The 68,324-nt window shown below is 31.9% G+C and overlaps 2 protein-coding genes and 1 pseudogene across 2 annotated transcripts; all 3 read right to left on the reverse strand.

The window, feature by feature from the left end:
- Positions 1–30,786: 30,786 nt before the first annotated feature.
- LOC120137336 (laccase-4-like) lies at positions 30,787–32,994 on the reverse strand. The gene is made up of 6 exons (XM_039153104.1): positions 32,852–32,994; positions 32,621–32,772; positions 32,238–32,482; positions 32,032–32,160; positions 31,008–31,934; positions 30,787–30,927 (listed from the first exon to the last, which is right to left on the reverse strand). Exons 1-6 carry the CDS (start codon positions 32,936–32,938, stop codon positions 30,797–30,799), a joined length of 1,671 nt encoding a protein of 556 aa, XP_039009035.1. The 5' UTR covers positions 32,939–32,994; the 3' UTR covers positions 30,787–30,796.
- Positions 32,995–40,794: 7,800 nt separating this feature from the next.
- On the reverse strand, positions 40,795–42,952 carry LOC120137278 (protein OCTOPUS-like). Its single transcript, XM_039153074.1, has one exon. The coding sequence runs from the start codon at positions 42,852–42,854 to the stop codon at positions 40,911–40,913; it is 1,944 nt and encodes a 647-aa protein (XP_039009005.1). The 5' UTR covers positions 42,855–42,952; the 3' UTR covers positions 40,795–40,910.
- Positions 42,953–55,755: 12,803 nt separating this feature from the next.
- LOC120137302 lies at positions 55,756–60,216 on the reverse strand (annotated as a pseudogene).
- Between the last annotated feature and the right edge of the window lie 8,108 nt (positions 60,217–68,324).

Consider the following 68,324-nt stretch of genomic DNA (forward strand, 5'->3'; position numbering starts at 1 on the left):
ATCTTTCAAACTTTGTTAATCAATCCAACATCAAGATTCTCCAATTTAGTCCCTAAACTTTTTAATTTTTCCTAAATTGACCACCAAATTTCAAAAACTTTTATTTTAGTCACTAACCCAGTTTTGGGATATTACAGTATTCACCCGAGACTAATAAAAAGATTATGCACATAACTAGTTCTGATGAATTTTTTTAAAAAAAATTTACCTAAAGAGGAGAGGAAAGAAATTTTTTCTCATGATAGACATTGAGCGCACAACCTAAGGGAGATGTCAACTAAGAACTTTTAACCATCTACTCTGCAGATTGTTGACTTGTTTATTTTTAATTAATCCATTCTATTAAGTTGCATGTAATTATACTTTGTCAATTAAATATGTATAGGAATTATAATTTTATAGTATATATAAATATTTGATTTATGGTATGTAAGATTAATTTTGAAAATTAAATGATTAAAATATAAGATTGTTTAGCATATTACTAGAAATGTTAGATTACATATTGTTATTTATTTAATCAGAATGTAAGATTATGATGTTTGATTGATGAAACATAAAATTATCTAAGAACATATTTTACTAAACTATTATTGCGTTAGATATTTTTAAAATCTATAAAACATCGCATACAAAAAAAAACTTTTATTTAAACCTTTACTTAAAAATTCTTAATTTTATTCTCCTCTTTATAGTGAATCATGTATCACTTAAGTTTTTTCTATTCTTTGTCATAGGCGACGACATTAATCTTCGATTAATTGTCATCTGTTGGCATGTCGTTTTGTTCTTTTTTCTCTTTTTTCTTCTCTGTCTTCTTTAATTTTCTTTATGTGTTTTTTCTTTAATTATCATCTTCTTCTCCCCTCTTTTTTTCATGTTTTATTCCTTTTTAAATTTCTTACTTTTTTTTAGTTAATGGTGGATGCCCTATTTTAACAATGAATTAGAAACTTTGTTTGGTTTTGGTAGAACAATCATTGAAGTATTTTCCTCCTCATAGTTATCTAGAAAAACTAATTTTTATTTTTATATTTTTTAAAATTTGTAAGATATAAAAATATAAAATAAAATTATTATAAATTGTTTAGCATTAATTAATTAAAATATTAGCGGGACTTAATTCTAATAATAAATCAAAAGATACATACCGAGTTAATGTTTTATGTATTAATGCTATATAATTTTATATATAATTAAAAAATAAGATAATATCATAATATTAAAAACTAATTTAAATAAATTTATTTTTATAATATATCTTTATATATTTGCTGAGAATATATAGAATTATACATGTAAACATGTCAAATATAAATCTCTTACATTAAATCAAATCTAATAAGTTGTATAAATATATAGGGAAATGTATTTTTTTTATTAAACTAAAGTGATTACAAAGTAGTATATATTCAAAATACTCTCAATCATTTGATAATGAACATTCAATCACTTTGAGCAATTATTGGTGTTCGAACTTGTGATTTCTAGGAACAATAATGATTTCTTTAACCACTGAGATAAGTTAGTTCATGAGGAAAAAGTTTATTTTAAAGATAATATTAATTGTGTCACGCCTTCAGAACCTTCAAACCCAAACTGTCGTCCGGTGGTCTTGACAAGTCCGATAATCCGTCTTGAACATCTTTATCAGACACTTAAGCCAAAGTACCGAGACTAAATCCGTGGCCCGTGGCAATTGCATTGCCAAATATTAAATATAATTCTACATTCATCAATCAATAAAGGTTAGAACTTAGAAGAAGGAAATTGATTGGAATGTGTACATATATCATTATGACCACCAAAACTACAAAAAGTAGCATTAAGCTTTTGTCGATGCAGCTTTCCATCATTATTGGTTCCATGTAAAAAGGTATTTTCTTTATTTGAAAAAAGAAATGTCATAAGGTAAATTTCACGTGCATAAGAAAATTGGATTTGGGTAAGTATTCTAATTTGTTTATATTCAAAGGGATAGAATTCATTTACATCCAAACTTATTTAGTAGTTTTTATGGTTTATGATTTTATTAGCTGTTGATGGTCTATGCTAAGTATTGATATCTATTTTTATATAATAGTAATAAATTTTACATAATATTTTATTTATCTCATTAAATTTGTTCCTTTTAGACTTTAAAATTATCTCATTCATAATGTTCTATTAAAAAAGTCAACAAAGATATCAGTTTTCCCACTCGGGCAAAAAATCGTCCAGAAGGATATGGACCAACAAAATTCATTCAATCAAAGTGCATCCATCATAAAAGGAGTTGGATCAACATCATTTCATCTTGCTCGTTTACATCCCAGGAGGAAGTGGATCAAAATCATCATGAGAAGAAAAAGTTCCTATAAGAAAGCTATTTCAACCTCAACAAGACCTTTATGGGAGCATAGAGAGTCCATCTACTATTTTCAGAGAAGAAGAAACGATCGTGAAGGAATAATGTGTTTATATAAGAGAACTAGTCCAACGAGGGAGAAAAAGTTCATAATGAGAAGAACTTGTTCAGAACTCGACACATCCATCACACAAGGAGATGTATCAACATTTCTGAGGAAGAGTTCATAATAAGAAGAACTTTTACGACGAGGGAGAAGAAGTTCATAATGAGAAGAACTTGTTCAACCTGGAATCGACCATCGCACAAGGAGATGGATAAATGAAGAGTTCATAATGAGAAGAACTCATCTGACGAAGGGTTGGGAATGAGAAGAACTCGTCCAACAAGGAAGAAGAACTTCGTAATGAGAAGAGCTTGTTCAACCTACAATCGTCTATCGCACAAGGAGGTGGATAAATGAGGATTTCATAATGAGAAGAACTCTCCCGAAGAAGGGTTCATAATAAGAAAAACTCGTCCAACGATGGAGAAGAAGCTCGTAATTAGAGGAGTTTGTTTAACCTGGGATTGTCTATCACACAAAGAGGTGGATAATGAAGAGTTCATAATGAGAAGAACTCCCATAGAATAACGAAGCCAAAAAATGATGCTCTATATCTTTGCTTCATTCCCGTTTCACAACAATGAGTAAAGAGGGGCAGTTGTGATCATTATTTTAGGGTTCGATCATTATATTATTATATTATTATCATTAAAAAAGTACATCATGCCCAAAATATTTAAAAATATATATATAACATGCCCAATTGGCCCAGAACCCATGCAGAAACTCTAATCTCTTCAGTTGCTCCCGCCGCCGCCACGAGCCCAAGTGCGACTGCTCGTTACCTACGCGCCCACGTGCGACCCTTCATTTCCCAAGCGTTCAAGCCCTCTTGTGTTCCCGAGGTCTGCCACAGTCATCGTGAGGTACGCTGGTCACCAGAAAAGACCAAAACGAGCCTCGAGATAAATCTCTTTTTACCCCTCTGCCACCCACGTCACTGTTACAGCCAACCCCTTCTCAGCCAGACCACCAAAAGCCAAAACAAGCAACAAAAACAAAAGAAAATCATAAAAGCTTTTTTTTTATTTTCGAAGGGAGGGGTTCTATAAAATCCTCTCCCAAATATGTAATCTTTCAGTTTGAAATCAATACAAAAAGAAAAACATAGTTCATTTCAAGGTACCATTTCCTCTCTTTTTTTTTCTTTTTGCTTGCTTTTTTTAAATAACACAAAACAAAAAAAGTTAATTTCTCTCTTACTTGAGACGCTTGGGTTGTCTCCGGGCACCCACGACGTTCGGGAGAAGGTTTCATTGTCGAGGACCGACGAAGGAGAGGTCATTCGAGCTTGTATGTTTCGAAATGTTTTTGGGTTTCAAAGTGTTTTCAGGGTTTTTTTGGGCCAAATGGTTGTTGGGTGAAAACAAAGGAAAATGAGTGTTTTAGGGCATTCAGGCTATCGTTTGGCCTATGCGGCCACCACGAATGGTGGCTGAAGCTCGTCAAAGCATAGTGGAACGTGAGGTCGAGGGGGATTTTGGTGAGAAAATTGATCCTCAGGCGGCTGGGTAAAAACAAAAATGGCTTAGGTTTAGGTTAATTAGGGATTAGGATTGTTTTATATAAAGGAAAATGGGAAATTTTACATTTAGTCCCCCAAAGTCGCATGTTTTTACAAGTTGGTCACCTACGTGGACCCACGAATTTCATAGTTACCCTTTTCCAATTGCATTAATCTTGTTATTTTCCCATTTTTCGTGCTTTATAATTTTGGTTTAATTTCGTTTATGCACTCCCACTTTAAGCGTATTTTTACACTTCGGTCATATGTAAGGACATGTTTTGTATTTTACCCTTTTACTTCGGCCTTATTTTGCAATTTCCCATTTTTAAAATTGTGCCATAATTATTTGGTTATTCACGCTTTAGTCCTTCTAAATTTCGAGCATTTTTACATTATAGTCCTTATTTCTTTTTTAAAAATATTTTCATCTTAATTTATATTTATATTTATTAGATTTCTTATTCTTTTAAAAAATTATTATTTTACTTTTATATTATTTAACCCTAAGATTTTAATTTGTTATGTTATATTTTAAAAAAAAACTCTTAGTTTTAATTTATTTCTTTTTATTTAATTATTTCCCTATTTAATTTTTGCCCATTAGATTATTTTCCTTTTTTTTCCTACATGTTTTTCTATTTATTGTCTTTCATTTAATTAATTATTTGTTTGTGGCATGTTCCCTTTTATGTGTGTATCATCTTTTTATGTTATGCTTTTATTATTTGTTTTATTTATCAGCTATTTTGGTTAGTTAATGATTTTAAATTTTCTACTTGTTATCTATGTTTGCATCTTTATGTAGTTAATTTTGTCTTGTTTTAGTTGAGGATTCACCCTTTAGCTAGATAGTTCACTTTAAAAATAAATAATGTGGTTAGATGTCTAGGTTTTCACCTAATTATTAAAGAGCAATTTGATTCGAATTTTCCCTTCAATACCCAATTATTCGAGTCATTTGTTCAAATCAAATAATTGGTTAATTATTGATAGAACAAAAGGAGTATAAATATATCTTATCATATATTCAAATGGGTTATAGTGTCAAAAACAGTCATTCCTATTTCATTTTATTAAGAAACTCATCCAATATATATGTATATTTCACTGGTTTTCCAACTTTATTTACCCCCTCCCTCTCCACCCTATCTCTTTATATATAAAGAGATAAAATATAAGTTTATTATATGTGTTTTTATAGTTTTATATATTTTAAGAGTATTGAAAGAACGAAAATAGATGGTTGAGACAACAGTAAAAATGAAAAGAAATTTATAAGAAAAAGATAATATCAACCATCTATTTTCCCTCATCCAACGATCCTAAAAAGTAAAAATAAAATTTTTCTATAGATACAAGTGCTTAAATGAAAATAAACATGTTAAGATTATCTTTTTTTTTGCGTGTGTGAATATTTTCTCATTTAATAATCTTAAAAAGTTTTACGTGACGTAGATTCAGTCTTTTATATATATATATATATATAAAGTTATTGATGAGGTGATTTATTAGTGACAATGGACCTCTATAAAAGAAAGAATAGATTTTGGAATTATTAGGACTCCTTATGGAAAAGAGGGTTTTAAAAAAGGGGTCGGCTTGGAGTATATTCTCTAGTTAATGGGGGATGCCCATTACATGATGCGGGGCTTAGCTAAAGTGACAAAGGATGTTAATCTCCAGATTACATGCAAATCAATGACATTGGAAGTAACTGTTAATAAATTAAACTCACCTAATTGAAGTACAAAATTAATTAAGCAAGATTCTCCCATCCACTTCAAACCTATATATATCTAGCCTATGGTACTAAGAATGTCATTACATGTGATCAACATCCAAAATCTGGACAATTGGTTAGGTAGGAAAAGATTCTCACAAAATTCATAATAAGTTCATGGGTAAACTATGTATTTAACCACCCACATATTCCCGCAGTTTGTTTTAGTCATCCAATTATTCTTTTAAAATCATATCTAATGTTACGTTTTTGTTTCGGTCTGTGCACCGTTGTTAAAAAATTAATAGTGATGTTGATTTTTCATCTTTGAAAAAAGTAAAAGTTACCATCTCAGCAGTTCTATTTATTTTTTAACGACGGATGACCAAAACATAACAAAAATATATTGTTGTATATGATTTTTAGAAGAAAAAAATAGTTAGGTAACCAAAACGAAACCGTGAGAATAGGTGGGTAACTAAATACGTAGTTTACCCTAAATTAAATGGTTAGGTTTTTATCATTAATTCCTGGAGTTAATTGTACCATGTGTCCTTAATTGTGATTTTCATTTTAAATTAATCCTCAAACTTTTAAACATTTCAATTTCATCTCCAAATTATGATTCTCATTGTAAATTAATCCTCAAAGTTTTAAACATTTCAATTTCATCCCAAACACGCCCTCATTCTAAATTGATTCCAAAACTTCTGAATATTCTAATTTCATCCTCAAACTATTGGCACATGCTAATCATATCTCATGTTAATAAAACCAGTTAAAATTTTGTTAAATGACCATCCAGCTCAGTTGGTAGAGCACAAGGTTCTTAACCTTGAGGTCGTGGGATCGAGTCCCATGGAGGGCATTTCATAATTTGGAGGTCTCCTACGGAAGCTGCTCTCAACCTAGTATTGGGGGCAGCCTACTATCTTACCTCCTCCTTACCCCATTACATATGGGAACAAGGGACATCCATTTTTATGATGTGACATAAATAATAATTAATATTATATCATGTCCCCTAAAATCAATATTTAGAATGAAATTGAAAGGTCATTTGGTTTTTATTTCCGTTCTTTCATTTTGTTTATAGTTCTCTCTCTGTTTGAAAGTTAAATTATTATTTTATTTAAACTAAAAATTAATTATTGTTTATGCCACATCATTTTATTACATAATACACATCAATGTTTACATAACATATAATGATTTTTATAAATATTTTATTAGCATGGGACATGATTAACATATTTTTATGGTTTGGGGTGAAAATAGAATGTTCAAAAGCTCATAAACGAATTTAGATCGATGGTCATAATTTGAGGATAAAATTAAAATATTCAAAATTTGGAGACAAATTTAGATAAGTGTAATAATTTTGGGGATGCTTGGTACAATTAACTCATAATCTATGTATTATACTTACGAGTTTAGTTATTGTACTTTAATTTAGTCAATTTCACTATACAAATCCATATAGCTCTTTAATTTTAGAATTTCAATAATGACTCATATGATACATGGACAATAAATCTAATTTATAAGGACATAAGATGATCAAATTTAAAAACAATAATTAGATTCTTAATTTTTGCATAATATTAATATAAATTAATAGAAGAATTAGACTTAACAAGTTTAAATGTTCTAATTTCATCCCCAGACTATGACCCATGTTTTAAATTACTTTTGAACTTTTCAAGTTCATCCCAAACTATCATTATAAGCTAATTGTATCCCCTATCCATAAAACTATTAGTCCAAGTTATATTATTATATGTTTGAAAAAAATAGGTTAAACTATGGTTGAAATTGATTACATATTTTGATCAATTTGAGTATAAAATTGAAATATTCAAAACTTGGAGGTAAATTTAGGTGAGAGTCATAATTTACAGATAAGATTAGAACATTAAAAAATTTGATGACTAATTTAAAATAAAAACCATTATTTAGAATAAAATCAAAATACTTAAAGATTTAAAGATCAATTTTTAAAAAATTATAATTTAAAAAATATTATACAATTAACTCTAAATAATGTACATTTCAATAATTCTATTACCAAATAAATACCCCATAAAGATATCCTGAATCTGTGCTTGGATTTAATCACCTCGGCATCACAAATTTTGTATTCTTTTATATTTTTTATTTGATTAATATTAAAATTAAATTATATTAGATTATAAATATTTAACTCATTATTAATATTAAATCAAATCACAACATTTGCATAACTTTGCCGGGTCCCATTCGTGTGCTAAATGGTATTTAATGGCAAGTCAATGACTGAAAAACAACAAGTAGAATAATATTTTTATAATATTATTCTACAATATTAATATGCTTAACCTTTCTGTACGGTGACACTATTAGAATAATATTTTTATAATATTAAAAATGTAAAACAATAATGAAACTGACCCCACCTTATTTAAATATCATCATAAAGATGATTCTTCTACGCTAAATGAACGATAAACACCGTTAACAATAAACATCATTAATTTAATTTATAAAAATTTAGATTATAAAATATTCATCGTATAATTATAAATTAGTTAAAAATTTAAAAATAAATTATTTAAAATAAAGGGTAAAATATACAAGTGACTATCTAACTATTGTCCCTTTTCATTTCGATCAATATTTTTGAAATTTTGTCAATCAGGTCACAAAACTATTTAAATGCATTCACTTAAGCCACTTGTCGTTAATATTTAAATGAGAATCTGATGTGACAATTAAAACATTTAGTATAATTACACATTTGGTCACTGTTACTTATATATTCTATCAATTTGATCCTAATTTTAATAAATTAAAATAAGCTTAACTCTCAAATCAAATGGTGTCATGTGTCACCATCCGATTGGAAGATTAATTTAATTTATTTTTAATTTAATAAATTTTCTAACCAATTCAATTAAAATTTGGCCCAGCAAGGTTAGCAATCTCTCACTTGAACTGTATGGAGCATTGACTTGCTATCATGATCTTCCATGCTAACTGAGTCAGGTTCATGTTTGTGATTTTGAAAATCATCGAGCATGTGTGGCTTAAGAACTCTGATATCTATCTTTTGTGTATTTATGCTATTTTTATGGGGTCTACCTTATTTGTGATGCAGAGAACAACGTGGTTTTGGGTTTGTTCGGTATCTTGATCCTGCTGATGCTGCCGATGCAAAATATCATATGGATGGTTATGTTCTTCTTGGACTAAAACTTGCTGTTGTATTTGCCGAGGAAAACAGGAAGAAACCTTCAGAAATGAGGGAAAGAGACCGCAGAATGTAAGTGTGGGTTCTTTTGTGATGCATTCCCATGTTGATGTTCTTATTCTGCAATGCATAGAAGGATTTAGGAAGACAAAGGACTTTTATTTTCTAAGGATATCTGGTTAAAATGTTGTAATTGGACAATGTTGATGTCGATTGTAAGTGTTATGCATGTACATGATATTAATGACAGGAGCCGGTCATATAGGCGTTCCCCACTTCGTTATTCTCGGTCACCACGATAGAGTCGAAGTTACTCCCGCAGTCCTGACTATTACTCTCCTCCTAGGAAAAGGCGTTACTCAAGGCAAGCTAGCCGGGCCAAATTTTAATTGATTGGTGAGAAAATATTAAATTAAAATAAAATTAATCATCTAATCGGATGGTAACACATTACACAATTTGATTTGAGAGTTAAGTTTATTTTAATTTATTAAAATTAAGGACCAAATCGATAAATATATAAGTAATAGTAACCAGATGTGTAATTATACTAAATATTAACTTCCACATCAATTTTTTCGTTAAATATTAACAACAAGTAGTTTAATTGAATGCATTTAAATAGTTGAGTGACATGATTGACAAAATTTCAAAAATATTGGTCAAAATAAAATGGGGTAATAGTTAGGTGGTCACCTGTATATTTTATCCTTTGTTTTAAATATTTTATCTTTAAATTTTTAACTAATTTATAATTATAAGTTTAGTCCTTTATAATTTAAATTTTTATAAATTAAATTAATAATGCTCGTCGTTAGTGGTGTTCAGCACAGCTCGTCGAGCACGGTAGAATAACTTTTCAAAATAATAAACCTTAATTATTATGTTAAGTTAATGAATTAGTCCACTTGAAAAGAATAAAATAAAATTATCAACTGTTGATTATTTAAAAAAAATCAGTTAATCAATTATTTATAATTATTTTTTATATTGGGCACCTTTGTCGAGATAATCAATTAATGAACGTGGTCAAAATGAATGAATTGACTATTAAAAAAAATGTTATAACCACTTTATAATAATTGAAAATAGACACATCAATTTTTTATTCAACTTTCTTAACAAAATTTGCATTATCTACGTTAACCATCAGCATTAAAGTTATAATCTTTTTAGGACAATATGTAATTTTACAAAAAAAAAGATTTATAATCTACCAAAGAAAAGTTACAAAAGCACTAAAACAAATTAATATAAATACGAACAAGTAGTGTTCAACAAGAAATATGAAAGAAATACATATACTTTAATTTTTTATTCAAAAAATTAATGTTGGAGTAGGCTTTCTTGAATATCTTCAAGGTGTTACAAACTCATTTTTATTATCGGATAAATTATATTGTTCTTCATTGAACTTTATTATCTTTCGTATTTTATTGATCATACTTTCAATTTTTCTAATTTGATGTATAAACTTTACAGATTGAATCTTTTTGCTTGCTATGTCGTTAACTTTTTAGCGGTGTTATGATGTGACACATGCATCAAAACGACGTAGTTTTGAAAAACTTAAATATACACCAAAACGATGTCGTTTAGAATCCTCTTCTTTCTCCCTATTTTCTCTCTACTTTGAAAATAAGGTGATTGGTTGCTGCTGATGGCCACCGCGTCATTTTTTTATTCCTACCATTGTTTACTGTCGTTGATGGTAGCCGTTATATCTCAAAATTCATGGGTCGGTTCGTCTCGACTCCTTGAGTTCGAATCTAGTGATTGTTTCACCGAAAAATGTCTCGAAATTCAAAAATCTCGACTGAAATGTTTCGGCTTCCTCACTTTCAATCTCCCATTCGTGGACTTCGGAGCAAGTTCCGACAAAATAGAGATCGGATTCGGACTCAAGGTGTCGAGGCGAAACGACCCATGAAATTTAAGATCAGACAGTCACCGTCTATGGCGGTCGACGGTGGCATCCGACTGCCTTCTATTTTTATTTAATAGTTCGGTGAGCAAATTAGGAGAGAGAGTAAAGTTTAGTGAGGAACTGTGTAATTTACCCTTTATATTTTCAATCATTTTATATTAAATAATAAAAAAAAAATGACACACAAAACTTTAGAGAGAAAACGACAGAGTGAGAAAATGATTCAATCTGTAAAGTTCAGCAAACAAATTATAAAATTGAAAGTACAATAAATAAAATAAGAGATAGAGTCAAGTTCAGTGAAAAAATGATGTAATTTACTCTTTCTTATATTCAATAACGATGTTCTAGTAGTTTGGAGCTGTTGAAAATGTTTTCTTTTATCATTGTTAGATGTTAAAATTGGGCATTAAATGTTAATATATACATTCAATTTTGATAGAAAGGGATGAATTTTGAAACTGAACAACCCAAATTTTGAAAGTATGACCATTACAAGCCAACCAGTATCGAAACCATTAAGTTGGTTTCGAAACCAGAATTTTGAAAGATGACTTTTAGTGTTGGATATTTTGCTTTTAATGTTGGATATTTATTTTTCATATTTATAAACTTGTATTAAAATTAAAATTTGTCAAAAAGAGTTTTAAATTTTAAAGAAAAATATCAACAAAAATATTTTTAAAGGGTAAATTAGACTGATCCTCACTAAACTTTACTCTCTCTCACGTACTTTCAATTTTTCTATTTTGCTCACTGAACTTGACAGATTGTATCGATTTGCTCACTCTTCCATTAACTCTCTAACAGTGTAATGATGTGTCATTTTTTATTATTATTTAATCGTCAAGTACACCATTTCTCATTGAATTTTACTATCTCTCTTATTTTGCTCACGCAACTATAAAATAAAAATAGAAGGTGACTAGATGTCATCGCTGACTGCCATTAATGATGGTCGTTCGATCCCAAAATTCATGGGTCGGTTCGTCTCGACCCCCTTAGTCCGAATCTGGTGGTTGTTTCAACGAAATATATCTCAAAATCCGTGAATCTTGACTAAAAGGTTTCAACTTTCACACTTTTAATCTCTGATTCGTGGACTTGGGAGCAAGTTCCAACAAAATGGAGGTCGAATTCGGACTCAAGGTGTCGAGGCGAAGCGACCTATGAAATTTGGGACCAAATTGTCACCATCTACGGTGGTCGACTGTGGTGGGCGGTGGCATCCGACCACCTTCTGTTTTTATTTTATAATTGGGTGAGTAAAATAGGAGAGAGAGTAAAGTTTAATGAGGAACGGTGTAATTTACCCTTTATATTTCAATTATTTTATATTAAATAATAAAAAAATACACATCATCATGCCATTAGAGAGTTAATGGCAGAGTGAGCAAAATGATTCAATCTAAGTTCAATGAGCAAAATAGAAAAATTGAAAGCATGGTGAGCAAAATAGGAGATACTAAAGTTCAATAAGGAATTGTGCAATTTACCCTTTTTAAAAGTGTTTTAACTTCAAATATTTTTTAAGAGTTGAAAATACTTAAAAGAAGTTTTGATAACATTGTACTTAATAAAATTGTTTTGAAACTCATTTTGACATATTCTAATTTTTAAATATAAATTTATAAACTTTAAAATTTATAACAGTCTAATAATACTTGTTATATAAAAATTAAATATAAAATTAAAAATATTCATTTAATGATTTTGTATTTGAGATTTATAATTATTATTTTCAATAATAATATCTAACAAATTAAAATTTTTAATTATGAATGCAATAAGCGTTATTATTAGTATTTTTTGTAGATAGTCAGTGTGATTACAAGGTAATATATGTTTAGTATCTCTTTTATCCAATGGCAATGTACACATCTTACAGTAATAATCGTTCGAATTCGTATTTTGAAAAGATCAACACTCTTTATCACTGAGATCGTAAAATGAAATAAGTATAAAATTTGTAAAGTTTTAAAGTTTTTAGAAGTATTTACAAAGATTGTCGAGAGACACATGTGTACGATATACAATAATACAAAATGATCTGTCAAAAGTTATTTTATTTCAAAAAGAAGGAAAAGAAATTCATAAAGTTGATCGTCTCCCACTTAGGTTCTTAAGGGTTTATTATGGGGCTGTTGGGAGCGATAATGATTGCTTAACCAATCTAGTAATCTTTCTATTTATAGAAAGATTCCTTCTCTTTATTAAATTAATTTTGTACAAATTAGGTATGTTGCTTACTATTTCTTCCTATTTAATTGAATCATATTTGATTAGTTTTGTATACGTGTTTTTTGTTTTGTTTCGATTTTACTTTATCAAATTTTTTTACAATACGAGGATTTATCAGGAGATCACTTATTCTAACACTACTCTCATCTAAACACTCGTAATCATGAAGTTATAATGGAATTCGATGTATTAATATTGGTATGATCGAACATTTATTAATTTATTTTTAATTCATTGCTTTTATTGATTATAATTATTTTTATTACTATTATTTCTTTCCACCATCATTAAGATTGGTAATTGCTAATTAGTTTTTTTTTTGGAGTTGGTAATTACTAATTGGTGGTTAAATTTGTGTTTGTATTAAATTCGATTGAAATTAATTAAGTTCGTACTTTTAAATTACAATTACAAATCATATATTTGGATTAAAATTATAAGATAATATTTGTTCAAAATCTTTCTTAATTTTCGACAACGCACACACATCTTGCAAATGCAGCTACTCAAACTCAGGGCATCTAAGAAAACAACATTTCTTTAACTACTGAGATCATCGAATTGGTTCAAAATTCGATTTTTTTTAAAATCTTTAAGTTTAACAAATCAAAGGAAAACATTATATTAATGCAGAAAACAAAAAGATAATTTATCATACATCTTTTTCTAATCAATTTGTGACTAACAAAAACGATAATTAAAATAGTTTTGTACCTTTATCCTTTAGTGACGGTGCAATACTAAAATCTATGTGAAATTAAAGGTTGCCAACGCTACTAAATGTAAAAAGGAAAACATAATGCCATGTAGAAAAGGTCTATTCCAACACTTCTTGATGGGTTTATTTTTATCCCAATCCTCTTGAAAGAAAAAAAAATGGTGAAAATCATTTAAAAATATAATCCAAAAATAACTTCTATTAAAATATAATAATAAAAATAATTTTATATATTTAATAATTTTTTTTATAAATGCGTGTTTAAATCTTTGATTGCAAAAATTATTTATAAAAGCGAGAGCGACAACGGCAGTATAGACAGCTAAAAGTCGTGAGGTGAATAATTGAGCTGATGGGAGGTCAGCACCCATTCCATTTCCTCCCAATTATAAGGTGGGAGTGGGCAGGCACCGACCATTTAGACCTGTCCCTTTTCTAGGGATGAAAGGCCGGTCTAAACCGGCTTTCAAACAAATCATAAATTATAAAATTAGAAATTATTAAAAATATTAACATATCGTAACATATATATACACACATGTAACATATAGACACAAAGATAACTTAATCATATTCATATGATCGAATTAAAAAGCTAGTATGTCTTTTAAATTCATACATATCAAATTGACTTTTATACGTCGTACACTTTTATATCATACATATACACATTCTAAATATGATTTCATTATTATATCATATCTTCACACACTATATAAAGTATTATTACTTGAATAGTCAAAACTTATGATTTTGTATCGAAGTAAAGTTAGAAAATATCGTAAGTTATTCATATCAATATACACATCTAATCATATTTTAAATTATTTTAAGAGTTATTCGCAAACCCTTATATCGTATACCACATATGATTCATCATGTTAGCATCGTAATGGTTAACATTCAATTTCGTTAGTCAAAAGACTAAATTGATTTTTTTCATAGTTTAAAGGTCACAATAAATGTAAAAAAATTAGGAGTCATATAATTTTTTTAAAAGTTTGAGACTAAATCTTTATTTTTTTATCAATTTAACTCTTATTTGTTTCTTTTTACAAAATTTGACCTTCAATCCTTCTCTCTTTTTCGTCAAAATCGCTCTCACTTTAATATAAAGGGTGAATTACGCGTTTAATACTTAAATTATCAACATTGGTCCTTTTTAGTACCTAAACTTTTAATTTTTTAAAATCATACTTAACATTTAGTTTTTGTTTCATTTTAGTACCTCACTGTTAAAAACTTAACGATACGACATTTTTAATGGGTAAATTACATCATTCATCCCTCAACTATCTTATCACTCCTATTTTAGTACTAAAGTTCAAAACTTTTCAATTTAACTAATCAACTTTCAAATTGCTCTTATTTTAATCACACTAATTTATTTTATTAATAATTTTGTTGACATGAATTTTTTTATTATTTTATTAATATATAATTAAAAATAAAAAATAAATTTGAAAGTTAGAGTGATTAAATTAGGATTAATTTGAAAGTTAAGTAATTAAATTAAAAAAATAAACTTTAGTTATCAAAATAGGGGCGGGATGAGTGATGCAATTTACCCATAAAAAAGATGCCACATGCAAATCACCCGATAAGTTTTAAAGGGAGGTAATAAAACGAAATAAAAACTAAACGTTAAATATGATTTTGAAAAAAATTGAAAGTTTAGATACTAAAACGGACCAAAACTGGTAGTTTAAGTACTAAACACGTTATTTACCCTAAAACAAATGAGATTACATCATTTTTTTTTATTTATGATTTTGACATGATCATTTATGATAACATAATATCACATTATTCTATGAAAAAAATAAAATTCAATCATCATTTTTTTGTTAAAATCAGAGTCAATTGACTACAAATGAAATGTAGATTTACCTAAAAAAAGATAAAGACTAAATTGTCAAAAGATATAAACAACAAGGACTAAACTTGTCATTATTCCACTACAAGAAGTAAGACTCTTAGTAACTATTTAATTATTACATTAAAGAATTTTATCACACAAAGTATGTTATTTGTGATAAAAATTATTTTTTAGTTTAAAAATGAGTAATTAACTTATTTTTATTTGGTCTCTCATTAGGTAATAATTGTGACAATTTTGAAGTAATTACAAATAATAAATCACTAATAGTGTTTTATTGTTACTAGGGATGGGCATGGGACTCGAACTCGACTGGTTTCGACCCAACCCGATCAGGTCGATTTTTTTTAAAATATTTCAGGTTCAGGTTGAGTCGGTTTAAGGTTATATTTAGATCAGGTCGGGTTTGTGTTTAGGGTGAAAAATACCCAACCCAACATGATCTGACCCAAAATATTTATAATTTTACCTTATATATTTAAGGATAATTTCAATAATACCCCTCTAGATATTATTTTATTTCAATTAAATTTCTATTTTTATTGAATAAAAATAATATTTTTAATAAATATATTATTCCATGTCGGGTTCATATTTTATCTCAAAAAATTAGGTTGAGTTCGAGTCGGGTGGAGGATTTATAATTTTTGGATCTGTCGGGTGGACCAAAAATTTGACCCCACCCATGCTCATCCCTAATTGTAACCAAAGCAAGTTGTTATTATCAATTAGTCAGTAATAAAATGCTTGAATTGGCGCTTACCTATTTTTCATGAGAAAATTGTAATAGTGACAACATATTATGTAGTCAATATTATTATTTATAAATGTGATGAAAACATTTTGTCACTAGCATTTGTTCGTAATTTGTGACAACAATTGTTTTTTCACTATTGAAATGAATAATTGTGTCATATTTCTATTTGGTCAATATAAACTTTGACATTGTCATTTAATCTTCGATTATAATTTTTTTCTTCAAAAAAAATTGATTAATTTTGTAATACCCCAAATGTCAGGTTAGTGACTACATTGAAATGATTTAAAATTGGGAAGATTTAATCGAATAAATGGTAAAGTATAAGAAAATGAATGAGGATTTGTGTTAAAGACTAATTAGTAAGAATGGAAGAGTAGAAGGGCATTTTGGTCCTTTAGAGGGAAATGGATTTAAAAAGTTATTTTAGTTGGGATATTAAGAAGAGGAAAAAGAGGTAAGTCAACTAAGTTACCTTCTTCTCCTCTTGTTCGTCCCGTGCTCTCCTCCATGCCAAAGGTGAGCTTTCTTCAAGTTGGTTTTTCTTTTAGTTTATGGGATAGTTTTGAACCCTTAAGTATAATGGAAGCTTAAGGAAGGTTTAAATGGGATTAAAACTAAGTGATTAGTGAAATATTTGAGATTTAACAAAAATGGTTATTTGAATGATATGTTAAGATATGAGTTTTTACTGATGTTTATTAGTATATTTGACTTGTCAAAGAGGTAAATAAGAGATTATAAGCATTAGATGAGAATAGGAACATGTTAGAAAAAGGGGTGTCATTTTTAGATTTGCATGTTCTTGGAAGATGTTAGATGTTATAAGTAACTAATTGAAGGAAAATTAGTGGGATTAAGTAAGAAGAGTTTGGTAGTATTGTAGGAGGTAAACATAACAAAATTTGACCTAATTTGTGTAATAATCGGGTTGAAAACTGGAAAATTTGGGCACGGGTATCGGTACTGATAGAACAGTACCGATACTATAGGCTAAAATGGGATGAATAAACTGAGTTGTATCGTTACTGATTGAATCAGTATCGATAACGAGGGGGAGTATCGATACCGAATGGAAGATATCGATACCATTCAAAACCTAAGGGAAGGTATTAATACCATTCAAAACAGAATGCAAAAATGGTATCGATACCATAATAGGGTATCGCTACCATAGTATGGTAGTATCGATACCATGGTAGGGGTATCGATACTGAGGAGCCATAAATTTTAAGATAGGCTGATATTGTTTTAGAAAAGTTAATAATAAGTACTTTTGAGTAATGTTTAAGGGTAATTGTTAGAAAACATACTAATAATTGATATTGTACATGTATTTAATGGATATGGAATAGATCGAAATCAAACTCCTGAGTCAAGCAAAGTAAGAGGCAAAGGCCAAGTTCATGAGTAGTCAGTTTTTGAGTTTTGGAATAGCAAAGCGAGGCAACCAAGGTGAGTGCATTTAATTATGTACATATATGTTACGGTAGTCATAGTTGTATGATTTATTAATGTAAGTATGGTGATTACCAAAATGACACTAAGTGTGCAAAAAATTAAGAAATCTATACTATGTGTATGAATTTATGTATGGGCACTTTGTATGCAAAACAAAGAAATTCATACTAAGTGTATGAATTTTCGTATGGGCACTATATGTGCGAACTAACAAATCCATATTAAGTGTATGAATTTCTGTATGGGAAATATATGTGAAATTATCCGAAGTTCATAATAAGAAGGTGAATTATCGTATTGGTAGTAGGTGAGTAATCTACGTAATTTATAGTAAGATTGTGGGGTTATTGCATGGGCACTATAGGTATAAACCGTAGAATGTATAATGATTTGAAAGAGTTAATTGATATTATGAATAATTATTATGGTAGAAATTGGGCTAAAATAAATGATTAATAGGCTTAACTGTGCATTTGACAGAAATGTGTCAATTATGTCAGTTAGATGAAAGGCTAAGTGCCTTTGAGGCCTAACTGTGCAATGGTAGAAAGGTGTCAATTATGCCAGTTAGATGAACGGTTAAATACCGTTGAGTAAAAGATAAATGGCTGAGCTGTGCATTGGCAGAAATGTGTCAATTATGACAGTTAGATGAATGGTTAAAGACTGTTGAGTAAAAGATAAATGTCCTAGTTGTGCATTTGGTAGAAATATGTCAATTATGCCAGTTACATGAACAGTTAAAGACCGTTAAGTAAAAGATAAATGGCCTAGCTGTGCATTTGATAGAAAGATGTCAATTATGCCAGTTAGATGACCGGTTAAAGACCGTTGAGTAAAAGATAAAAGGCCTAGTTATGCAATTGGTAGAAAGGTGTCAATTATGCTAGTTAGATAAATGGTTAAAGACCGTTGAGTAAAAGATAAATGGCCTAGTTGTTCATTGGCAGAAATGTGTCAATTATGCTAGTTAGATGAACGGTTAAAGACCGTTGAGTAAAAGATAAATGGCCTAGCTATGCATTTGGCAAAAAGGTATCAATTATACCAGTTAGATGAACAGTTAAAGATCGTTGAGTAAAAGATAAATGGCCTAGCTGTGCAATTGGCAGAAAGGTGTCAATTATGACAGTTAGATGAATGGTTAAAGACCGTTCAATAAAAGATAAATGGCCTAACTGTGCATTTTGGAAGAAAAGTGTCAATCATGCAAGTTAGATGAAAGGTTAAATACATTTGGGTAAAAGACTAAAGGAATTATAATGCATTTGGATATAAACGGTGCAGAAGTAGTATGAAAAGATGCCATATAGATATAAAATGTACAAAAATGCATAATTGGTATGAATGGATGTCATAAAGGCAAAACATATAATAGTGTATAAAAGGCATGAAAGAATGCCATAAATGAAATATATAATAGTGTATAAAAGGCATTAAAGAATGCCATCAATGAAATGCATATGGGTGTATTTTGGCATGAAAGGATACGTAATGGTGCATTATAAGTATGAATGGATGCTCTCAATAAAAATAAGGAATAATGACTAAAAATATATATGAAAAAAGAAAAGTATAAAGAAAGATAGGTATGTTAAGCATACTAAAAATAAATAAGATATTTGTGAATGAAATAAGGTTTAACCAAGGAGGATTATAGGATCCCTAAAGAATATATGATTTAGTACGAACTAAATAAATATGACATACTTATGTATACATAAAGATTACTTTACAGTATTATGTCTCACTAAGTAAATACTTAACATGTGTTGCTTCCACGCGTAGGTAAAAGAAGAGACAAATCAAATAAGGAGTGCAACAGTAGCAACAGATATCATCAATTAAAGTTGACTCTTCAGTAGCTATAGGACAATCGGGAATGTTATGGAAAAATTTAGTTGGCATGTAATTATAGTATGAAAAATGCTCTGAACTGCATTTAAGTAGAACTTCTTATCATATTTCAATTAACGTTTTGCTTTATAGTAAAAACCTTATGTTTTAAGAAAATCTGGAAAAAAACAAAATTTTACCGGTTCTTAAAAGATAAAATATTTTAAAAGTTATGTGACATCTGTATTTTGTGTACGGAAAGGTATTACGGGATATGGGTGTTACAAATTTATTATCTTTATTGAGATATATGTGAATTTTGTAAATACAATTATTTATTAGTATTTTGGTTTTTAATTTAAAACTTTTACTACAAGGATTAATACATTGTCAAATATTTTTGTTTTATTTTATTAAAAATAATTTAAGGAAACTTACAATTTTTTTAGGTTTAAATCTTAATATTTATATGTTTGTATTTTAAAATTAACATAATTATTTTTATATTTTCTTTCACGAACGTATTTTATATGAGAAATCATAAAAAATTAATTTAATTAATATAATATTATATTATAATTAAAATGTTTTTATAAAATAAATAAAATTAATTCAAACAATAATTTAACCTAAATATTATTATTTTTTGTCAAAAACAAATATTTTTTTCTTAGCATATATAGTGGTTAGGAGTTGTATTTTTAGCATAAATTTAAAATATTTGCATTAAAATTTATAGAATTAAACTATATAAATTTTACAAAAAAATTGTGTTTAACATATTAAAAATAATTAGTATATTAAATAATATTTAAAAATAAAATTACAAAAATAAATGTCTTATATTTACTTTTATCATAGTATATAAAAGGATTTTGTGTTGATTTCTAAAGCTTATAAAAATATTTTAGAATTGGTAACTTACCCCAGATGATGATCAAGTTTTTCTGTTATTATCACTAACACCCTAAACTTGATTTGGGCCTAAAGTATCACATTAGGCTGCCGAGAAAACCCTTGATTTCTAAAACCTATTTATTTTCATTTCAAAACATATTGTAAGGTACCAAAATGAACATATATGGCAGTTAAAAAAATTATAAATCAAAGCTTCGTGACACATAGTCTAAATCAAATAATACAACTTAAGTCTAATATTTCAAAAACATAAGTAATGTTCTATGAATACACATGCCCACTAAAGCTATAGTATAATACCTTGTGAGAGGTGCTGGAAGTCTTGCTGCGACGGTGTTCCACGAACAGCTCAAGTTAAAAATGTGCGAGCGAAAAACATTTAAACGTTGAGCTTACAAAGCCCAACAGTATAATCGTGAATCTAGAACAACATTATGAGTCTCACAAAGACAAACTTACTAAATATATGGTACTAAGCAGTAGGTACACGCATGATCATAAACAAGTGTTATCTACTTAAGATTCAATTGTTCTATTGCAGAAGTAGGAGTCTCATTCTTCCCTTAATCCTCCACTAAAGACCTCGCCATGAGTACATTTGTATTGGGTCTCTACCCACACTGATTGTAACAGTTGTGCATACTTTAAATACGACTCATGACACTCTATTGAGCATTATTTGAATGTGTCACTTAACACACTATAGTGCATTATTTGAATGCAATACGCTGCTAGTATCTGGTCTCACATAACCATCATATACTAGATAGTTGAGGGAACTTAGTAATCACATAACATCGGTAAAATTCTCACTAAGCTATTGAATGATCTCATAGTATCACATAACAATCAATAGATCATGAAGGGGAACCCAGTGACTACATAACATCGATATAATTCTCACTCAACTGAAGTATTAACTCGATCTCACACAGCCGACAAGCCAATCTCTAAGGATATTTTTTGTACTGGACTGATGCAATTATACATGTATAACTGAGGGCTCAAGGTCACAAAACACTAACAGTGCCCCACGAGGGCAATTGAGGTATCTTAGCTACATACCACTGACAATGCCCCACTAGGGAAACTAAGGTAGCCTCGCCACACACTAGCATAGTTCGGCATATTAAAGTAAGGTTATCCTCTCATCTAGAACGTTATGTAAGGGTTTATTATTCTATTGTATCTCTTAGTTCATTAAGTTGCTCTATTCTGGTTATTTAATACTAAAGGATGTTTTAGTCATTTCTATCTCTAAGGAGATCTCTATGCATTCCGTGATCTTACAACAATTACTAATTGTTGGCTCTAACGAACAACAAAAAAAATGCCAAGAGAGGGTGAATTGGCCTTTGAAATATTTGTGGTGGTAGCAATTGAAATTAAAAACTTTGTTCCACAATTTATAGTGGTTCGACTTCTAAACCAAGTTTACATCCACTACCTTAGCTATCTACACAAAGGATTTTTCAAATCCACTATATTTACAAACCTTTAAGGATAAGGTGTAACCTTACAAAGACACACGAGGTTTATACCCAAAACCTTGTTTACACACTCTTCTAAAGAGAAATTACAAATTTAGCAAACAAAAGAAAAACCTCAGAAAGGCAAATGTGTTTGCTCAAATTATGTATTCACCAAAAATCACACTTAAGCAAAATTAACAATGTAACTCACAAGTGTGTTACAAAAGATTTGACAATTTTTGCTCTAAAACACTATTGATGTTGGTTTGATTTTACAATTGACTTTCTTGTTGTTATCCATTTGAATATTGGTCCCTTTTATGTTTTTTAACATCAATCTAGCCATTTGGAGTCGTTGGAGATTGAATAGAGCCGTTGGATTCATTAATGCTCACCTGCACATTTGTATCGATACCAACAAGTCGGTCTCGAGACCAAGCCTTCCAACAATCAAATTTATAGTCATTAAACCTCCAGTATCGATACTACTTGAATCAATATCGATACTAGCCCACCGCTCTCGAGACCAAGACCTTAGTATCGATACCAAAATACGTTATGGAATTTTGGTATCAAGACTGAACAACTGATCTCAAGTCTGGATGGTGGTTTGGCAAAAATTGAGTGTTTTGAGCTTTAAAAATAATGTTTATAAAATGTGGATTAACTAAAAAATGCTTGGGATTATTTTTCACACTTAAAAATACTTTAAAAATTATTTATGAAAGATTATTTATAAATATTGTGAAATGCAAATTTTGACAATCATGTTATATCAAAATCAAAATTTAATTCAACAATCTCCCCCTTTTTGATATAACAAAACTTTTTGTGAAAATTTAATTTAAAAGGATATCATATTTTGTGAAAAATAAGTCTCCCCCTTAAAAATAATTTTTGGCTAGCAAATTTACACATATACATATTTCCCCGTTTTTGTTATAGCAAAATCAAATTAAGATTCAAAAGATAAAGTATGTAAGTGTAATAGGGAACTCAAATATTCAACATAAAATAATAAACATAAAGTAATCAAAAGTTAAACTATGCTTATTATAAAATAATAAAGTCCAAAAGCATAATATCAATATCAATAGTTCAAACATAAATCCATAAAGTACCAACAAACCAAGTATCAAACATAAAAAAATCAAAAATACGTCATAAAGTGCATAAGTCCATATCAAAATGCAAATGTCCTAAAACAAAAAATAAATGCCTAATCTTCCGGAGGTGGTGGCGAATGAGAGGGAGGCATAAAGTGATGACGCATCAAGCGAACGTCATTTTCAAGTGCGTCCAAGCAACGATCCATAGAAGACTCAAACAAGTCCAAGCGATGATCAATGGTATCCATATGAGCATGTATGCTCCCAAAGTTTTAAACCATGTAATCATACATGGTATTCATCAAAATCTCCTCTTGAGGCGGTGGCACTGGTGGCTCTTCCATTTCATTATCTTCCTCCTCGATGTCGTCCAAGTTTAGTCTAAAAGGGCACACTTCACCGAACATGTCATCAAAATCCCAATTGGCCTTGTGGGCCGATTTGATATCGATGACACTAACGAGGGGAATGGGAGGGTCAAGGGCGGTAGACACTCTAATCTTATCCCTAAATATATAGCTAAAAATACAAGTATAGGGAATTGTCTTGGTGTAATTTGACCCTTTATGGACAACATCAACAAGTTCTAAGAATATGATTTTTGCAAAGTTTAGGCGGATGTTGTTTTTAATATTATAAAACCACCAATAGTCGCAAGTGCGCATATGGTTAGCCTTACCACTGGAAGGATGAAAGAACCAAGTAAAGAGGAGTAACAAGAGACGATCCGGGAAATCAAGATGAGTAGGGCTATCTTTTGGGAATCTCTAGAAATGAGAAGGGAAAACTTATTTGAAAGGATCACTATCCCTATCAACGATATTTAAATGGGCAGCAATGAAGGATAGACTAAGAGTAATAGTTTAACCCATGAGATACGACTCAATTCGAATGATTCTATCCTCATTAACTTGGGCATATACAAGAATGACATTAGCAAATAAAGCACGAACAAGGTTCGGATGAACCTTGGGAGGAACGCAAAGTAAGCTCAACCATCCCCACAAGACGAAGGTTTCATAAATAGGAAATTGATACTCCCCAGACATGAGAAAATTAGGTCTATGGTACACTCAGAATAGATTTTTTTTTGGTAAAAACTATTGAACAAGTAAAGAGCGTCGGGGTTCTTAAAAAACATTTTCAAAACTAAAGGAAATTGAATATTGACCTTGGAGAATAGTCCTACTAGTCCTAGGACGCTTGTTGGAAGTTCTAGGTGGCATTTTTTATGACAAAATATGGATACGACAAAAGAAATTTTCGTTTGGGAATTTTGTTGAACAATTGGTGGACAATCCTAAACAAGGGTTATGGGCTAAAAATGGAGAATGGGTTGATCTCCTACAAGAAAAACATGTACATATATGACTAATAAACAACCCAAATGAAACCAAAATAAAAAAATTTCGCACATTTTAAAATTTTTTGAAACCCTTATTAAGAAATTTTTGAAAATTTCTTGAATGAAACATTTTGTTAAAGCAAAATATACTTATTCAAACAACATATAAATCTTTTCTAGAGTCCAAAGTAACTTAACAACATGAATCAAAAACAATTTTAAACAAAATTTTTGAAATACATAAAAAAGTTTAAAATTGATTACCTCAAATTTTGATAAAAAGAATGACAATATTGATGCAAATTCACTCTAATTGATGAAGGAATAAGGAAATCAACACGAATTTATAGAAATTTTAAGTGGAAAAGAGGGATTTTAGATAGGGGTTCAGGTTAGGGTTTGAGATAGAATGACAAAAACTTAATTTTTAGGAAAAACAACCCTTTTTAAAGCGTACAGGGACTCCGGTCTCGATACTGAGACTGGTGGTCTCAATACTGAGACTAGTGGTCTCGAGACTGACGGCCCGTTATCGATACTGGTATGGCGGTATCGATACCATTTTAGCTACTAGAATTTTGTTCTCGATACCGATAGATCGGTCTTGATACCAAATGATTGGAAATTCCAAAAATGACATATTTGATCCTCAAGAGCTTCCTAAATAAGCACCTAATGATTTTAAGACTACAGAATGCACTAGAAACTTGTTTAAGAACTAAAAGTTATAATTTGATACTAAAATTTAATGTTTTTCTAGATACTTTACTAGAGAATATATTATAGACTTTTTAAAGAGTTTTCTAATTAGAACAAACATGGTCCAAAACATATCACGAGGATTAATTAAGGCCAAAGAATATTAAATTAATTATATAAGGCCACAAAGAAATAATTCATGCAATATCAACTCCCCCTAACTAATTGCAATCAAGCACTATCTGGGGACACACAATCAAGCACACAAAAAAATCAAGTATTCACACAAAATTGCATGAAATTAAAATATTTTTACCGCTTGAATTAAGATTGATTTGTTCAATTTCCCTTTCTTCAAATGTCCTTCCATAGTGTGTCTAGAGCCTTTAAATACCTTGACATTGCTCACCATTGCTCCAACACACCTACAATAGACAATTATGAAACTTTTGGTACACAAATATTTTTAAGTCCATTAATGTTAGTTTCAAGTAATTTAGTCCCCTTTGGTATCCATGGAGATACGATATCCTTGTCTTTAATAGCAATGGGTCCTTTAGGGACCCATATAATCTTAAACATTTTTCCTTTTGAAATATTTAGGGGAATAAGCATGTCTATTGTAAAAGCTATTTTTGAAAAAATTGATTTGGAAAAATCTATTTTTTAAAAATTTATTTTAATGATTTTGTCAAAATTAGTCTTTTTTTTATCAAACTCATCAATTTTCTTTTGGTGATCCTCATGAACTTTGGAAAGCAAATTTTTCAAGTATAAATTCTTTTTCTCAAAAATATATTTAATTTCTCTTGCAAATCCTTGACTTTGGTTTCAAGTTCACTATTAGTCTTAGAAAGTGACTCGTTTTCAAATTTCAATTTTGAATGAGTTTTTTTGTGTTATGAAATCATGACTTTACATTCTAATACTAATTCATCATAGACATCTTGTAACTTATCAAATGAATATGAATTTGAATTAGATGAGTTTGAGGGTACCTTTGAATCTTCTTGGATGGCCATGAGAAAAAGGTTGTCTACTTTTTCTTTTTCATCATCAGTGACGTCTTCATCACTCCATGTAGCCATAAAAGTCTTCTTCTTGCTGATCTCTTCATATCTAGAAGATGACATTCATATTTGATATGTCACGTTCTTTGGCATTCATAGCACACTGGGGGACCTTTCTTCTTGCTCGATTCATGCTTCTTGTCTTATTTAGATGTTATGAATCGTTTGAATTTCTTAAAAAGCATGGTCATCTCTTTATCTTCATCCACCTCTTCACTTGTGTCTTGATTACTCTCATTGTTGGATTTGAAGGTGATTTCCATCTCATTATTTTTCTTGTTATTCTCTTATTCTTTTTTCTTTTTTCTTTGGAGATTCACCTCATGAGTGAGTAAAGAACTGATGAGCTCATCGAGGGTGTATAACTCAAAATCATTGGCTTCTTTGATGGCATTTGCTTTGCCTTCCCATAAAGTAGGCAAAGAGGAAAACATCTTTCTCACCATATCTTCATTGGAATATATCTTCTCAAAGTTCTTCAAGTCATTGATGATCGTGATAAATCGACGGACATTGTCTTGATGTCTTCATCGGGCTTCATCTTGAAGTTCTTATAGTTGAGAGTGAGAATGAAAATCTTTGACTTCTTCACTTGGCTTGTTCCTTCGTGGGTCATCTCTCTTCTCAAAGTTCTTCAAGTCATTGATGATCATGATAAATCGACGGACATTGTCTTGATGTCTTCATCGGGCTTCATCTTGAAGTTCTTATAGTTGAGAGTGAGAATGAAAATCTTTGACTTCTTCACTTGGCTTGTTCCTTCGTGGGTCATCTCCAATTTGTCCCAAATCTCCTTAGCATTAAAGCATGAAGATACTCTACTATACTCGTTCGGGCCAATATCACAAAAGAATATGTGCATGGCTTTTGCATTACGTTGGGCAAGCTTTCTTTCTTCACTTGTCCACTTCTTTCGATTTCTTGGAGGCACGGGAGAACCGTCGATTATGGTATCCCAAATCGCAAGGGCAATGGCTTGGATGAACAATATCATCCTATTTTTCCAATAGGAATAATTTGCTCCATTGAAGTAGGGTGGTCTATGGATAGAGTGAGAGTACTCAATGTAGCATTGATTGGATGTGGAAGTCATCTTCTCGTTGTTTCGGGAATTTGACAGAGAGCTTCAAGGATCTTCATAAGGTTGTTAAAAAGTCGATTTGTGACTCGCTCTGATACCAATTATTGGCTCTAATGAATAATCAAATAATGCCAAGAAAGGGTGAATTGGCCTTTGAAATATTTATGTTGGTAGCAATTGAAAATTAAAAACTTTGCACAACAATTTATAGTGGTTCGACTTCTAAACCAAGTCTACATCCACTAGTTTTCTATCCACACTAAGAATGTAACGCTCTGGATCCTGGGTTAGGAGTTTCGAGCTAACTCGGTATGGGCTTTAGGCAAGTATTTTGGCTTGGATTGAGCCCAATAGAGGAAAATAGGTATATTTAGTTTATAGTCAGAATTAGAGGAACCAAGGGAGTAAGTTTACCACTGTTCAAAACAAATGTTAAACACCATTAAAACTCGGTAATACCACGTATGATTTTATTGCTTCTTATTTTCTTCATCTTTGTCTTCTTCTCCCAAGCTTTCTTCTTCTTCTTCTTCTTGAGCAAGCCAAGTTAAAAGAAGAAACTTTATGTTACTTCCAGTATTTCATAGCAAGCCAAGGTAAGAATCAGATTGTACTTACCCCAAGCTTCATCCAAACCCACATTTGCAAGGTTTTGCCATAGTTTTCAAGAAACGAGTTTTGTGGGGGGGGGGGGGTTTAAGAGATACCAAGGCATGGGTATCGATACTAAAAGGGTGGTATCGATATTGGAGGTATTTTTTAGAAACATAGAATCTAAATTTGGTACTGATACTCAGACCAGTATCGATACCCCAGTGCCAGAGTATCGATACTCATCCAAGGGTATCGATACTACTACCTTACCCAAACAACCTATGTCAATAAGAGGGTATTGATACCAACAGGTGGGTATCGATACCAGGGGTTCAATATCAATACTGAGGAGTCAGTAACAATATTGACAGACAGTTTTGGATAATTAATGTGTGGAATAATATATCAGACCCGAGATGCCCCAATACACTTGAATAACAATAAATAAGACTTCAACAGAAAACAATAATTTATAACAGAATAGTAGAAACAGTAACATCTAGGTTTACATAAAACTAGCCTTGTTTGACACTAGGGAAACAACCAAGACACCTGAGTTCCTCTTAGTAGAATTACGACAGTCAGTGGATATCTAAGTCAATGCCAAGGCACTTCAGCAGCAGACTGGGCATAGATGCCCCAAGACTCGACGGAGTAAGTTGGTCGATGTACATTTTCGATGTAGCTCCGGATCTACCCTAGATACCAAGGGTATCTCAGAAAGGCTAGAAGGGTGTGTGAGTTCCGAGATGCAGTGAATTATATGGATGATCTATTTTCAGTGAATTATAAAGTAGTTTTTAAAGAAATATTTTGGTCACTATTTCAGTAGTCTCGTATAATATTGTAATCCATGGATCTTCAGGTCAAACTAGATTAAGGTATTACAAAGGATTTCTCAAATCAACTAATTTGCAAACCTTTAAGGATAAAGTGTAACCTTACAAAGACACAAAAAGTTTATATCCCAAAATCTTGTTTACACACTCTCCCAAAGAGAAATTGCAAAATTAGCAAACAAAAGAAAAACCTCACAAAGACAAATGTGTTTGCACAAATTAAGCATTCATAAAAAATCACACTTGAGCAAAATTAACAATGTAGATCACGTGTGTTACAAAAGATTTGACAATTTTTACTCTAAAACACTATTGATGTTGGTTTGATCTTACAATTGACTTTCTTGTTGTTCTCCATTTGAATATTTGTCCCTTTTATGTCTTCTAACATCAATCTAGCCATTTGGAGTCGTTGGGGATTGAATTGAGTCGTTGGATTCATTAATTTTGAGTATTTAATGGTTACATGCACATTTGGTATCGATGCCAATAAGTTGGTCTCAAGACCGAGCCTTCCAACAGTAAAATTTATAGATGTTAAACCTCCAGTATCAATAATGCTTGAATCAGTATCGATACCAGTCCACCGGTCTCGAGACTGAGACCTTGGTATCGATACCAAAATACATTATGGAATTTTGGTATCGAGACTGAACAGATGATCTCGAGACTGGATGGTGGTTTGGCAAAATTTGAGTGTTTTGAGCTTTAAAAATGATGTTTATAAAATGTGAATCAACTCAAAAACACTTGGCATTATTTTTCACACTTAAAAATTATTTATGACAAATTATTTATAAATATTGTGAAATGCAAATTTTAACAATCATATTATATCAAAAATAAAAACTTAGTTCAACAATCTCCCTCGTTTGCCCGTTAACCAACGGCTAGAAAACAACTAGTATTTTTTTTAATTTGAAGGAACTCGTCACCTCGAAGTGATGAGTTCCACCTATTTTTCTTAAAATTTATTATTTTTATTTTTATTTTCAAATTTTTTAGAAATTTTTTTTTTAATAGATTCATCACCTCAGCATGACGAGTCATTTTATTGACAATAAAATAATAGCTCAAGTGGGGCCCAATACTCGGGGACCATTTAAAATAATATTCGATGAAACTCATAACCTCGAGGTGACGAGTTTGGAGTGCACTGTAGAAAATACCGTATTCTCCAAAATAAAGTCTAAGTAGGCCCAATACTCTAAATAATTCACCCGCTAAGGGTATTGGGCAAAAAAACCCCTTAACAATATAAATGTGTAAACCCAATTGATTCTGCACTGGAAACAAAAGCCCAATTAAACAATTATCAATTTATCCATATTATAAAAGTTTGTCTTTAATTTTATTTAACAAACGAAATAATTTATTTTAGTAGTATTAGTTAATATATTTTACTTTTTAATGAAAATGGATGGAAAAAACTGTCTATGTTTCTTACAAATGGTTGATTTTTTTTTTTGAAGAAAACGATGTTATGGTTTTTTCTGAAGTTTACGGTAATTATTTTTTATGGTTATATTCTAGTTTTAAGGCTTCACCTTAATTAATTTCGACCGAACCGGGTCGTACACCTAGTTTTAGTGGGTGAATCTCCTAGCGAAATTTTTTTGCATACATAAGAACTCGAACCTGAGACCTTACTTAAGTAATATCAAGTCATTTACCACTTGAATCAAACCCGTTGATACAATAATTATTTTTTTAAAGGTAAAAAATGATATTTTATAAAATAATACTTATACAAGTGTTTTTCAGTAAATTTATTCATTCAATCCAAAAAATAATAATATTTCTTATACAAATGTGGGACACACACACATGGGTAAATTCTTTGATTTTCACCCCATAAACAAATCCAATCTCAAATTCACAGCCTTATCTTCTGCGTATGAAAAATTTTCTTTTGATCCTGCAGTTTTCTGGGTTTTTTATTTAACATTTTGGAAGATCATTTGGAGGAGGAAGAACTGACTGATTAGGACCTTTCCCATTGTCCACCAAGAATGCCATCTTAAGCCCCCATGTCGTGTGCACTTCCAAATGGCAATGCATAAACCAAACCCCTGAAAATTCACACGAGAAAAAAACAAATTCGTAAAATCATGCGTCGGTCCTGTTTCGAATGTCATTGTTAAATGTATACCTGGATTGTCGGCACGGAATCTGATAGCTACCCAACCACCGGATGGTACTCCAATTGTGTTCCTTTCAACAGGATCAACGAGATTGAATGTTTGAGGATCCGTTTTCGGATTATAGTTTCCGAGTCCCTTGCCGACGGCGAAGAAATTGAATCCATGTAGGTGGACGGGGTGGTTCTCAGGGGCTATGATCCCAGTATCTTGTAGAACAAGTTGTACCGTGGAGTTATAAGCCAGTCTGAAAACTTTCGTCCCATTCCTTGTCTGCAAATTAGCCGGTGGAGTTCCGGTGTAGTTGAACACATGCGGTGGTTTGCTCGGGAAATCGGCGGTGAACACACCGCTTATGTTGAAGTAATGTGCTTGAAGTATTGCCGTGGTAGGCATGACGAATGTCACGTTGTTGATAGCCGCTACCACACGGCTGCCATTACCGGCTTTGCATGTAGGACAAGGGTTGATTCCCAGCCCGACGGTGAAATAAAGATCGTGATCGATTTCTTGAGGGACCAAGACGGGAAATAGCTTGGAGTTTAGTGAACGGAGAGAGTCTATAAAGCTGTTGGCAACTGCTGTGGCGTTTTTCGGAGGCGGTGCGGTGAGAGTCGTGGCAACGTTGCCTAGTGTGCCCGAGTAGTGTAATGTTGCAGTTGCTGTCACGTTATCGACCTGAACCGGAGCATCCATGAAAGGGGAGGCGGCGACCATGTATTTGCCTGAACGTTTATCCGCGGATACGAGGACATTGGTGGTTTGGCCTGGCGCTATCACGATGGTATCGATTTTAAATGGTTTAACGTATGTGGCGTCCACTTCGACAACCGTCAGCTTGTGCCCTGCAACCTTGAAGAACAGCTCTTCATTGAGTGCAGCGTTAATTAGGCGTAGCAGATAGGTCTTGCCGCTTTCAACTGGCAATTTGAACCCTCCTGGACATGATTGTAACATAATTCTCTATGTGTCAAACATCCAAATTCAAAACCAAAGTTTCTAAATTGGAGAGTAAGTGAAAGGGATCGAGAGTACTCTGTGTAGGACAACCCGGGATCCGTCCCGGGTGACCGTTTATGGTGTGAGCATCCGATACATTAGGAGCCAATCCGGACTTGATCGCTTCATTGATCACCACTTCGGTGTCCGATTTCCACCACTCAGCTGACAATAAATCGGACGATGACACATGATCAGAAACAAATTACATTCAAGATTAAGAATTCGAATTCGTAACTCACCTAATACAACAACCACTTCCTTGTTGGGTTTGGGAAACGGATAAGGAACACCTCGTTTAGGCAATATGACAAGGGCACCATGGACGGTAGACCTCAACCAGAGAATATGAGCATGCCAAAGAAGTGTTCCTCGTTGGCCTGTGATGGTGAAGTTATAGACATAGCTTTGTCCTGTCGGAATCGGACACTGTGTGATATATGCTGGTCCATCGGCCCAACCTGTCCGAAGTTGCCTGATTCCATGCCTGTAAGGAACCAACCAATGTAAAAGTGTCCATTTGGACCATTGTCTTTGTGTCGTTTAAAGTCGAACTCTGACATAAAATTTTACATTCGTCCCCGGTGATAATAGACCAAATAAAAACAGGGATTTAGGTACTCACCAATGGATCGAAACATTGTATTTAACATGGTTGACGACTTTCACGAGCACTGTATCGTCCTCCCTGGCATATAAAGTTGGGCCCGGGAACTTACCATTGACCGTCACAATTGGTTTGCTTGAACATAATCTAGTTGTATTCTTCATCACCACCTGCACATGTCGTTTCTGGCCTTTTTAGTCCATGAAGAACAACACGTATTTGGTATGGAACTAAATACTGTATACTTACATTAAACTTGTAATGTCGAATGGCACAGTCGACAAAAACCGGAAAGAAGAGTGCGACGAGAACTAAAACTCGAACGGGAGAGTCCATTGTCCTCCTCTTTCGTTCTTTCTCCTTATCACCGAGTCCGAGTGACTCAGCAGCACAGCCTTTTAAAGGGGGTGTGATAGAGCCAATTGCTGCCTTGTCGTTGTTGTTTGGTTAGGTGGATGAATGTGCATCCTTTAGGAACAAGAATTATGTTCTTCCCATCATTTCTTGTGTTTCACATAAAGTTGTGTTTTGGGACCAAATCATAATTGGAGGTTAAGTTATTGAACTCCTTGAATGCTTGTTTCAAGTTGATCCGAAGCTTAATTTGAAATTTGGTTGGTCGGGATTTATGATCTTTTGTTGTTCATCTCCACGATATTGTCTGAAAATTAAAACTGAGCAATTAAGGATAATTAATTATGGTGTTAATTTTTTTGTGTGAATTTTACGTGATTTTGTTTGCAATAATAAATTTAACTCTAAATATTTGTACACTATGCCAATTTGATATTGATTTTAAACATTGCAAAACTTAATTTGACATTTTATAAATGTTATGGAAAAATTTATTGTTTTTATAATGGCCAAATTAGTAAAATATATAAATATTGAATATTAAATTCGTTATTATATTAGAAATGGGCATGAGACTTGATGGGTTTCGATCAACTTAATCTTATAAGGTCCAGTTTTTCTCTAAAAACGAGTTTGGACCGAGACAAATTTTGAAAGAGTGATTATTTAGTTCGAGTTAAGCTCAAATTTAAGATAGAAAATATCTTACCCGATCCTACTTAAAATATTTTACGGTAAAATAACAATTTTTAGTTTTAATTCTTCATTATCGCTCTCTCCTCCCACAAATCCTCATTTGTCGTTACTCTCAATTTCTAAAAACCCTAAAATCATCACTAGATATTGCACTAGTCGCTATCGTCAATTACCATTGAACCTTAAAATTGCTCAACAATCTTTTTTAAGCTTCCTAATTTTCAATTTGGAGTCTGTTTCACTTAAAAATATCGTGATTTCCATAGATATAAACCAAAATTGTTTGTCTCCTTTATTTTTTACCTCCTTCCTCTGCCTTCAAATCGAACTGAAATAAAGTTATATTGTTTCCCCGTCAAAGAAGTTCCTAAATCGAATTTTTTTACCTAATATAACCAAATTATCTAATTTTAAAATAAAAAATAACCTAAGAAGTCCTTTTACCAATTTCTTTTGTTATAGTATTGAATGCAGTTAACATAGAAATATATACCGTAAGTAAACAAACAATTTTAGAAGTTTTTAAACAAGATTAGCCTCCAAGAAATTGACGACGAATTCATGTAATTATCAATGAAACGTACCGGCAAGCACTGCGATCGACTTTTAGGCATGTGATTGTGGCATCTCAGCCATCCAATTAAATGCATCTTCCAACACACGGCAAAATGGTACAGAGAATCGGATGGTGATCTTATGAAACAAGATCCTTAGAAAGGTTGAGCAGTGCCTTTCATGGTGACCCAACAGTAGGATTTAGTGGCTTGTTTGAAAGCCAAGATTGAACCAAACCCAGTAGCCATCATTATCCTCTGACCTTCCCTTATCCGATGCTTGTTTTTCCAAAGCAAATTTACAATGGTTGGTGACTTGTTTGAAACCCTAATAGCATGTTAAAAGTCAAAGGGTTAGCAGCTAACTGGTTTGGAAATGTGTCCAAATCATGCCATTTGCCAGAGGTTATAATCACATCCACATGATGAATAAGTTAGCTCAATTAGCATAGTTGTTGATGGTAAGATTCGGATGCGGCGTCACTTTTAATCTTGATAGAAAGTCGCGGCTGATGGCTAAATGAAGATCCGTCAAAATTCAAAATTTCTGTTTCCAATAAGAAGGAATCGAAAAAGAAATGGAGAAGATGGTTCGAAATCCTTCTCTTAGTGAACTTCATGATATCCATTCATAGGTTGGCAGACTCAATTGATACAATCACCTGATAGTAAATTTTGACTCTGATATATCACACAGGTCTATCATAGATCATTTCAAAAGGTTGTGACTTTCCGAAAGGTGTAAAATTCCAGAGATATTCTCTCAAAGTTTTAACTACGAAAGAATTCTCCGGAGATAATTAATTTACGGAGGCAAGTCTTACAAAATAAATTCGAAAGAGGTACAATAATTATTTATGATTATAAGAAAATGCAAGTTCTAATATATTTAAATGTATAATATTCGAATTAAATTGCAACATCACCTCGAAATTACATCATAAAATTAGCGAGAAAGATCGAACCAAAGACTCGTGCACTACATGAACATGCAGAACAGACCCTTGAGTTTGTTTGCTTAGGATGCAAGAAACTGAATATTAACTGTCTTGCGTGGTTGACTAGTGAATAATAAAGTAATGTAAAAATCTGTCAATTTCAAATTGAAGTGAAGGTGGAACTGAGCTGTTGGTTAAGCGAAAAGCCAAATCGAGATGCACTTTGTCATTCAGACAAGTTGGAGGTGTTTGGTCAGATTGTAATTGCAATTAGGTTTCCCAGGATAATACAAATTTAAATAATATTCTTATAATTTATATGAAAAACAATGGTTAAATATTAGTTTTAGTTCTTTCGGAATCTTTGAATTTGAGATTTAATCCCTACACTTAACTTTGACATAAATTGTTTTTTTTTGAATAAAAATGATTAGTGGCACTAGTTATTTTGGTTGAAGGGCTGTCATGATTTTTTTTGTGTGTGTGTGGGGGGGGGGGGGTAAAGACGACAAATTATTTCATGAACCCGGTTCACCACGTCATTTATGGTCCCAATAAATCACACCCACAAATTTCAAAATAACTTTTAAATAATCACCCACCTTTTATTTACATATAAGAAAGAGGTGAAGAATCACCTTGGAAAAAAATTATGTGGACAAATGTTATTGATTGAGTTCACTAATGACGTCGTGAGTCGGACCATCTAATAATATCTCAGTAAAGACACCTTTAAAATTAAAGAAAAACTATGTTTACATTATAAGTTGGAAATGATATTTTAACAATAAAGAATGGGTAAACTACAGGGGTGGCAACTAAACTATTGCCCGAGTTCATTTTGACCATCAACATTTGGATTCGATCAATCATACCAGTTAACTATTTAAAATGCTTCAATCAACCCACTGAGCGTTAACTTTTAACGGAGGAGGTAACGTGGCAGTTAAAAAACTTGTTATAATTGTATATATGATCCTCAATATTTGTACATTATATCATTTTAGTCATCATTTTATTCAATTAAAATAAATTTAATCTTTAATTAAATCGTGACATGTGTCACTACCTGATTAGAAAATATTTTCTTAACTTTTATTTATTTAATCTAATAATTTTTCTATCTAATAAGGTGGTGATATATGTGACCAACATATTAAAGAGAGAAAATACAAAGGGATTTATATTACAATATGTTTTATATAACTTGTACCAGTTAATGAGAGAGAAAAATAAGATAAAAATGCTAACTAAGGGATTTCAACCAAATGTTACAAACATGGATGAAATAACCATAACCATTAAGCTAAATCAAATACTTGAAGACAATTTTTAGTTTGTTTTATATATTTGTATTTTTTGTTAATTTAATATTATATATATTTATTAATTATAATTTAATATTTATTAAGAATTATTTCTTCTATTAATTATTATAATTTTATATTATATATATTTATTAATTATAATTTAATATTTATGAAGAATTATTTTTTTATTAAATTAAATAATTTATATATTAAAAATTAAGAATTATTTGTTTTATTAAATTATATTATTCCATTAATTTATAATTTGTTATATATTTATAATTATTAATAAATATATATTAAATTAAATTAACAAAATTAGGTCTGTAAATGAACTGAACGTTCAGCGAACTGTTCATGAACTGTGCGGCGGGAAGTTCGTTTATTTGTTAAATGAACGAACATGAACAAGATTTTGCGTTCGTTTAATTAAATGAACAAACACGAACAAAGAGCTTGCGTTCGTTTAATTAAATGAACAAACACGAACAAAGAGCTCGTTCGTTCATTTACGTTCGTGAACGTTCGATTATATGTTCGTTCATTTATGCTTATTTATGTTTGTCCATTCATGTTCATTTATGTTCGAACAGAGGGCAAATTAAATATGTTACAAAGATTATTGAAGTTGTTTGGAATTCAAGAAGATTGTTTAGTTGAACAAATTAACTTTAAGAATTTATTATGTTCATATAGTTTATTTATGATTTATGTATGTTTTTGTCGTATTCGAACAAATTAACTCTAAAGTTTCAGGTTATATTAATGAATTTTAAGTTGTTATTCTTGTTGTTTACTTTTTTTACGTTCATTTGTTGTGTTTGAATAAGTTTGTTTTTTTGTGTTTGTGTTGTTCGTTTGTGTTCGTTTATGTTCATTTATTATGTTCGTTTATGTTCATTTATCATTTAAATGAACGAACATGAACAAGCTATATTCCTTAATGAACGAACATGAACAAGCTATATTCCTTAATGAACGAACGTGAACAAAAAAAATTTTGTTCGTTTATGTTTGTTTGTTTATTAAATGAACGAACATGAACATACCTCCATTCGTGTGTGTTCGGTTCGTTTACATGCCTAAACAAAATTACAACTATATAAAACAAACTAAAAGTTTTCTTTAATTATTTGATTTGCCTTAGTGGTTATGGTTATTTCATCCATAATTGTGAACTTAGGTTCAAATCCCTTAATTAGCATCTTTACTTATTTTCTCTCTCATTAGGTTGTACAAGTTATATAAAACATATTGTAATATAAAACCAAGTTGAAGGCTTAGCCTAGTGGTATAGGTGTTACCTGGCACTAAGGGTGCATTTGGTTCACGGAATGTAAGATTACCAGGGAATAGGATTACTGGGAATGTTGTATTTTGTGTTTGGTTGGTTTAACAGGAATGTAAGATTACCGTGTTTGGTTAAAGGAATAAAAGGTTATTGGAATGTATATTTGACCAAATTGTCCTTATTATATATTTGTTTTTTTAACAAGTTGAAAAATATTTATATATTTTCTTTAAAAAATTTAAATTCATAAAATTTATATATTTTTTTTACAAGATTTAAAATATAAAAAGTTTAATGAAAGGTTAAAATTTTATTTTAACCCTTGAATTTCATATAAAATTTTAATTATAGATTTTTTTTGTAAATCTAAAATAGTTTAAGGAGAAATTTGTAATTTAATCTTCGTAGAATTTTTATTATTCAATAACAGAATAATAATATTTTTTAAAGAAAAAAAATTAAGGGCATTTTAGTCCAAAACGTCGGTAATCCAACAATACCTAAGGAAAGGGAGGTAATGACATTCCCGGTAATATACCCCAAAAAATTCACTATTGGTAATGTAAGATTATCGGAAATGACATTCTCGGCCAACCAAACATGGGAATGTGGATTCCATTCTCATGAGAATCTCACATTCCCCCAACCAAACACACCCTAAGGTTGTCCCAGTTTTGAATCTACATGAGTGCAGATGAGCTTTTTTCTTTGTATTTTTCTCTTTTTATATGGCGGTGACACGTGTCACCACTTTATTGGATACAAAAATTATTAGATTAAATAAATAAAAATTAAAAAATAATCTCTAATCAGATAATGACATGTGTCACGATTTTAATTGGAGATCAAATTTATTTTAATTGAATAAATTTATGACTAAAATGATATAATGTAAAAATATTGAGGATCAAATATGCAATTATACCAAATTTTTAACTGTCACGTCACCTCATCCGTTAAAAGTTAATGATCAGTGGTTTGATTGATTGAATCCAAACATCTATGGTCAAAATGAACTCGAGCAATAACTTACTAGTCACCCATATAGTTTATCCATAAAATATCATGTCAACATTTTCACTAGAATAGCTAATAGGGCTAATAGTATTATAAAACTAAATATCAACTTATGATGAATTAAAGTATAAAGGTTAAATTCATAATTTGGGAATAATACGGAGACCAAATCTAAAATTTAGGGTCTCTTTCTTTCACTAAAAATATTTTTGGAAAATATTTTTCATAAAATGAATTAGATTTTCTAGAAAGAAAAAATGTTGGAAAACGTTTTACAGTGTTTAAAAGATGTTGTGTAAATCATTTCCCAGTCGCTGATAAATTTTCTAGAAATATTACATACAATAAATAATATTATTTATTATAATAACTTAATATTATTATTTTTAAAATATTAGAATAACTTATTTAATATTATTTATGTCAATATTAATAAATAATAAAAAATTTATTAATATTTTATTATATATTATTAAAATAAGATTATAATACCATATTTTATTATAATATTTTATTATAATATTATATTATTAAAAATATTAATAAATATATTTTAATTATTTTAATGATTAATATTTTTATTAAATGATAATAAAGTGGTATAATAATATTAAATATATAAAATAATATTATTTTGATTATTTATGCTTTGAAGTAAAGAGTTTAAAAAATGACTTACGAAAAATCAGACCATAAGTCATTTTCTAAAAAATATAAATGAAATATTAATATTTTTCGAAAAATGTTTTATGTGAAACAAACAAACCCTTAACTTAAAAATAATTCTATAATAGCATGATAAATCGAAAATTGTGATTTTAAGGAAAAAATCACATTCTTATCAAAAAAGAAAAAACCACATTAGTAATTTAATTTAAATATTCAAGAGTATTAATTATCTGGATTAATTATAAAAGTAGGACTAAATTATGTCGAATTAAGATATAAAGACTGAATCCCTAATTCAAGCATACTAGAGGGACCAAGAAAAAAGTATTAAAAATCAGGTCATTAGCCCTGTTTAGATGGGCTTTTGGTGGGTTTATTTTTGGACTACTTTTATAGAATTGAGGCTATACAGCAAACCCAACTATTTGATCTGGTTTTCAGTTAAATTTTTATTTTGGTCTCTGTATTATTCACAAGTTCGAGTCGGATCGAATTTTTGATTCACTTGAATTTGATATGAAAATATATTCTTTCACTCGTATTTTATTCGACTTATGTTCAGGAAGATTTATCTGATCCATTTTTTGGTGAAAATCTGCACCTACACCCGACCTAATACATATTTATATATCCATTTTATTTAGATAAAATGAGACCTAATTAAAAAAATAATATCTAGAGAGATACTATTACAATTCTCTCTAACTATATAAGAGATAATTATAATATTATATTGGATGAATGTAATGTTTTCCCTCTAAATACAAACTTAACTCATCCCGACTCTATCTTAAAAAAACTGAATTAATTTCTTTTAAAAAATATAAACTTAACTCGATTTAATTGAAACTCGTCGTACTTGGGTCAAAGGGTTGTCCTCAAATATAAGCTTTGGATTTTGAGCTTCTTTGTTGCTTTACTTTGTCTGTTAAGGAACATGGTGGGATTGTTTTCATAGTCACCTTTTGACTTTAGAGGGCAAAAACATGTTTTTGGTTTAACCTTTAATTAAAGATTAACCCTTGATAATGGCCGAAATAATCATTACTCTCAATTCCTTTATGGCTTTTGTTTCCACATTTACTGCATAATTCATGCTCTAATTTTCTCTTATTCACATGTCGGTATCTGCCTAATTTTCATACTAGACCAAGTAGAATATCAGAAAACCCTTTCCTTTTGTTGCTTCAATAATATCGAACTCCTTACCACTCGATCGAGCTAGCGCTCTTTTCATAGTCCGTATGCCAAATAACATACTCTTACAGTCTTACTTGAAACATTTGCATCAGAAACAATGTGATTAGAAACAAGAAAGAAAGAAGAAAATGTTGTTATTGGAATGCAACAATTTGCAGAATGCTTTTGCTCCATCTAACCAACCAGCAAAATACAAAGGCATGTGTGGTTACATAACAAAGTGCAGCAAAATGAACAAAACATTAAACCAAAGGGAAAAACAACATATGAATCTTGAATTCAGTACAACCTCAGTAAGGTCCTGGCAATAGACTGTGCATGGCTTGCCCTGGTTTTGCCCGTCCCACCACTCCGGCTGCCGCCGTTCGGTGCCATGTAGAACCTCAACAGCCCATTATCAATGTTACTTGTTGAATATCTTGCACTCATGTTCCTTTCCATCACAAACTCGTCCTTTTTCTTCTTGCTATGCCCGTTTAACTCGACATCGCAGCTCTTCCTTGCAGCAGTAAAGGATCCTCCGCCGAAACCGTTCGAATTCCTCCAGCTTACGCTGCTATTGCTCCTCAATACCTTTGGATTAAACCCTCCTCTCACATCTCCATTCCTTTCACCTCTGAACTCGGGCCAAGATTCCGAATGCGACCGCTCCACACCATTACCTCTACTATACCTATCTTCATCTTCATCTTTGTTAGCACTCCTCCGGTTAATTAAACCCCAAATGTTCCAAGCTTTACCCCACCGGCTCGACTTCTTGGAAGACTCTTTTTGTTCCACATTACCAATCACAGACGCAGTATCTCTTAAACCGATCTCGAAAGTGTCTGAATAATCATCTCTCAATGAATTCGAGTTCGAATCCCTATCCGGCACGACGAGTTTAGGTCCATGGAAGTTATCAACAGTTGAAGGAGAAACCTTTGTGTTCGAAACCGGCTTCATTTCATCCATCTCTGCTACTACAGCAGCAGCAGCCCTCCTACAAGAACTGGACCTATCAAGACTTTTTCGTCTTCGAGAATCGGAATAATAATCCCTCGTCTGCGCCGAACCTCCGGGGAGCGATTCGTCCTCAACGATGGAACTCATAGCCGTGGGATCCTCCACGGGGATCTGAGTATCGGACCGGATAACATGAGGAACAGGAGCATCTTCCACAACGGAAACCATTGTGGGCATCCTTGGAAACATTCTACCAACCATATATCCATCCCATGAAGCTCTTGGTTCATCGAAAGAATACCTCGGATCATCAAATGACATCCTTGCGGCATCAAAAGACATCCTGGCTGCATCAAGGGAAAACCTTGGATCCGTGTCACATGACCGTCTCCCGAACCCGTAATCGGCGATTTCCGATTGGGTTTCTCTGTATTGTCTCCCTAATGGCTTCTCCACCGGCAATCTGGCCGACCCACATCCATTTCTCCTCTTTTTATGCTTCTGTTTCTGCCTCCATTTCTGTAACTTCTTGCTGAAAACTGAAGCAGCTGACCAGAAACTCCCGGCAATCTCTTTGAAATCTCGGCCGGAAGCCTTCTTCGTTTGCGAATCAAGATCTATATGGTCTTTCATGGGCTTCAGCTCCTCTTCTTGACACGGTTCCTCTTCGTATTCTTCCACAATTTCTTTAACTTTATCTTCTATTAAATCCGCCGTAGGAGCAGTCAAATTGGGTGGTGGTTCTACTTCTATGATCTCAATGTCGGTTTCACTCTCACTCTGTTCTTCTTCTTTGCTTTCAAAAACAGGGCCCTTAACAACACTCGAAGAAGAAACCGAATTCCGAGGCTCCGCTTCTCCCGGAAGTTTTCCGTTCGCAGTTGCTTCTTGATGAAAGAGTGACCAAAGCGTGTTCCGACCCCTAACGTCGCAAGATTTCCTCTGAGGCTCAAAAACCCCAGAGAAACCCTCGTTTTTCGAGGCCGAGAACGACTTCGTCCGCCGGAGCTCGGGGAAAAAACCGGGTCGCGTACCGCTTCCTCCGGAAGGCTTGAAGATGGCTTTAAGTGCAGCGGTGGCGGTGGAAGTAGTGGCGGCGATGGGAGGTTTTCGAGAAGAAGGCCCGGCAGCAGAAGCAGAAGAAGGGTCGAGAACAGCGAGGCGTTCGCAGAGGCATGAAGGGCAAAAGCCGGTGAACTGCTCTTGAGGGTGGCGGTCGCAGGAGATGGAGGAACGGTGGGGCTGAGGCGGTTGTGGTGGCTCCACGTTGGGATTCATAACCGGTAGTAGTATGAGAGGAGCAATCTGCTCATATTAGTAAGCTTCGAGTCAGAGAAAAATGAATAAAATAAAAGGAAAATGAGAGGGAAAAAATCAGTGTCGATTGGGCCTCTCAAAAACTGCTGTTTTGTTCCAACAGACAGTGAGAAGAAAGAAAGAGAAAAACAGAATGATGGAAGCAACGGCAAAAATTAAATAATAAAAAAAAAGGAAATCTCGGCGAGTGACCCATGACACCTTTACTTTAATTATGCCATAAATAAATTCTAAATTAAGGTTTTTTTTTAAGTAATTACACACTCAGTTACTCATAATATGCAATTCATTAATGAGGTAAAAGTTTATTATAAATTAATTACTTATTTAGGAAAATGATTCATTAATATATTGTTATTAAAAAACTAATCACGAAAATTAATAAAATTAATATAATAACACATTTAATGTCTAATTTTTATATTAAAATGTGTTTTTAATTATTTTTAAAATTATCCCTAGATATTTCAATATTTTACCAATTTAATCTTTAGGATATTTTGAATTCAATTAATTTAAACTCAATCCAAAAATCATTACACCATCAACATCATCTTCGTCGTGAACTATAGACGATCTTCTTAAATCGACTCTGGTTTTTAAAATGATATATTTCCCTTTTTTTCTCGAATTAAATTATTTAAATATATAAAAATAATTTTTTTCTCTCGAATGTTTTTCATATTATGTACATCAATAGTCAGAATCATCACTCACTTAAAACCTCATATTTTTATCACATCTTTTAACTTTGTTTTTTAAATAATTCATTGAGATAGAAAAATTAGCTGATCCTTATTCCCATATGTAATGGGGTAAGGGAGAGGTAGGATAGTAGACTGTCCCAAATACCAGGTTGAGAGCAACTTCCGTGTGAGACCTCCGAATTATGGATTGCCCACCATGAGACTCGATTCCACGACCACAAGGTTAAAAGCCTTGTGCTCTACCAACTGAGCTGGACGGGTAATTCATCGTCAATGATAGAAAGAGGTATTATTATCCTTATTCATTAGAGATTTTGGATTTGAGCAATTACGACAGTAAAATGTGTGTATTATCAATAACTAAAAAAGTTTCTGCAAAATGAATTTGGTGTTGTAATTAAACCCTTGTTCTTTATTTTTTATCAATGATGATTGTGATCCATTAATGTTTCCCCATGAAGCTTCAATATAATTTTATTTAGAGCGAGAGACATGATTAAAGTTAGCAAAGCACCTAAACACAAACACTCAATGAAACTGGTTATTTACCAATTAATTATAAGCATTGTGTGGTTTACCTAGGGCTTTGGATTTTTCAAAGACTCCTGTGGAAATAAAGAAGAAAGCAGAAAAGCAAACCCACGCCATGGCTGGGGAGGGAGACATTTCGCTTTCCTTACTTTTTTTTTTTTTAATTTTAAATTTCGACGTCTTTTTCGCCCCCAATAAGTTGAATTTTTGTTTGTCCATTATATGATTTTGGCATTTGGATTTATTTATTTTTGGTGGGGAGATTCAGAATTTGTCCAACATCAAACTCTGCACTCTCACCACCAACTTTGCCAAACCAACGCTGCCTCTGCGTGCACCTCCTGCTTTTTCTTCATAACTGGAAATCTGACTCTTTATACTATATGGATTCGTGCAGCTACGCTTGTAAAGTGTATGTATTATATTATAGACTAAATTAAATAAATTTTAAATAAATATTATTTTATTATTATCTCAAATTATTAAAAAAAATTATTTTATCAAATATTATGAGTTCTTTTTCCTTAAAATGAACTAATATGAGTTAAAATACTCAAAAAAGGTTAAAAGTAACTATTTAAATAAAACATTATGAAACGAACTAAGCGATATCGACTGTAAATGAATTATTGTTATTATTTGATGTTATAAGTTCGAGCACCATGAATACAAGAAGTACAACATTCAATGTTAAATAATAAAAATTATCTTTAAATAAATATTACTTTAATAATTACCTATATTAATTAAAAATAAATAAAATATTGTGAGTCTTTTTATATTAAAATAAAATATTAGAGATCAGATTATTTTAATAAATTAAAATAATTATTTAGTTAAATATTAATTTTTTTTCATTACACCATTAAAAATCATCATTATTTTCAAAAACAAAAAACAAATGAAGCTGCAAATAATTATTTTGTTAAAAAAAACGAGAGAGACAGAGGACACGCGTACACATAGGGGTCGCGTAGACTTACGTGCGTAGTGTGGAGGGAGGGATTTAACGTTGAAATTATACAGGTCAGAAAATTTATGATTTCCTTTTTACTAAATTTAAATAAATAAAGATAATATATATCTAAAGATTATCAATTAACTAACCTTGAGTGTTCTATTATGTGAAGTTTAAACTTAAAATTTCTAAAAGAATATTAAATTTATCAATTACTAAGCTCATTCGTATAAAATTTACGATTTTAAATAAATTAGATTTGGGGAGCGCGTGAGATGGGCATTTGAATTCGCCGCGAGTAGGGCCACTGACGTGCTCCGTGTCTCTTCGATTTGATGACATCACCATCTGATTAAACTGATTGAAAGCAAGTGTTCGAATTTCTCATCTCTAATATCTTAATTGTTACTATTATTTTGGTACGTCGCATGGAATCTTTATTACAATTAATATTACTGATACATGATGTATGTTTGGTGGATGGGATGGGCAGCGAGTTGACCCGCCGCTGAGTCACGAGAGAGGAGAGCTGAACCCTAAACCCTGCCACGTCAGCTAACCGGCCCTTGAAGCTGGAAATGCCACACGTCACTCTTGGCGCCCACCTTCACCTTTCGGTTGCCATTCCAATTTTCACGGGTCCCGTAACCATTACCACAACGCATATCAAGCCCTATGAGTCACGTGCAAGGATTTAAAAATTCATTTAATCCGATTCAAAAAAATTAATCAGATAAATTAAAAAAATATATATTTTAATATTTGAATTTGATTTTAATATGTATTCTAATGTTTACTTTTATTAAATATTTAAAATCGATTTTAAGACACGATTTAATATTTTATTTTGTGGGTCTACTTATATATATGGAATTGGATTTTAGATTTAAATTGATATCTAAATTGAGTTTTATAATTCAAATTAGTTTAAATAAATCTTTTTAATATAAATATCAATCTGTACAAAAATAAAATTTAATCATCGATTTAGGTCAATAAATCAAGTGCGGATATATAAATATATAAAAAAAACATTAAGTGCTACATTAAACTATATAATTAAAGCATGAACCAATTTACCTTCGTAGTTAAATGAATTGTTGTTGTACCTAGAGATCACAAGTTCGAGCACGAACGGTTGTAACAGGATGATTGAGGGTTCATTGTCAAATGATTAAGAGTATTTAGAACATTTACTACTTTGTAATCATTTTATCTTAATCCAAAAAAACTTTGTAATTAAATTTAAATAGTTAATTAAATTAAAAATAAGGTACTAAATTTATTTTATTTTTATTAATTTATAACAAATATCAAACCTTTTATTATTTATGTTTTGTTTTACTTTGGTCAATTTATTTTTTTTTCTTTTTATAAATTTGAATTAAATATATTTTTATTTGATTGAATCAATAAAATTTAACATTTAAATATTGAATTTAATTTTCTCAATTATAATCATGCGTGACCTGATTGTCATGAATATAATAATTTAAATGTAATAACAATAGGATACGATGTTATTTCATTATTTTGCAATTTGAATTTTCATCATTAACAGTAATTATCATGTTTAATAATTATAATATTTATTAAATATATCATTACTCATTTTAATTTTTGAAATTATATTGACAGGAGAGTGTGAGTGAATGTGGGCCAATGGCCAACGTAAAAGCGAGTGTATTTCCCCTTTCTTTTAATCAAACGAGGAATAAAGGGATCCCCTGTCTTTTCGACCCTCACTTTCCCTTTCTTTTATTCTATTCTAATTGATTGATTTAATTAAGGCTTTGTCTTTCTTGGGTTTTGTTTGTATTAGCTCATTATTTACACATTTTTATTTAATGATATTTTGTATAATTAACAGTACTGTTTTATAATCTGTATGGAGTACCAAATAATAATATCTATATTTATTTTGATTATAAAATCATTATTCTCTCCTTATAATATATATATTTATGATAATATGTGTAAAATCATCATTTCTAAATTTTATAATTCGTCTATGTTTTGTTATAATTTTAATTCTAGGATTTTCAATCCTTGTTTTTCTCTTTTTTCTCTGCTCATTAGAACATTTTTTTTATCTTTGTTATCAATGATGTAGTCAATTTTAGTGTTGGTAATTATCGATATTGATTTTATTTATTTATTTATTGTATAACATATTTTTTTTAATAATTCCATCTCCAAGACATATTTTTCTTTGTTTTTTTGGCTCATTTATAACTACTTTTGGAACGCTTTCGGTAGTTTAGTTGTTATTTTTATTTTTTATTTTTCCATGATATGGATTTGACATCGCCAATTGTAAACACCCGTTTTTTTCTCATTTTTTCCTATCTATTTTTATTTATTATTATTATTATTATTATTATAAATTACATTTTTCGCATGCCCTATTTTGGAGCCCAAAGAACAAAACCAGCAACCCAACCCTGAAGCCGGATCACTCAACCCATTCCTGATTACAAACCAAGCCCAACGAAACCCTAGTTCTTCTTCTCTACTCCAGCCGCCTCACTTCTGGCTGTTGGATCTGGACCCATCCAACGGTCCAGATCGCACAAAGCCTAGGGTTTGAAACCCTAAAATATCATCAACTCAGCCGTTTGGCCTTCCAGCTCCAGCCACCAACCTTTCAACCTTCTAACTGTCGCGCGTCGATGTTGCATCTGCCCAGTCGAGCCACACCCGGGCAGCCTCTGATACCGCCGTAGACAGTCCTGCGCTAAACAATGATGGCCATCCATCAAATTGCATAAAGCACAGACAAAAATAAGAAAAAAAATCTAAGTAAAATCCTATCTTGTCCATCAATGGAAATAGGATATCATTATCCTATTTTCTCGGCGACAGCATCAAACAGAGGCATGCAATCAGATAAAAAGAGGAGATTTGGATTCAGAGAGGGGATTCAGGTTTAAAAAAAAAAAGAAGGAAAGAAAATAGAAAAGAAGGAAAAGAGAGAAAAGAAAATACCTGCTAAACCTAGCCCTTACTTATCTCATCGGAACTGGGAAGAACCATCCCAAAGGTAATTTTTTTTCTCTTCTAGGGTCGTTAGGGTTTAAAGCACAGTGGGGTTTTGGGTCACGACTCGTTGGGGTGGGGTTGTTTAGAAGGTGAGAGGATGATGATGTTGCTCCCCGTGGCCACCGATCTATAATGGCCGGGGAGTTTTGGGGTCTTAATCCTCGACTGAGGACGGGCAGAGGGGTGAGGGTTGAGAGCTTCTGTGGTTCTTTGGATTTCGAGAGAGTGAGACAAATGAGAAATGAGAGGTTCACCGAGTAAGGGCCTTAGGTTTGGCCTTATAAACCGAGTCCAAAACGGCACCGTTTAGGTCGAGGGTCGGGTTGTAATTTCAACATGGGTAAACTATGTAACCGGGGCTCCTGTGTTATGTATGTTTATGATATGGCCATTTATTGTATTTTATTTATTTTTGTATTTTATACCACATATTTGTAATGTTTATATATTGGTCACCTTGCAGTAATATTTTGTAAATTTTAACATTGTACTCTGTGTTTATAAAGTTTACATTTTGATCACTGTTTTGCTGTTTGGTTTAAATACTGAATTTACACTGTATGTTTTCTTTTTTTTTTATTTTAGTCCTTTGTTCATAGTATAGAGAAAGTGGTAATTTACACATTTGATACCTAAGTTTTTCCTAGTGTAATTTGTAGTCACTGTTTAAGACTTGTTTGGGTTATTTGCTTGCTTGGTCACTGTTATTTTTGTTTAGGTTTGTGTAGATCATTTGTTAAATATATGTGTAATATTTTATTACTTTTGTTGTTTTTTTATTATTAGTTAGTTATTTATTTATTTTATTTTCTTTAAATATTTGTCTAGTATGAGTTAATATTAGAATATATATATAAATGTCTATATATTGATTAATAGTCATACTATTGTTTAATAAATTTCAATTAGTTTGTGATATTGTGGTTAGACTTAGTTATGCATTAGATATTCACTTTACTTATTATGTACCTTAAAATTTTATTTCATTTTTTTATATTTTTTTTTTATTTTTTATAATGTTTAATGTGTTAACGTTTTTATGTTAATATTAATTATATATATGTTTTAGATGAATAAAGTATGTTTTATTTTATATCCATTTCGATATTATTTGGTGGTAATTCAAAAGATAGAATATTCTTTACGGATGAGAAATAGGTGAGATAGCTTTCTCGATGGAGGATTGCAAATCTCGGGATTTCTTATCAAGTGAAGGATTTCTTTTATTTTAACTAATATTCAATAAATAGATCATAATTTTACTTTTGATTCAAACTTTAAGTTTTACTATTACGACGGTATATAAGCGACTAAGTACCGATTTTCGGGCGTTGTGAATGTTTATATTTTTCACATACGTAATCGACTTCCGAACCCTTAAAAGTTTTTCTAATAACGCAGACCACTGTTGTCTAAAAAAATAATTTTTCTTAAAATTGTTTTAAAAAGACGTTTTTGGGTATTCGACCTATCTAATCTAAAGGTCGATGGCGACTCATTTTTCAATATTTTTCAATTAATCCAAAATCACATTTTTTTCAAAAATAAAAATCATAATCGTTTTTAAAACAATATATAATTTATATACCTAAAAAAATGGTTATGACACCAATATCAAACAATATCATGTTTATTTGTTATCATACTGATGTATTTGTTTTCGACTCTCATATTGGAGTTGGATACATAATTTGTGTTTGTGGATAGTTTTCACACGTCGTTTGATTTTGATTTACAATTTATCGACAAACTTTTAATAATTTGATCTTTTTTATGGTTCGTTTGTCGAAATAATCATATTTATTTGTATCTACTTTTTATTCGAGTTTATTTGATTAATTTTTTTAATATTTTTCTTGTTTGACCCTTATGTGATCTTAAATGATTGGTTTCTTATGTTAATGATTATAAAATAATATTCTTATTATGTGTTTAATTTACTATTGTGATCGTAAACCTTTATTATAATATATATATATATATAAAGATTGCATGATGTATATGTCACAAATCATCGACTAGTTATTCTTATTGTTTACTCCCCAAACTAAAATATTCAACTTAAAATGGAGGAGTAAAAAATTATTCTAATATCATTTGTTACGAGATCAATATTCTATTTTTAAAATAAAATATAACAGTATTATTTTTAAATTTTTAAATTTTTTTCTCTTTTCAATATAAGATCAATATTTATTAGTATATCTTAAAATTATAAAGTAAATGTGTAAATGAATGTAAGGTACGAGGGAAAAAAAGCAAAGCTTTGGGACAAAAATTCCAACAGTGCAGGCAGTGGCCCCATGCTGCATGATACCAAATTCCCTATCTTTGTTCCACTATGGGAACATTCAGCCATTGTTTTCAAATATATATATATTGCGTATATATTTATGGGTGTAAAATTTCAGTACAACATATTTTATCAGTCCCCACCAAAGCTCTTTCACACCCAACGTTAGATTTTGTTATTCGATACGAATATTATATATATATATATATATATATATATTGTGTGTGGATAAGTATCACTTTATCTTATTGTAGTCTAATATAAAGATTTTGTCTTGATTTCGCAGTACCCACAACTATGATTTAGGGTTTGCATGTGACATTTGTTATAAAGTAGATTTTAAAGCATGGCAATATTGACATTGACTTCATCATAGATGTCGCAACTTTGGCAGAAAAGAAGAGTAAAATGTATTAATTTTTAACTCTTAATTTTAATTGATTTATATAATTAATTTTAGAACCGATTGTTGTAATATTTGAGTTTAAATCTTAATATTTAAAATCGTTCTCTTATCCTGAAACTATTATTCTATTTTGTAAGGAAAACAATGCAGGGTGAGAGCTACCGAACTTGGAGTGGATCCAGCAAACTAAAAACACAAAGCTAAAGTTAAGCTGCATGTTTCCTCTCTTATGTCGTTGGACTCGACAGCCAAAGCAAATGGAAGGGGTTCACATCTGAAATAATAACAAAGTTTAGGGAGTCTGGGAGTAATTTTTTAAAGTTATATTTTGCTGTTGTTTAGCGAACAACTGAAGATTCTGTAGTCAGATTTCAGACTATATAGCTCTGTGTTTTCTCTCTCTCTCAACCTTCTTTTGCCGGGAGAATCAGAATGAGCTCTCTCTTTTGAAATCACCAAGAAATTCAAATCTATCGGTGTTTAAAAATCTCAATTAATAATAAAAAATATTTTCGTTTTTTAATATTCTAAAATAATTATAAAATAATACAGACGTAATTATTTAAATTCAATACCTCTAAAAAATAATTCATTCTTCTACCACGAGGATCTCTAATTTTGTTCAAATTTATCGTTAACGGTTGATTTAACAATTAAAAAAAATATTGTTTTCAGATATATACGTTTAATTTTTTTTTATAATTTGACCCTTAAAAAATTATGAACGTAAAGGATTAAAGAATTGTATTGTTCCGTTGACGATGATTTTCATATAATTTTAAAGATTAAAAGTCAGATATATATATATATATATTCAATGATAATAACATGAACGTGAGCCCTAATATAACATGGTAGGGCAATCAATGTGAACTTATTAAGGGAAGCTATCATGAACTATGTTCATGTTATGCATCTCCTTTTAACATCATAAAATTATTATGATCCCATCATCCACCCATTAATGTTACCGCTATAAATGATGATGAAAAATTGATTATGGCATGCCCATCAATGCAATCCACATGCCATAATTCCAAATCATGGTGTCTTATTAGAAGACCAAAGAACATTATTGTCCATAATTACATAAACTATAAATAATCTCCTTTTTTTTATATGTTGCTCTATTTTTAATTTTTATGGGAAAATAATTAAGGCTTAAAAAGAAAGAACTAACATGAGTTGGTCAAGTGGTAAGCAGCTTGATATCGCTTAAGCAAAGTCTCAGGTTCAAGTTATTGTGTATGTAAAAAATTCTTGCTATGAGACTCATTCATCAAAACTAGATGTATTATTTAAGTCGATCTAAATTAATTAAATTGAAACCTTAAAATCGGAGGAAAAAGAAAAGAAAAGAAAATAAAGAAAATTGAGATGCAAATGCATGGGTTGGATTGGACCGTAGGTAGGTAAAAAAGAGAAAAAGGTTAGCTCTTCATCATTACCAAAGAATTATGAGTGACAAAAAGGACAATATAATTGAGTCCTTTGTCCCCACACCACATACAAATCAGAGTATTTTTTATTTCCCCAAATTTTATTTTTTTGAAATATATATATATATATATATATATATATATATATGTGTGTGTGTGTGTGTGTGAGATAGACCCACTTTAAAGTGAACAATAAAAAGCCTCCAATTTGGACCCAACATGCCCCATTGTACACATTTTGTTCCCCGAGGCAAAAAATTTCAGTACATATTGGTGGTGATTTTTTTTGCACAAATAACTTTATTATACATAATGCATTTTTAATTATTTATTTATTCATAAGTAAAAAAGAAAACATGGTCTATAATAATAAAAAATTAGTTGACCATATTCTCATATGTAATGGGGTAAGAGAAGGTAGGGTAGTAGGCTGCCCCCAACGCTAGGTTGAGAGCAACTTTCGTGAAAGACCTACAGTAATTATGAATTGTCCTCTGTGAGACTCGATCCCACGATCTCAAGATTAAGAACCTTGCGATCTACCATCTTTATTATAAATAATAAAATGATTTTTAATTTATCTTAAAAAGGATGGAGTAATGTGTCCAATTTCCCCATTTCTTGTTAAATGCTGTTTTAGTTCACACTTTATTCCGCCAATCAAGAACTAAAAGAGATGCTATGGATGGTAGAGATACCTAGTTAATAGCCATCATCTTCATCAAATCTCTTTGTATATGAAAATGATCACCTTCCTTTAAAGATTCTTTATACGATTAAACTAATTTTCGGTAGGGTAATATTTAATAGGATAAAGTAAACAAATTGTCCCTTAATTATAGGATATTATTTTATTATGTTCTAAACTCATCATTTTTCGTCAAGAAATTAACAGTCGCCTGAACTGATTGTTAACATGATGACTGAAATATGATTACCGTCTGAGATTATGAGATCATATTTTATTATATCACATTCAGCAGATTAATGTTTAACTCATAATATCGTCAACTTTTTAACGAAAAAGGACAGTTGGGTGATCATTTGTAACTTTTAATAGTCGAGAGACTCAACAAAGCAACACTCTTTAGTCGTAGGACCATTTTATAAATTTTAATAGTCGAATAACTTAATAGAGCAGTACCTTATAATCGAGAGACCACTTGTATACTCCACCCTATTTAATATATTGATAATGTATATAAGAACAACTTTAAAAGATTAATCAAATGGTTAAAGTCTTCGGTGGGATGAAAATGACTAATAATTTAATTTTTGAATAGTGGAGTTGATTAAAAGATAATACATGTTCAGAATATTTTCTTAGTTTATTGACAATGTACACACCTTATAGACACAATTACTCGAATATGAATTTTCTAAAAGAAATAACAATTTATTACTGAAATCAATTAAGAGTTCACCACCTATTTAATTTTAGTAAAGAAATAAAAGGAAAGTACAAGTGTGTTATGTGTAGTTATGAGAAGTAGAGAGAGAGAGGGGGGGAGTATAGAGTGAAGGAATCCCAAGAAAGAATAGTGAGTTTGGCATGTTATGTTAGTAAAGCAAGGCATGGGGGACAGTCGGGCATTCAATTCAACACTCTCCAAACTATATAATATACATACAGGGATATAGGCAAGCATACCTTCTTAGGGATTTACATATATATTCTTTTGCTTTGCTTTGCTTTGCTTTGTTGTATAAGAGAGGGCCTAATATGAGTAATTTGAGTGATATGATTTGATATTTACAGTGAGTTTATACAGCTTTACATTCCCCATTTCTTCTTCCTTTATATATATATTAGTAATGCGTGGAAACCATCACTGCTTTTAAAAGGTGGGAAAGGGGTAGGGCAAAATGGGGAAAAAAATGAGTTTTTGCTTCTTCTTTTTTTGTTCCTTTTCCTTTTTATTATTTTACAATTTTTACCAACTTTTTTTCTTTAAAGTTGAGACTTGTGAGAGGCAAGGGTCTATGTTGGATCTTTGATTCCATTTATGGCCTTTAAAGTGAAAACGGGCCAATTATTTGTCATCCAAAACCCTTATCTGTCACGCCGTGCGCAGCTGCATTTGAGCAACGTTTATATATTTTAGAACTACATTATTTTCTCATCCAATTATTTCCGTGGTTTCATTTTGGTTACCCAGTTATTTTCTTTTTTAAAATCATACATAAAGTTACGTAACTTAGATATGATTTGAAGAAATAATAGGGCGATCAAAACGGAATTGCGGGAATAATTGGATGACTAATGCGCAGTTTACCCTTTAATTGAACACCGAGTTGAGAAAATAGGTAAACGTTAGAGGTAAAAAGATAATTAAGCCTAAAGGAGAACAAATAAATTAAATAATACAAATCTAAAGTAAAAATAAAATAAAATCTATAAAATTAGTAATTTGAAAAGTTTGATAGGTACACAGCATTAAACAATAAAATAAAATAAAATAAAATAATAAAAATAAGTATGAATTGTACATGCATTGTATCAATTTGTTCAAAAAAAATGAAAATAAAATAAACTTTATCCATGTTGTTTCACATGTGTGTTTTTGGTCAATATAATATAAGATTATTTAAAAATAAATTTCACTAAATTATTTTCGTTATACATTTTCTTTTTAATAAATTAAACTCTCGATACGAAATTAAAATATTTAATAAATATACACCCCAAATAATTTAATCATAAACTACATTATAATATTTTATTTAATTATATTGAAAAAAAACGAATTACACTATAATCTCAAAAAACCAAAATAAGAAGTGTTACAATTAGGGGATTAACGAGTTGAGCAGCTCGTAAACAACTCGAACTCGATTCAGTCACAGCTCGGTAAAAATTTGACTCGAGTTAGACTCGAGATCTTAACGATATGAATCGAGCAAAGTCTAGCTCGACTCAATAAGTTTGCCAGCAGTTCGTTAATTTTTTAATATAAATTTTTAGTAGTTATCTTAAAAAAATATTTCATTAAAAAACTACTAATTTACTAATAGATAATAAAAAAATATAAATTGCTAATATATTAATTTTTTTAATAAACAACAAAAGAATACTAAATTATTTATTAACATTTACTACATTCAAAAATTGATCTTATTTATTATTTTAATATATTTGTATATTGTTATTTTAGAGTTTAGACTTCGAAATTATTTCATACATTCTTTTGATAATTTTTTGATTAAATTTATTAATTTATGATTATATTAAGCTCTATATAGTATTAGTAGATTTTACATATAGTTAAGAAAATAAGGTAAAAATTTCGGTGAGCTTAACGAGCAACGAGTCGGGCAATAAATTTTCTTAACGAGCACGAGTCGAGCAAAATTTTAACGAGTTTAACAAGCAACAAAATTTTTTAATGAATACGAATCGAACACTGCTCAACTCGCAATCGACTCGCTCGATAATCACCTCAGTTACAATTTTGGACCACCTTTATCAAATTAAACTTTGCTGCCTAATTTAGCTGGATCTATCTAATGCTTACATGCATTTAATATAGCTTGCGTTGCGGTCGTCACAAGTCGGTGTTCCGGGAGAAAGATGGCAGAGGCACGGCATCCTGTGGGCGGAGGATGACAAGCACACCCAACATTCCGAGCATCGGGATGACAATAATCCACTTCAGCAGTTTTAGTAATAATACATATGGAATGTGAGTGAAAAGTCATCGGAGAAATAGAGTCCGTTCCGATCCACCATCTCGACGAGCACGGTCCCTGTAGTCCTTACCGCTACCGTCGGAAGTCGCATCTGATATTTTCCCGGACTGTCGAAGATCTGCCTCCGCGTTATCCTTTGTTCTCCCTGGATGTTACCAGGGACTAACAATGTTGTCTGCATCAACATCATATATATATGTGTGTGTGTGTGTGTGTGTGAGAAGAGAGAACTATTTGTTCCTGAAATGGTTGGCTTACAGTGACATTGTATGGTGCTTGGTAGCCTGATGGATGTCCATATTTATCCACAATCTCAATCTCCACCCAGAAGCTTTTGCCTTCTTCGTCGTGGTAAGCTCGTGACGGATGCGTAACTTGTACTCCCTCGCGGTTGTAATGGTTTGCACCGTTGTTTCTTCCTTGGTTATGTGATCTCCATGCCTTGAGAGGATGATGTTGGGCAGGGGTGGAGAAGCAAAACACATTTCCATTCCTGGTTGTAACAATAAGATATAGATCGTCGCCACCATCGACATTGTCTGCTAACACCATGCTATACCTGTCGAGAAACAATGGAAACATAAGATAAAGAAACCCGAAAGAGCATTGGACACGAGAACGATTAACTTACGAGGTTTCACTGATATATACGACATCGGCACACGATGTAGGTCCATCTATCAGGTACAAATAACCATCGAACGATATTGTAACGAAAGTGAGTCCCTTGCTTTTCTCCCCTGGTTTGCTCAAGTCAACTAGAAGAATTTGATTCATTACTCTCCCATGAGTTCGATATGGATACGGATGCACTACCGAACCGTCCTTCCTGCTTAGAACATAATTATTCCCCAATAGTGTGGGAATGACGAGATCGGTGTGGCCGTCTCAGTCAACATCGCCAACGGCAGGACCCTGCAGAATGAGATGATATCCAGTTCAAAGATAGTTGAAAAGATGGCCAACTTGCATCCTTTGCATACAGAACAATGAACATATAATATCCCTATATGCAATTATATAACTTATGGTTCATGGTATTAACAATGAAACAATGAATTTATCGACGCATGATAGAGAATCGGAAATGGCGTGCCGGAACATCGGTTTATAAATGCATATACAGAAACCAGCTACCTGATAAAGGATCATACAGTCCAATGGGAAAATCTACAGAAAGGATGTGCCACAACTCACCTGGGGAGCCAGACTCTTCACACAAGTTTCCCAAATATTTTCCCCTTGTGCAGTCCATGCTGCAATATTTCCATGTGCATCTGTTGTGACTAGCTCGATCTTGCCGTCATCGTTGATATCAGCTGCAACCACAGCACTTTGGATTTCCACCATTTCGAGAGGGAACTTTTGTCTGATTTTTCCTGAATAAAATGAATAACTCAGTTGGATAACCGGTTATAAGAGCTGAGAAAGTTTCTTACAATTAAAAGCCAGTTCAAATGGGAAAAACAAAAGGTCCAAAAACATCAACATTAAGGGATTGCCGCGGTGATCGATTATGTAGAACAAGCCAAATGAAGTGCCTACAAGAATGTCCAAGTTTCCATCACCATCCAAATCAACAACATTCGGAGTATGTTCTCTGAAGTTGGCAGTATCTGTACTCAAATCCAAGTCTCTTGTCCACTTAACCTGCCTCGTATCGAGACTGAAAACAACGATTCCACCAGCAACGTATTTTCCGATATCAATGCCAACAAGTTCCTTCATACGCTCTGGATTGTCATAATACCTAACATATCTGGATTGTCATTTTTTCAGCTGCTTCAACTGTAAAGCAACCCTCCTATGGAAACAAACAACTTACTCATGGTCAAAGAAGTAGGAAACACCAACAATCATTTCCGACACGCCGTCTCGATCGATGTCTGCTATGACCTGATCATAATGGAGATCAAAATGTTTGATGCTGATGTAGTTTTAGTTGTGCCAAACATTTTCTAGTTGAAATCTATGTACTCACGGGAGTAGACAAAATGTGAGTCAATATTCACATAGTCCTCCATTTTCTCGTGCTGTCCTTCGGTCCATTCTTCATCTCCCCACAAGGATTCATCAACAAAATCATCATAATCATAGTTATACTCATCAGCCAACTCCTCGGTATCAAGAAATAACTCGAAAGATTTATCTGCATTGACTTCTAACAGTTGTTCATTTTCTGCAATAGCTTCTCCAACATTCTCTTTTGAATCAGAACTACCTTCCCGGAAACCTTTCGAGTTGTTATCTTCTAGAAGCCGTCTCGCATAACTCGTTACATTAGGCCCTTCGGCATTTACCAGAGCTTCAATGTTTAAAGGAGAATTATCATCACCGGTCGGCGAAATGATGGGACTTATCATATGACTTCTATTTACTTTCTTTCTGTTCTCTGCGTTCGACGAGTTAACCTTGCTAGAGCGACTTTCCGTCCTACAGTTAGATTCAGCTAAACTTCGATTTTTTTCTGCAATCAACATGTACTAATGCCATTGGTGTGATTCAGTATAAGAAAATGTTTCAAAGTAAAAAAAAAAAACGCAGAGTGAGGAACTAAATGGTTTCGGAAACAACGATATGACCCCTCAATCGTTGAAGTAATCAGGGAGCATTCATGGCAACTAGTACAGATGATCAATAAGAAATTAAAGAGGTATAAATAATTGAAACTTGGGATAGCATACGGCTCAGTGAAATCGTTTTAGCAGCCTCATCTACGAGGAAATCGTCATGGACATCGGGACGTGAACGGTCCACTGGATCAGGGAGCAATCCTAAGTACCAATCTTTACGTACTTTTCTACGAGGTACCACCAATTTGTCACTCATCATGTAGCCTGAAATCCTAAAAACAAGAAACTCGAACAAATTAGCATGCCGACATCATCGGAACGAGTTCCGGTGCCAACCTAGGAGAAATTAACCAGGGGGAAATGACCTGAAAAACAACACCTCGCCGTTGTAGGTAGCCAGAGCAATTTCTCTCACACCGTCTTTATCAATGTCATACAAGAGAGGACTCGAATGCACAGTGGACTGGTGAAAAGCAGGCCAACCTGCCATAGTATTCGAAAGCCAATGACATCGATTTCAACCAGATTTGTGCAGATTGCAGAACTAAATCAACAAGTTCATCTCATAAACTTGACCAAAAACATGATCAGAAGAGAATAATGGATTAGTACCGGGCATTTTGTCTCCATCGGAACCTTCTAGAACTTCAAGGTGGTGAACAAATGACGGAACCACTATCTCAAGCTTCCCGTCACTACAAAATCGAGTCAACTAAATTATTACAAATAATCATTTCACGCTTTAAATCAGTAGATTTCTGGAATTTTTTTTTAAAAGACAAGAATTCAAAAGGAAGGTTGTAATTCAACCTATTGATATCGGCGATCAATGGAGTAGCAAAGATGCTAGAGCTGACCTCAGTTTGCCATCTAAGTTTTAAATTTCTCGGACATTGCGTGTTCAACGAGGCAGCTTCATCCCTGCACATTTAAACAAACAAATCTTATAACGATAGCTCCTCCGATCGAATCAATTACCAAATCCAAAGAAAAGGACGTACATTTCGGGATAACCGAGGTCGTCGTCGGTGGCCTTTCGTTCTCGGAATTTATTCCGGTAGTTCTTGGGTTGAGAGAAAGTGGAGGGAGTAATAATCAAAAGGAAAAGAAACCAGAAAACCTTTATCTCCATGAATATAATGCTGTGGGTTTTCACTCCAGAATTTGGAGGATGGAAAAGTATAAATATTGAAAGAGTATTACTTTGATGTGTGAGAATTGAGGAGAAGATGATTGAAAATATTATAAAATCCTGGGAATTAGCCAACTGTTAACAAATTAATCCAATGATTTTGGAGCTGCCATATGAACAAAATATATTCTACTGAATTCACTGAACAACTATTATATGTCTTCTTAAATGGGTATATTCTATTAGTTTTTATAAAATAAGTGATCAAATTATATCGTTTTTATAAATAGGTGTCTAATTTTTTTTAATGATCCAAGTGTCTAACGTTACAAACATTATCACTTTAAGTGTCTGAGTCGTAAACGCCGTTAATTTTCTCCGTTAAGTGTCACGTGCTACATTCTAGTAATTTTGAATTTCTTTTTTTTAAAAAATATTATTATATTTATAAAAAAAAACCATAATTTCTCTTAAATTACAAAAAATCCCTCAAATCTCTAACCCCAACTCACTACCATCGCCCTTGTCATCCACGACCATCGCCGTTGACATAGTCGTTGTCATCTTCCTAATCATACGTCGTCATAGTTATCAGATTGACTTCGAGATCGCGTGGGGTAGTGATTTTCAGCCTAGGGTTCACAGGTTACAAAACGTCGATTGATCGCGATTTCATAGGATTATTGATCACCGGGGAGGTAAGGTCGGGTGGAGCTTCGTCTACAGCAAATGCCGATGATCTGTGTGGATTTAAGGGTTGAAATAAGGGTTTTCAAAGTTTTGGGGCTATTTTGAAATTTGTTTTTTAAATATAATTTTAATTTTTTAATTTTAAATAAATTTTTTAAAATTATCAGAATGTGACATATGTCACTCTAATGAAAAAATTAAAAGTATTTACGACATTGACATCTAAAATGATTACGGTTGTAGGCACATAGATCATTCTAAAAAAAATTTGGACACTAATTTTATAATTAAGCCTGATTTTTTAAATACGTAAATAAATAAATTTTATTTTTAAAAGTTTTAACGAAAAATGATGTGATAATTAATTATATTAATAATTTAATCTTCAATATATATATATATATTATTATAATTTCATCTTAATTCTAAAAAACTAACCATTAACATATAAAATCAATTTAATCCATCACCTAATTCATCTTCTTCGTTATCCTCTCTCCAGTCTCATTTCACCGCAATCATCAGTCGTCACCATTCTGCCATTGATAATGGCATCAAAGGAATTTTCAGTAAGTAGAGAGATATTACAATATCAATGTAAATATTTTAGATTCAAATCTATATAAAATGAAACAACATGAATATTTTGAGATACTACTGTCAACACATCTTTTCGTCCTACTAAGATTCAAACTCCTAAAAATAAGATAGAATTTTGTTAGGATTTAAACTCCTAAAAATATGATAGAGTTCTACTATGATTTAAACTCCTAAAGATAAGATCCACAAGCACTATAAATAGCCATTGTAACTCACTATTATAAGACACGATTTACAGATAAAATACAGAGGAAAACACGGAAAATACAAAGACAAAACTATTGTAAACGATTCGAAGTAATAAAGGTGAAAGTTTTTTTTATCATTCGTTTGTTTCTCTTTACTCTTCACTTGCATGCGTTGTTAATCGTATTTTCTTTGGAGAACCCCAAAGACAAATGTTTTAGCCGATGACCCAGAAGGAGTTTTTTCGAAACTTTGATTTCAGATCTACGCTCCCTAGAGGCTATTTCGCAAAAATAAATTACATTTTTGGAATGAGAGTACGAAAATCTATCAAAAAATAAAAACTTTTTTATTTTTGCCGGTTTTAATCTTCGATGTTCTTTGACATTTACCCACTTAATTTACATTCCTTTCATTTTAATCCCTTAATTAGTTTATATATATATATATATATATATACATACTTGCTAATTTTATTTTTAATTTATCACTTTTTTAATTTTTCTCTATTTATATACGTTATTACCCATATATATATATTTATTTTCTTTGCATTTTTATTATTACTATTATATTTATTATTATTTTTACTATTATATTTTCTTTTTATTCTACTTATTTATATTATATATGTATATTTTTTATATTTTATTATTATTATATTTTTTTACTTTCTCTTTCTTTTATTATTCTTGTATTATTACTTGTATTATTTTTATATTATTTATTTTGTTATATATATATATATATGCGTATGTTCTTTTTAAATATTTTTGTTTTTATACCTATTATTAATAAATATTTGATTTTTTATTTTAAGTGTTATTTTTTATAATATTATACATATATTTTTCTATTAATTTTCTATATTTTTTATTATCATTATATTATATTTATTTTATTTTTTTATTGATATTGTTGTTGTTATATATACATTTTACTATTATCATTTATATATATATTCTACACAAGTTAATTATATTTACTTACTTTGTCCCCACCCCCTCATCATTTTTTCTTCCTATCAATTATACTTCACCAAACCTTACTTTATTTTCTTCCATTTTCGGTGTGATTGTCTTTTTTAACTACTTATTATCATTATTAGTATTGTTACTATATATATATATATATATTGTAATTATCTTTATTTGGTTTTTTTTACCATTATATGTGTATATATTTTTTTCGTCATTTAATTTATTAATTTATATATATTTACTTTTTTTATTTATTTTATATATATATTATTCGTACTTTGTTATTATTATTTTGTTTATTTGTTTTATTTATTTCCTTTTTCTTTTTCTTTTTTATATATATTTTATTATTTGTTTTTTTTACTTACTATTTTATCTTTGCTTTCTTCATTTTATCATTTTACTTAATTTGTTTTCTTTTCATTTTAATTTAATTAATTAATTTATTACCATTTTATCTAACATGACTTTTTTACTTTCTTAAGGGTACATTTTCAATCAATCAAATGTAAGTTTTGGATCGTTATTTTACCTTTCAATTTAAACTTTCAACATTCTTAATTAAAGACAACTGGAAATTACATAGTACCGGAAGGGCGATTCAAGGGTGCTAATCCTTCCTTGATCGTAATCGACTCCTGGATCCGACATATCACTGGTAAGACGCAGATCAGGTAAGAAATAAGGTATCCGATCAACCCACTTTTCGTAAAGTAAATGATCGGTGGCGACTCCCAATCCATATTTTTCAAGTCGAAACCCAATTCCGGGGCCCAATCGAAAGACGGTTGCGACAGCTTGGCGACTCCGCTGGGGACACAGGTAAGTGAGTCAGGCTAAGGTAATTTCCAGTTGTCTTTTTAATGAAAAGGGTAAGTTTAAATTTTAAGGTAACATTTCGATCCTTATTACTTACTTTTGATTATATTTTCAAGTAAATAGTTATACTGACCGTTTTTAATGATTTCAGCCCTTAAAGATTTTTCATCCAAAGGCTCTATACCCGAGCTCCGAACCCTTTTTAAGTGGGGGTGAAAGCGACGCCTTCGTGTGAATTTATTTATCGTATGGGCCTAGCAAGTAACCTTCGAGATTCATATACCTTATGCCTTCGTGTGAATTTATTCTCCGTATGGGCATAAGGGAATGTTTCCTCTCGAGTTTAACTTAGTTCACACAAGCATATGATGGGTTTAGGACTAAGGGTCTGGTAAGCCCAAGGGGGCATCGGCAAGGAGAACTCGAGTACCTTTTTTTAGAACCTAAACCCGGAGACTACAAGGAGTTAGGGCCTACCCCAAAACCTCGTTTTAAACTCTAGGATGCCGAAATTATTTTCTGCTTTACTTTTTGTTCAAAACATGTGAACTAGAAATTTATGCGGTTGGGACTTGTTCAAAATCAACTTGCGGGATAGAGATCATGTACGAGTAGGAATAATAAGCATGTGGGGTAGATATCATGTGGGGTAGGACTTTTATTTTCATGATTGCTTTGATTATTATCTCTACCTTACTAACTCTTTTCATTTTTTTCCCTCTCTTTTATTTTATTTCCATCATCTGCATCATTCAAAAGAGGTGTTGATCCACCAAAAAAACGTGTTCGTTAACCATAAATAATCTGCATTAATGGACAAAGGTGTTGTAATACAGGAGATTAAAAACCCCGAGGTACGACTATGGTCCGAGAAGACTCAGAAAGAAAAGGGAGACAGTCTTTAAGGAAGTTATGTGTCAGAGCTTGTTAGCTATGCCTCTATCAGCCTAAAACAGAACAATGTGCAAGAACTTCAAAACATCTGGGACAGTTGGAAGAATGATCGAAAGCAGAAGTTCAGTCAGCAGTATGGTGACATTGCACTTTTGCTTCATGTTAAGACCGGTGAGCCCTTAATTAGAGCCTTGGTTCAATTCTGGAACCCGGGATACGGTTATTTCACTTTTAACCAAGAGGACATGGTACCTACCATCGAGGAGTATACTACACTATTGCACTGTGAAAGCATTAAACTGTAGCGAGCCTACATCAAACACATCAAGAATCAGCCTTTCAAGAATAAACTGGCTAAGATTGCAGGAGTTGATGAAAAGTGGGTGACTGACCAACTCCGAAACAAAGGTAACGGGCAAGGAATTCAGTGGATCCACATAAGGAAACTAATGAATGACCACCATGATGAATGGAGGACTATAGACCTTTTTTGCACTAGGTCTGTATGGCTTGATCGTCTTTCCGAAGATTTTGGGATGCATTGACGCAGCCGTGGTTGAACTGTTTAAGCAACTTCCGAAACGAGTCAACCCGGCACCAACCATCTTAGCCGAGACCTTTCGGTCTCTCAACCATTGCCGAAGAGCTGACGGAGGTAGATTCATTGGATGTGTTCAGCTCCTTCAAGTCTGGATTCACAGCCACTTCTGGAAGACTAGTTGGGTTGCCTACCGCCGATTTAGCACTACGTATTCACCTTTGAGAGAGTTCATCACCATGAAATGGCATGAAGGAACTTTAAAAGAGAAGTGGATGAAAGTCTTCACTCATCTATCAAGACCGAGATATTACTTGGAGAGCCCTTTGGTTGTTCCTCAGTGACGTTCTTTTCCAATGTGGGGACTCTGACACTATGACCTTACCTGAACTTTGGGATGCAGTTGGGTATGCTCCATTGTTAGCACTTAGACATTATGGGGCACGTCAGTTTGTCCCAGCAACATGCGGACTATCTAAATTAGTGTTTGAGTATCACGGTGACAACTATAAGAAGATAATCAAGGAAGCAGTCGATTCATGGAAGAAAGTATTCCGGATGGATGTGGTAGCTGCCAGAAACATGCTTGCTCTGGACTATGTGGAGTGGCGAAGATTGAGGAAAAATGACAATATTCCGGTGCCAGACTATGAGGACACTCGGACCATGGAGGAACATCTCAGGCCCGTCCATTTTGAACTTGAGATAGCCAAGATAGAGTTTGAAGCTGTGAATAACGAGCTGAAGCAGAGGGTAAAGGAACTTAAAGCTGAGCGCTATCAGTGGAAGCTAGATGTCGACTCTCAGAAAGATCGAGCAGATAAACTTGAAAAAGAACAGAAAAAAGTCTGTTTTGAGCTCGAAGACTTGAGAAATGGGTATCAATATAAAGTCAAGGATAACTTCAAGTTGAAAGTGGCTTCTGAATACTGGAAAGACGAAGCTCATAGCCTGAAAAGAAAGTTCGAAGGGCCTGATGAGAGAGCTTGGAAGAAACAGATGAAGACTGCCCAGAGGCGCTTAGCAGATAGTCAGCATCAAAACCAATGCTTGAGAATCCAGATGGCTAATCTGGAGAAACAACATGAGAGAGATGACAAAACAATAGCTGAGTTAGAAGCTATTGTAGATGGGTTCAAGAAGAAAGTGAGCGAGCTTCAGATAGTGCTCTTCGACGGAGGTTTACAGTGGTGTTTCCGTTGGGAGCAAGCACAACAAAGGGTGAAGTCCAGAGACGCAGTCATCCGAGACTTCCTGGATCAAGTACAGAAGGCAGCTCGTCATCTACACGGCCTAGCAAGGGAAGCTGGAATGGTCCGACAAGGCATACAACCAGTGACAGATGAAGATAGAAGACTTGTCAATCTACTAGAAGCTGTTCGGGGTCTAGAGGATTTAGTCCGAATGTACATTTGATCGTTTTTATGTCTCTTACAAGATAAAACATTTTTGTCTAAGTAAAGATTATTTACAATAATGGACACTTTTCTGGATCAATGCCTCGAACATTTCATGCATTCTTGCATTTTGCATTTTTGCCTTTTTGCATCTTCATCTACATTTTCAAGCATTTTCACAAACATGAAATTAAGTCATGAAGGACTCGATGAAGTAGATTTAACCACATGGAAGCAAGATTGTAACATTAAAGAGCCTGATCAGCTGATGGTAGGACAAAGCCGGCCAGGATGATCTAAGAAAAGAATCCCCATATCCTAAGGACTACGATGTTGAAGCTGTTAGGTGTTACCACATAAGAAGTCCCAAACATTCCTCTGAGAACTATAAGGCGCTGAAGCGCAAGATCCAAAACCTGATGGATTCAGAGGCATAAACGGCCGAAGAAGGGGGCATGGCATATACCATTTGCACTTAGAGGATTGTTTTGTTTAAACACGTCTCTAATCTTTCATCGTTTGCTTAATCTTTTAAAGGATTGAATTTATGCTACTTTCTAAGGTGGAGCAATTGAACAAATTCTAATCTTTAGTTCTTCGAATAATAAATGAATTAAGGATTCTTTTAATTCTTCAAGAATTATAGATTTTTTACATATGGCAAGGTTAGACTTTTCTTATTCTGTCTCAAACCCCAAAACAAAATACCTTGATTCTTTACCCAAAATAACTCATGGTCATTACCAAAAAGACCAAATTTTCACATTACCTCCCTTTGAAATTCTTGAACATTACCTTTATCTTTTTGATACACCCACAACTTTCTTTGAGTCAATAAGATCACACCACTGTCTTTTTTAGACTCAAAAATAACATTTCTTACCATTAAAACCCAAGGCATTGAGTTGTTCATTTTAACATGAGCATTCTTCTAAAGAACCAACTTGGGGTATCTCGCGGGGAGCCTGAACATTGAGACATCTGGAAAAAAAAAGAAAAATTCATTCGAAATAATCCTATCATGCATTAATTACACTGTTTTCATGTGAATAGAATTAATCTTGAAAATCTATCCCCCCGGGGATACCTCTTCTGTGAAGATTTATATGTATGAAATGATGAATGGCTTTCTTTCTTTATCCCTTCACAACAGGAGAAAAAATATATCTCTTGTGTCTCCTTTTGAGCCTATAGTATTTTTCTTCTGATTCAACCCTAACCAAGGATCACCCTCCACACTAGGGGGCAAGGTGGAAGAAATATGCTCACATGAGCGAAGACATTGATTCAGATGAGATACCAAAAGGTGGACCAAATGGCAAGTGCGAAGATCCAATCAAGAACAAAAAAGAAAAGAAGCAAAAAAACAAAAAAAAACAAAGAAAAAAGAGAAACAATAACAAAAATCAAAAAGAAAAAGGGAAAAAAACACATGCAAAGATTCCTTAAAAAATGACACATCAAGCTTCAAACTATGAGATTGATCAAGCACAATCATTCACGAATCACTGAATCACTTCACTCGAAGATCATATAGCATCAAGAGAGAGAAACATTTTGAGTAGGAATGAAGACATCATAATGAATTGATCCCTGGTTCAACACCCTGAAACACTTGTTTGAAATGGCACATCAAGCTTCAAACTATGAGATTGATCAAGCACAATCATTCCCGAATCACTTCACTCGAAGATCATAGAGCATCAAGAAAGAGACATTTTGAGCAGGACATGATTGAAGGCATCAGAATGAATTGATCCTTGGTTCAACACCCTGAAACACTTGTTTGGGCCTATTTATCCTTTTCTTTCATAACCATGAACCCTGACCTACATTACGTGCCTTAAAAGTCCCTCATAATCACACATGGATTTCTAAACATAAGAGATTATCTTCAGATTTCATCCCGCCCATTAGGATTAATCTTTGTTTGCAAAAAATAATGTAATTAATGCATGGTAGAGAAAAATAAAAAAGGGGGGTTCAAGACGTAAATCCTGAATAACGTCTTGAAACCAAAGAAGGGTTCGAGTTGAAAACCTGAAAAGGCGGCTCGAATATAAAAATTGTGCAACTGAGGCGATCACACAAATTCCTTGATACGGCATCACACAACCCGAGTGTGACCACGAAGGTTGGGAGTCAAAGAACACTTCCAGTAGAGGAGCATGCAAGCTACCCCCATCAAACCTATGAGCATCAAATGCCAAACCTGTGAGCATCAAATGCCAAACCTTTGACCAAACATAATAACCTGAGATTTTTTTTATCCTTTCCTTACGTAACCATTTCCCAAAGATAGCTTTGATATTGGCACGTGTCAAATAGTTATAATTTATTGAAGGATTAACATTGTAATTAAACATTTGATATCCAATGAACTCTAGTTTTATGATTCGTCTCAATTGTAAAACCGTGAAAGAGACAATATTTTCAAAACTTTTGATTAAACATTTTTCGAAACTCTTTATTGATATTTTCAGAACTTTAAAAATAAAAGAGAAAGAAAAACATTTTTTTTCAAACAATACAGTCTCTCTAGAGTGGATCTTGGTA

This window comes from Hibiscus syriacus, unplaced genomic scaffold, assembly GCF_006381635.1.
Source record: "Hibiscus syriacus cultivar Baekdansim isolate YM2019G1 unplaced genomic scaffold, ASM638163v2 tig00110656_pilon, whole genome shotgun sequence".
NCBI classification, from domain to species: domain Eukaryota; kingdom Viridiplantae; phylum Streptophyta; class Magnoliopsida; order Malvales; family Malvaceae; genus Hibiscus; species Hibiscus syriacus.

Bases quoted from the DNA above. Each gene is read 5' to 3' on its own strand.
- LOC120137336 (XM_039153104.1), bottom strand. From the start codon at position 32,938: ATGGACTCTCCCGTTCGAGTTTTAGTTCTCGTCGCACTCTTCTTTCCG. The intron at 32,483-32,620 runs GTGAGTACCTAA...GGTTCCTTACAG, and splicing joins TACAATGTTTCGATCCATTG to GCATGGAATCAGGCAACTTC. The intron at 30,928-31,007 runs GTATACATTTAA...GTGAATTTTCAG, and splicing joins ATTCCGTGCCGACAATCCAG to GGGTTTGGTTTATGCATTGC.
- LOC120137278 (XM_039153074.1), bottom strand. From the start codon at position 42,854: ATGAATCCCAACGTGGAGCCACCACAACCGCCTCAGCCCCACCGTTCC.